Source organism: Solanum dulcamara, chromosome 12 (genome assembly GCF_947179165.1).
Source record: "Solanum dulcamara chromosome 12, daSolDulc1.2, whole genome shotgun sequence".
NCBI lineage: Eukaryota > Viridiplantae > Streptophyta > Magnoliopsida > Solanales > Solanaceae > Solanum > Solanum dulcamara.
In genome coordinates this window covers 66,901,312-66,964,729 of record NC_077248.1, presented here as the reverse complement: position 1 = coordinate 66,964,729, position 63,418 = coordinate 66,901,312, and the positions used below count along the sequence as shown (strand labels likewise).

The 63,418-nt window shown below is 35.1% G+C and overlaps 6 protein-coding genes and 1 pseudogene across 7 annotated transcripts; 1 reads left to right on the top strand and 6 right to left on the bottom strand.

Moving 5' to 3' along the window:
- Positions 1–4,976: 4,976 nt before the first annotated feature.
- On the bottom strand, positions 4,977–6,327 carry LOC129877444 (ethylene-responsive transcription factor 3-like). Its single transcript, XM_055952944.1, has one exon. It carries the CDS (start codon positions 6,109–6,111, stop codon positions 5,443–5,445), a length of 669 nt encoding a protein of 222 aa, XP_055808919.1. The 5' UTR covers positions 6,112–6,327; the 3' UTR covers positions 4,977–5,442.
- A 9,682-nt stretch (positions 6,328–16,009) lies between these two features.
- On the top strand, positions 16,010–23,574 carry LOC129876475 (uncharacterized). Its single transcript, XM_055951926.1, has 5 exons — positions 16,010–16,640; positions 19,165–19,321; positions 20,336–20,386; positions 22,007–22,099; positions 23,178–23,574. The coding sequence occupies exons 1-5, from the start codon at positions 16,501–16,503 to the stop codon at positions 23,235–23,237; spliced, it is 501 nt and encodes a 166-aa protein (XP_055807901.1). The 5' UTR covers positions 16,010–16,500; the 3' UTR covers positions 23,238–23,574.
- Positions 23,575–28,587: 5,013 nt separating this feature from the next.
- Positions 28,588–30,845, bottom strand: LOC129877366 (uncharacterized). Its single transcript, XM_055952864.1, has 2 exons — positions 30,405–30,845; positions 28,588–29,091 (listed from the first exon to the last, which is right to left on the bottom strand). The coding sequence occupies exons 1-2, from the start codon at positions 30,773–30,775 to the stop codon at positions 28,782–28,784; spliced, it is 681 nt and encodes a 226-aa protein (XP_055808839.1). The 5' UTR covers positions 30,776–30,845; the 3' UTR covers positions 28,588–28,781.
- A 960-nt stretch (positions 30,846–31,805) lies between these two features.
- LOC129877500 (uncharacterized) lies at positions 31,806–37,642 on the bottom strand. Of its 2 annotated transcripts, XM_055953013.1 has the most exons (9): positions 37,386–37,642; positions 35,563–35,820; positions 35,133–35,204; positions 33,949–33,991; positions 33,008–33,114; positions 32,691–32,786; positions 32,413–32,603; positions 32,224–32,293; positions 31,806–32,050 (listed from the first exon to the last, which is right to left on the bottom strand). In XM_055953013.1, exons 2-9 carry the CDS (start codon positions 35,743–35,745, stop codon positions 31,952–31,954), a joined length of 861 nt encoding a protein of 286 aa, XP_055808988.1. In that variant the 5' UTR covers positions 35,746–35,820; positions 37,386–37,642; the 3' UTR covers positions 31,806–31,951. The 2 variants fall into 2 exon arrangements, with proteins under 2 accessions (XP_055808988.1, XP_055808987.1); XM_055953012.1 differs by lacking the exon at positions 37,386–37,642 and having other exon boundaries at positions 35,563–37,260.
- Positions 37,386–40,214, bottom strand: LOC129877501 (ribonuclease 3-like protein 2; annotated as a pseudogene).
- Positions 40,215–41,441: 1,227 nt separating this feature from the next.
- Positions 41,442–51,620, bottom strand: LOC129876237 (uncharacterized). Its single transcript, XM_055951611.1, has 9 exons — positions 51,418–51,620; positions 50,904–50,975; positions 49,795–49,884; positions 49,349–49,391; positions 42,662–42,768; positions 42,370–42,465; positions 42,092–42,282; positions 41,898–41,967; positions 41,442–41,719 (listed from the first exon to the last, which is right to left on the bottom strand). Exons 1-9 carry the CDS (start codon positions 51,598–51,600, stop codon positions 41,621–41,623), a joined length of 951 nt encoding a protein of 316 aa, XP_055807586.1. The 5' UTR covers positions 51,601–51,620; the 3' UTR covers positions 41,442–41,620.
- Positions 51,596–59,175, bottom strand: LOC129876236 (ribonuclease 3-like protein 2). The gene is made up of 5 exons (XM_055951610.1): positions 58,715–59,175; positions 57,401–57,553; positions 55,740–56,173; positions 54,761–55,009; positions 51,596–51,722 (listed from the first exon to the last, which is right to left on the bottom strand). The coding sequence occupies exons 1-4, from the start codon at positions 59,105–59,107 to the stop codon at positions 54,835–54,837; spliced, it is 1,155 nt and encodes a 384-aa protein (XP_055807585.1). The 5' UTR covers positions 59,108–59,175; the 3' UTR covers positions 51,596–51,722; positions 54,761–54,834.
- Positions 59,176–63,418: the final 4,243 nt, after the last annotated feature.

Below are 63,418 nucleotides of genomic sequence, written 5' to 3'. Positions count from 1 at the left end.
TGTTATTGGTAGCACCTTTTGCGTTTTAACTAATATTTTTTTTATTTTTCTTTAATCTTTCAAAATTTGCAGGTTTATCACATTGAAAATTACTAATTTGTTTAGCACCGTATAATTTCTATATAATTAAACCAAATGTGTATATTAAAATTAGTAGTACTATATGATATAACATACAATGGATTGGTTCAATTGATTTCAATACTTTCGACATATATATATATATATATATATATATATATATATATATATATATATATATATATATATATATATATATATAGATAGATAGATAGATAGATAGAATGAATTTTAAAATTTAACCGATTTTTAGTGATAAGAACCTAAATGTCAAATCGATCAAATTTATATTTTAGATCCACCTTTCGTAGTATAATAGTGCACCCATCATCTCAAAATTCTAAATACACATCTGTTATAAAAGTGGATTTTTAAAATGTTGAAAATAAGAGTTTAAATTTCAAATTAAATAAAAAATAGTGAGTAGTATTTTTATTTGTCTGAGTTCTAATGAACAAAGCCAGAAAGGTGGCAAGGATTCAATTGAATCCTCTTCTTTGAAACATTATACCATGTAAATATGGTGAAAATGTTATCATTGAATTCCTTGGCATAAGATTAGTTTTTTTGAATCCCATTATTTATTAATTACTTGATATTTATATTGATGAAAGACAGTAAGTATCAAATATAATAGTTGATGAACGTGACTCCGTAAGTTGGCTCAAGATCTTACACTAACTTTGAAGGAGTTTCGCTAGCCGAATGAAATTCCTTCATCTTTAACTAGTGATTTCGATCAATGTCTTGAGAATTGAATTATTATTTTTTTGAAAGGAAACACTTCATCTTTGAAAATCAAAATTATATTTACTATAATCACATGTTAAATTTTACTTATATCCTCTTTGAAAATAGCGGCATTCTTGGAATACATTCAAAATGTGCTATTGTGCATAATGGACTCGATGGAAGAGGATCCTCCTGGAGTATAATTGCACAATTTGTTTTTCAAATGATTTATTATTCAAATAAGCTGATCTTTAATTATTTTTTTCTCTTGCAATTAAACTTACGTATAAAAAGGGCATAAGTTCTTTTAGAAACTGAAATCACGTGGGACATAACTTATTAGACATTCTAATACGAAAATATAAACTTATGTCCTAGTAAAAACATATTTATTACAAGGACAAAAATTAAAGAAAACAACATGACAAATGACCTATCTCCTCAGTCCTCACCATTGTCACTACGAAGTATTTGGGACTGTTGCTGCAAATATGAACATTTTCAGAATTTTCACTCGTTTTCTTTACTCTTCACCTCCTCCCTCTTCATGTAATATAGAAAAATAAAGACTTGTGATTAGTTTGAGTTGATTTGGTTGAAGAAACTTGGAAAAGAAAAAAAATTATTGGATTTCATTGCTTATTTGTGATTGTTTTTTAAAGGTTTGAATTGAATTTCACTATTGAAAAATTATTGGAATTGGTAGTAGAATATCATATATCAAATTTGGAGTCATTTTGGAATTGATTTCAATTAAATAATTAATTTTGAAGCAAAAGCGTGTTGGTGAAATTTCTTAGAAACTCTTGGTGATCCACCAAGATTTGTAATCTTGTTATAAATTTTGACACAATTTATACTAAAATTCTGGTGATTCTCCAAGAGTTATGGCAAGTTATCTATCAGAAATTTTTGGTGATCCGCTAGAATTAGAACAACTTTTTCCAAACTTACAACACAATTTGTACTAAATCTTGGTAATTCACCAAGAGCCAGAATCTTTCATGCTAAATCCTGATGATCTGCCATGAATTGTGGCAAGACAAATACAGCAATGTAGAGTCGTACACAGTGTGATTCCACAATTAGAGTTTGGAGAGGATAGGGTGTACGCAAACTTTACTCCTACCTTGTGAGGTAGAGAGGTTCAGTTCAAGAAAAGAACTTTCAAAAACAGGTTAGACAAACACAAAAGTACAGTAAAGCTATGGTGAAAATACAAGTTGTGGTAAGACTAATCTTTCGATAATTTTTACCAGGAATAGAACTCCAAACTTTTGATGTGAAGGTTATTTTTTTAACAACACAAAATGATTCCATTTGTATAAAACAACACACATATGTTGCCATCAATTAATTAATTGGCAAGTTAATTACCGCGAACAAATTAGGAAATGAAAAACGTCTTCCACAACGTTTCTTATAAATTCCTACCAAAATATGATAACCAGCTTTATAGCAATATAACTGGGTTGATAGTATGTTTGGCCAAGCTTTTGGAAGGCCAAAAGTGCTTATTTTTTCCATATTTCCTATTCCAGACCACTAACATTTCCATTGATAATGTCTGCATAACAACTAATATCTCATTCCCTATTGTTTAGTGCCCTCATTTTGTTCAAGACACAGCTCATAGATCAGCTAGTTTACTGGTTTTCCATTAATGCATTGGCACCTTTACTGAAGTGCAGCCTAAGCAACGGATATGTATAACATATTCTTAAACATACCCCAAGCAAGTAGCCAAGTTTTAATTTTCACTAAGGGGTGTCAAATATAAAGAAGTAATAAGAAGCCAAAGAGATACAACATATAGTATATATATGTAAAAGAGAATTTACCTATGCACATTGTAATTTTGCAGTGAAGGGGTGTCCTTTGGACAAGGGTGGCTTCCCCACAGCCTTAAGCAAGCCTTTGACAATTCTGGTCCCAGAATAGAAACCCAACTTAACGTTCACTGCAAATAGGGAGAAAAACAGAGAAACACTGAGGAGTAGATGCAGGCACACAAATGACAGATCGAGAAAATATTAGATGATGAAAAGCAAGAAAGTTCGGAAACAGCCCTCTATCTTTACTAGATAAGGTAAGATTTGTGTACATTACCCTACTCAGACCCCGCTTGTGGGATTACACTGGGTATGTTGTTGGTGTAAAAAACAAGAAAGTAAAAAATCTTTTTATGAAATGTGCACAGAATTACTATACCAACTACAATTCTGCAAATACAGGATATCAAAGAATAGATAGCAAGTTTGGATCACAAAGTTTCACGAGGTCTAGATTTTTGATCATGTGAGAAGTTTCTTCCATGGGAATGCATATACAACACTCACGACTAGAAAAGTGTGTATTGGTCAAGTATGCTCACACTTAAATTAGTACCGCAGAAAATATCCCCAAATTAAGGAGTCTGAAAAGGTATCTATGTAACAGTATGACTCGATTTAAAGAATCCAACTAGACTATAAATCTAACAAATATGTAAAAACAGGAAAGAAATCTTGCACTACTAGTATCTCATGCACAGTTCTTGCAGCTGAACATACAAAATAGCTAAACATCATCTAAATAAGAAACCAGAGAACTAACAGCTACTAATGCAGCTGAACATACAAAATAGCTAAACATCATCAAACAAGATCGCTCTACACAGAAAGAGAGAAAAAAGCAGTTCCAGTTCAAATAATCTAACCTGTTAGATCATAGACACGGTCTATTATAGCTGACAGGGAACATTCACAAAGAAGCACTAGGTTGAAAACTAACTCGTGGTGATTACTTGTACAGAGATGATTGTGGCTATCAAATGACTGAATGCTATTTCCTTACTATGCAACAACATTCAATTGACATACATATATCTATTCAATATTTGGCAGAAGACGGAAGATAAATCTTATTCTCAAACAAACAATACTTCACAAACTTCCTTACTCCGTATCAATACAACCACCATTCCACCAAGAGCAAAGTTTACCCAGACCTTAACCCTACCTTGAGAAGGTATATAGGTTATTTATGATAGAACCTCAGTTGAACGAATAATGAAAAAAGAGGAAGCAATAACACGCAGAAACAACAAGAAGAAAATACGATTATGAGGTTATATAATAATTAACAGGTAGTAATAGTAATCTAAAGATAGGGAAAAACAAGAAAAAGAATATTAATACTTTGAGAATGGGAAGGAAATACGCCCGCCTACCCACTACCCCTTCTATCCTAATCTTCAACCTCCATCCCCTCCAATCAAGGTCATGTCCTCGATAAGGTGAAGTTGCGTCATATCATGCCTAATCACCTCACCCCAATACTTCTAAGGCCTACCTCTACACTTCCGAAGAAACAAAACAAGGAACAACTTTAAATTTTGGACCCACCTGAGCTGAACACCACTGGTCATGTCAAATGCTTTATATTTTCATATTTTTTTTCTGAAAAGGGAACAACTTTGCACTAAGACGGTATAAATATCAGGAACCCCTCCGTACAAAAAACAAAAAGAAAGATTCCTACTGTGAAAGTTCTATCCTTGTAAAGATTCTATGAAATCTAGCATACTATCTTTCATCCTATAGATTACACCAAAAAGTCAGAATCCATAAAACATTTGTACTTAAGCTGTTGTAAGCTATTCATCTTACCCTTCAGAACATCTGGCATTCCTTAAATTCCAAAACATTGAATGACCATTGTCATCAAATGATTGAATGCTTCTAATGTTTACTCCATACTACACTTGATTTTTATATAAGAAGTATCTACGACTATTTGGCTGACAGCAGATATTTCTATCTTACTATCAACCAATCCAATCACATATACTTGTTTTTCCCCTAAAAGATCACGAAACTTCACAAAGCTAAGGGTTCTATTTTGAAAGCTCAAGCAAAATCCTCTCTGATGCACTTGGGCTTATGCCTTTGCCTCGAGAATGAACACCAGTAAGTCATGTCAAAACACTATAATCCAGCAAATTATGGAATTTTATGGACCATTTTTTTCATCAATTTCATCACATTGCTAACAAAAGACTAATTAAACCTTTGACAAACATACATGAACTCAACCTATGCATAACTTGTAAAAACACTCATACAGAAAATTAAACTGATAGCCGGATAAACACAACAATCAAAACACTAAACAAGCATATATGACAATGAACAGATGTAAGCTAATATTTGATTAGATGAAGTTTTGATTCTTACATAAAGTGATGAGAGAGTAGATATCATCCTATATCGACGACACTAGAACTCTCGTCATAATAGTACAACACAGAACTGAAAGTTCCCTCAAATTTTACATGTCAGTGTATATAAATCTGTCTTCAACTGACAGTAAAAGACTACATTATCCCAGAACTCATATATAGTTGGACACATAATCAGATCAATTATCAGACACACTGATCCATCTATCATGAAATACCATGACATTAAATAGGATAAGTAAATCGAAGAGTTAAAATCTCTTCCAGCAACAGACTCATAGAATTGCTCTAAATCTGTGATTTTTTTCTTTCCACCCCTTTTTTTCTCAGCCATAATTAAATAAACTAAGTAGCCAAATGGGGTTTTCCAATGATTGAAAAATCGAAACTTCGAAACCATTTTTCCTTCAAAGACATAGAGCTGTGCAGTAAAGGTCATTTGAATTAGCATAAAGATCATCCATCGGCGGAGGAAAGTTAAGATCGAAAGGCAGTGGATTTCTGAAAGACGATGAAACAATGTTGTCATTGTCACCTTCACAATCACCATCACCATCAACAACAGAAGACGACGAATCACAATCACTCCTGCAGTCATCCGGCACGATCGGCGGCGATCGAGGATGTTTTCTAGTCGAAGGCAAAACCGCCGTTTGCTGACGTGGCGGTCTCGGCCCGCTGAAAGATTCCACCGTACTACTCATACTGCTCGATGTAGGTCTTTGACAAACGATCGGAGCTTCTTGTGTGTACAATCTCGGGTCAATTAACGGATTATTAGGGTTTACAGATTGATTGAACTGATGATGATTAGAATACAGAGGTAAAGGAAAATTAGTTTTAGCTTTAGGCCCACGAAGTGTACGAGCTGCAGCATCATAAGCTTTAGCAGCATCTTCAGCTGAATCAAAAGTACCTAACCAAACCCTAGTTTTCTTCCATGGATCTCTAATCTCTGCAGCAAATCTCCCCCATGGCCGTTTTCTAACTCCACGAAACTTAATCTCTTTCAATCCTCCAGATCCATTTGGCTTCACCGCCGCCGCCACCGCCGGAGTTGCTCTGCCTCTCCTCATTGCCAAAAAACTCAAAAAATTCAAAAAAAAAATTACAACGAAAACACCTCCCTTTTGAGACCGATCGGAGGATTTAGCTTTCTCTCGTCTCCGATAGAACTCAGTTTCTCTCTCTCTAAAAACTTCGATTTTCTCTCTCTACGGTGTGTTTGGATGAGAAGGAGAGAGAGAGAGAAAGGGGAAAGAGGTGTCTTTCTTATTTTGTTTATTTTAATTTTTGCCTTTATATAAAATTTTATTTTGAGAGGGAGGAATTGGTGAGGAAAGTGGGGGAAAAAACGCGGGGAACTTTGGTTGGATTTTCTCGATTTTGCCCCTACAAAGTTACATGAACCAAACAAAGATTTGATATCATGCTTCTTTCTTGCTTGCTTGCTTCCTTTTTCTGAATGACAAAATTACCCCTTACATATTCTCTTTCTTTTCTAATAACTAGGTAGTATTAATAAAATTTTATTATCAAGGATGTGATCCTTCGACCTTTAATTAGGAGTTCAAGTCTAAAATATAGAGAAACGCTTGAGGTTAATCGAGCCTTTAAGGAATACGAATTCAAACTAGAAAATTTTAGATATTTAGTGGTTAAATTAAAAGGTTGAATAGCTTAATGAATACTCATACGTGTTTCAAACGATGATATGCCATTACTATTTTAGACTAATTACTGTGTTGACATTCATATGAGGACAAGTGAGCAACATGTATAATCGAAGGTGTTTAAAGACTAGTTGTGACTAAAATTCAAATATCTTATTGAAACTTGGGAAATAAAAGGGCTCAAATGTCAAAATGAAACAAGTACTTGTACTTAATAGATTATTCTATCATTATTTCTTTTGTTACTATAAAAAAAAATTAAAGGAAAATAGAGTTCGCTCATGAATAATATATGCGGAAGCAATAAGTTGTACTTAATATAATTTTCAAGAAAAAAGATGTTTAGTGAATAATAACCCCCGGATTAAATGGTATTAATTAGGTGAAATTATTTATATAAAAAAAAGTAGTAATTATAACTGCAATTAGTAGTCTTGATTATGTTCCTTTAGTCCAAATGATTTTGCCAGTTGGCTTTATGTGAGAAATCATACCTATTCACGTGAAATAGAAGAACTAGAAGATGGGGGGTGTGTAGTTGGAGAAATAAATGGAGGATACACTTCCCTTTTAAAGCTCTAGCAATTGTCTTACCCTTCAATAAATACTTCTATGGTATATGAAGTCAATTACCTATTCATCTTGATAAAATATTTTAGGTTCAAGTTTGCAATATAAAATCTTTTTTCGTAAAAAGAATTTTACAAACGTAATGTGTAACAATTTTAATATTTGGATGTGAATAAAATTAATGATATTAGTAATTGCTATCAAAATTTGTGGAGAGATATCTTTTTATTTTATATCAAATTTAAGAATGTTTTCTCAAAAATTACATCCTTTTAACTATGGTTAAGAACTTAAGATACTTATTAAATTAATTTAATTTAAAACCTCAATAAATAAATAAATAAATAGAATAGAATAGGATAAGTGTTACTAATCCAACTACATATATGTACTTGAGAAAATTTAGAGGAGCCAAATCTCATTACATGTAAGCACATTACATTACTTAATACCAAAGGATTGTTTGGTTGTTGATTGAATAATGCAAATAGTAGCTAGTTATGTATGAATTAATTATAAGTCAGTTCCTTGGTTTTGTTTTATTTAAATACTTGAACCACCTTAATTTCTAATAAAATATTCTAATTAAACAACTACAATATAAATTTTAAAAAATCTTTAACACGTATTTTCATTCGCCTATTAAATAACTAATTTAACCATAAAAATATGCCATATTTTTTAATTCTAGCATCAACAAAGTCGAGCAAATAACATATTTTATATGATTCATTTAATTATCAATAGATGGATGAGAACACACAAAAAAAAAATCTAAAGTTTGCATCAAAAGTATTTAATTGAAATACTTTGTTAGGAATTAAAGTGATAACAAAGTTTAATTTGAATGTCTAAATAAAATATTTTGAAAAGTTTAAAAGGCTATAGTTATATAATAAACCATTCAAGAATGTGAACCAAACCATGAATATTTCTTATTGATGCCCTTTCACACACATATGTATAAGACCATATAATTGATTTCATATTACTCTTTATTTATAGCACGCTGGTGCCGGCCATCATTATGACCACACACTACAACCGTTGTATTCTGATATTCGACCAAACGAGTATGAATGAATTTAATAACTTTATTTAAATTTTATATTTATATTTAAAAAAAATATTAAATAGATATAAATATTTAACTTCGAACGTAACTACGATAAGCTATAGGTTTAATGACAAATTCAAAATCCTTAAACTTTAAATTTTAACTCCATCTGTTAGTCTAAGCACGGAAAACTTGTTCTTCCTAAGTGCAAACAAATCAGTTTCATGTAATTTTCATGGATATGGATACTGGATAGAAGTAAATGCTTACAGCAAATGCAAGTAATTTATGTATTCGGAGAAAAATGTAAAGAGTTTGAGGGGGGGGGTTGCTAAAATTGCAATAATAATAATAATAATTTAGCCAGGTCATTTTCGTCACTCTAATAAACATTGTTCTCATTAAGCGGATATAAATTCAAGATCCTAAATTTAATAGACTCAGATATTGACCGCTCGGGATCGAATGATCTCAGGAATCTACGGGTGTTTCTCTTGTTGCGACTATCTTTCTTCTATTAAAAAAGTAAAGGCTCACTAAAAGAAAAGTGTTTTCATGAATAAATGAGGTAAATTAATCAATATTTTCGTTACATATTGAAAATAAGAAATCGATCCAACAAACTCGATTTCTCGAAGGGAAGAGATGGTGTTCTTCCAATATCGAGCTCCTTCGCATGGGAATGGAAAATTAGAGCATTTTATCCATCGATGGATAAACAATTGCAAACATGATAATTTTTTATTGACCATGTTCTCAAAAGTAGATACTTTCCAAAAATGATGAGCACGACTAAAGCGATTATCCATATGGATAAATAATTACAAACATGATAATTTTTGATTGACCATGTTCTCAAAAGTAGATACTTTCCAAAAATGATGAGCACGACTAAAGTGATTATCCATACAAATCTATTTTATGAATTTATATACTTCGAGTGGAATAGTTCCATAATAGATGGTTGATATACAACAATAATAAAACTTTCTTTTATTATTTTTTAATATTGGCTTATTTATTGTTACATTAGCTATAAAAAGATAAGCTGCATCGGAATTGGGGTATAGTCAAATGAATAAAATTTCTCAATACTTAATCAGTTGTCTCCAATTCAAACTTTTTGAATGAATAAATCCTAACTCCTTGGTAAGCTAAGGTGGAGGTAGAGTAGAAGGTACGAGCTCAATCAATCCTAGTAATTTTTATAAAAATTACTAATTAAGAATCTAGTAAAATCCATAAAATTCAATTGGAGAGGAAGAGTAGATATTGGATCATTTTTTTAAATTTCTCGCATGTTTACTTTTTTATATTATAAATTTCTTAATAATCAAAATCTGGACTCCACTAGAATATTTCTCTTTTAATGGATGACATTGCGTACTACTCAAATCTATAATAATTGATTTAGAATCCATTTGGATGGGCTTAAAAAAAATAACTTTTATGTATGAAGTATTTTTAGAACTTTGAAGTGCTGAAAGTTATTTTTATAAATAAGCAGTTGAGTGTCTGGATAAAAGTGCTTATGCCGAAGAAATGAGGAAAATAGTGTGAATTTTAGGGTTAAAAGAATAAAAAAGATAGTTTGGGAATTTAGTTTAAATATAAGGGATATAAAAGTAATTTCCATGGTCAAAGGAAATGGCTTTAAGCACTTAGGAAAAAAAAAATTAGGAATCTTAACTTTTCATTTTTGGCTGACTTTAAGAACTTTATGGCTTAAAGTTAGCATTATGCAAATACCATAATAAGCTAAAAAGAGCTTATAAGTTGGTCAAACCAACTTATAAGCCCATTCAAACGGGCTCTTAGTCACCGTTTAGATTAACTTATTTTAGGTGTTTTTAAGCCAAAATAACTTTTAAGCAATTTTGAAATATTTGGGCAAAGTTAAAAAGTGATTATAAGTACTTACTTTTAAGCCAAAATAACAAAAATAAATCAAAAATCATTAGTTAAAAATTTTAACTTGTAACATTTGACTTATAAGTTATAAATCAAAATATAATCCAAAAAGGCTCTTAGTAAATTTCTTATATCTCAAGATTATATTATAAAAAAAAATGACCCTTGGTCTTTAAACACATGCTAAATATGCTTTAAATTATTTCTTTATTCAAAATGGGAGTCATAAACAATTTGACCATTTCTTGATGGAACCTTCATATATTTTGATAGTCTACATTAGTCAATTCTCCTTGATTAGTGTATAAAGTACTTTGACCCAAGAAAATTGGTAAAACCAATTAAGGGCAAAAAGGTCATAACAGATTGTGTGATGGGACCCACTTATCAACCGTGGTCTGCCCTGACCCTCCCACATCACCATCCACGTGCTTAATGACTGATTATCTTTAGTCAATCTTTCGCCTCGATAGACAATGAGGAGTGGGTCCCACAATTCCCAAATCAGCTGACACCTGTCAGTAAACTCCACCCTCGAGATCTCCCTCTTAAAATAAAAATTAATTAATTATTTTTAATAACAGTAATATCTGGACAAGCCTGCTTGTACTTTCACTAACTTCATAAAATGCTAGAATAAATTGAAAGAAATCATCAAATATTTTATTTAGATTGTATAACTAAATTTGAGATCTCTTAGTGCTCAACCCCACGTCATTGACTTTAGTAGGCCACGCTCTTAGATGCTAATTTTTATTCTTTACGAAATTTAATTAGTATATAGTGTATAATTATTGTATTTGGTATAGTCAATGTGCATAATCTAGAATGTTTATAACTTATTAATAATTAATATATATATATATATATATATATATATATATATATTATTGTTATAAAATTATTAAGATATTAACTATTGATTTAATAGTTATTGATCATTAATGATTTGACCATCCATATATCCATTGTTATTTTTTAATAAAATAAATATTGAAACTTAATAAAGCTAAGTAACACCTACAAAGTAGGCAACATTTAGAATTCACCGTCAACCTAATTATACAAGGAGATAAAGAAAAAGGGGTATGGCGAGAAAAAGTGGTGGAGTGAGGTAAGAAAAATATTTATATTTTATTATATAATTTTTTTTGGAGATAGTAATAATTTAATCTTAATTTTAATTAATTCTAATAATTTATTTAATTTTTGTTAAGATGGATTGTTGTGTCCATGTAGAGTGTAATGTGATAAAAAATTTTAAAATGAAATAGAAAGTGTAGTACACACCATGATGAGAGTATAATAAAAGAGAGAAATGTGTTTCTCAAACTAATAAATGATAGTTTATGTATGAAACTCAAAAAAGAAAGATAGTTCAAGTGTATTTTTGACACTTATTTCTTATCTATTGAAGAAGTAGTAGTAGAGTTGAACTCTACAATTTTAGAATAGAAGAAGAAGATACAGAGAAGAGAAGAATGTTATGTTCATTCAATTGAATAGCTTAGCTCAATTGAGCTAATGTGTACATCTTATATAGTGATTAGTTTCCTATAATTACAATTAACCATACTTGTTTACTAACTCATAACTAACTGTCATTAAGTTGGTTAGAGTGTAGTTTAACTCTAATTACAGAAATGCCCTTAAGGCTCTAAGTAACTTCTTTTTCAATACTCCCCCTCAAGCTAGGTACTGCAAATATGTTTTGAATACCTGGCTTGGAACTTAGAACTTCATGCTAAACTCTGGCCAAACCCTTTGTTAGTATATCTGTAGGTTATTTATTGGTAGCAATGTAGTTAGTTGAAATCAACCATTGACTGAACTTTTTCCTTATAAAGTGACAGTCTATCTCAATGTGTTTGGTCCTTTCATGATAAACTGGATTGGCTGCTATTTGTATGGCAGCTTTGCTGTCACTATAAACATTGATTGGAAGTGTAACATCAACTCCAAGATCCTTCATTAATCCAATTACCCAAACCAATTCTGCTACAGTTGAAGCCATGCTCCTGTACTCAGTTTCTGCTGAGCTTTTAGAGACAGATGTTTATTTCTTTGACTTTCAGATGATAAGGGATTCTCCAAGTTTTATTATATATCCTATGACTGATCTTCTAGAATTTGAACATGCAGCCCAATCTACATTACAATAGGCTGATATCATATTGTTACCTTTACTAGACAGTAAAACCCCTTGTCCTGGATGTTTTTTTAGATACCTAACTATCTTAAGTGCTACTTTCATATGTGACTGCTTAGGAGCTTGCAACAACTGGCTAAGAGTTTGCACACAGAATGAGATATCAGGTCTTGTCTTAGTCATGTATAACAATTTACCTATGAGCTTCTGATAAGAGCCTTGATCAGCCATAGTTTCTGCTTGTTTAGTATCTTTAAAAATATGATCATCATATTCCTTTGTTGTTAACTTCATATTTGTATCCATAGGAGTCATAGCAGGTCTTGCAGCTCCAAGCCCAGTTTTAGAAATTAGCTCTAAAGCATACTTTCTTTGATGCATTAGAATACCTTCCTTAGATCTAGCAAATTCAATGTCAAGGAAGTATTTTAACTCCCCCAAATTATTCATTTTAAATGCTTTTTGTAGGGACACTTTGGTGTCTTCAATTAGCTTGAGACTATCACTTGTTATAAGAATGTCATCCACATAGACTAAAACAATGGTTATACCTTCTGCACCCTTCTTAATAAACAAAGAATGATCATATTGACTTTGTTGAAACTTGAACCTTAGAAGTGCCTCAGTTAGCTTAGCATTCCACTGCCTAGGAGCTTATTTCAATCCATACAAGGATTTCTTGAGTCTGCATACTGCCTAGTTAAGAGTTAGTTAAACAAGTATGGTTAGTTGTAATTATAGGGAACTAATTACTAGATATGTTGTACACATTAGCTCAATTGAGCTAAGCTATTCAATTGAATGAACATAACATTCTTCTCTTCTTTGTATCTTCTTCTTCTTCTATTCTAAAACTGTAGAGCTCATCTCCGCTACTTCTTCTTCTCTTCAAACAATATCATTATCCAAGTTACATATGCATATCTAGAAGTCCTCAAGGAAATACTCCAGAAAACTAAATATATATCAATATCCAAGTCATTTAATATGCAACCATTGATATAACAAAAGCCAAACACGTAGATTAAGTCCAAAATTCCAGAAACACACTTCAAATCGAAAATATGATTATAGTATTATTGATTAAAGGTAAAATTGTAATTTAATACTTGTTATTATATTATCGATAACAACTCATTTTTAGAAGTCTTTTTTTCAGAGATAGAGGTGGATCGATAACAATCACGAATTGGTCGCCGATTGTTGAAAATTCTAACAATTACAAGTTCTCAAATGAAAATAGGATCTCCTACTACTACTGATAGGTATGCAATCAAATAATTTGAATTTACGAGATATGAGAGGACATGTTCAAATCAGATCATATCTCGATTTTAATTACTTAATAGTGTGGTTTAGTTGTCAATAACGCAGAAGAAGAAATGTATTATGTCCAAATGTCAATGGAGGAAAAAAATACAGCTAGATAATCTTTTCTCATCCGCTTAAATCTTAGTGAAACAAAGTTCCATTTGTCATATTATAGAAAATAAATTTAGATGAGTTGAGTGTAATAACTCAAAGCACAAGTAAAGATAAAATGTTCTAAGAACAATTTTGAAGAAGGTTGAATGAATGTAAAATATCAAATCACAAAGGAAATACTAGTAAGAATCAAAGTGACAATATCAAGAATTATAATAACACCTTAATTTTAAGTTAGTTGGAATTGATGGTGATTCGTGATAAATGCTTGTTTGAGCCCATAATTTTTTAATATTTTGCACTCTAACACTTCATATGTGGATTATTTTACTCATCACATTTTTTATTTACACGTCCATTGAAAAATTATACATTTTAATTATTATATTCTTATTTATTATCTTTAATCATTTTAAATGTTAATCTGTATTCAATAAATATTCTCTCTCTAATCTATTTTCAATAAATAAATAAAAAAACTTAATCTAAACAATCACAATATTAAAGTATGTGTAGTGTTCTTCACTTGTGTTTACTATGTTAATTAATCAAATATTTATTACTTCCAAAAATAATATTAGTAAGGACAAAATAGAAAATATTATATTTAATTATATCTTGATTTTTTAAAATAATAATTATTTGAACCATCAATTTTTAGTAAGAATGACAAATGATGTAGTATGCTGAGTATATAACTATATATCTAATATAAATTGTTATCACCTATATAAGATTTTAACCTTCATAATTGTTATATCTTCCAGAATTTAGATATATTTTATTTTTTCAAGAAAATATCTTTTTTAATGTAGTTTTAGGTGTACATTTTCCTCTTTTAAAATAATAATAGAAAGTATACTCATTAAATTTTATCACCCACCCAAAATCCAATGGCAGAAAAAATGTTCATCCAATAGCTTGGTCCCCCTGTGCAAGAAAGATTAAGTTGACCATTTGATGGTAGTGGGGGTAGAGCTATCCTTATTCGATTGGTGTCGAGTGATATCTTTTATTGAAAATTATATTATATATTTAAATTAAATTTTAGCTTTATATATATATATATATTATTATTATTTTTAATACCTCTCGAGACAAGCTAAAGGTTCAACTCAATTGATTAGTTGCCCAAAAAAAAAAACTAGTTTCCAACTGTGAATGAACATCCTGTTAGCTCAACTCTTTATGCCATTAATCCATTATCCAGATGCAAATCTTTAAAACTTCACCAAATTCTCACCAATCTTCTAGGGACTTTCTTTGCATTATCTTTTTCATTCTTATTGGTAGACTTGATCTATATAGCACTTTTTGCCCCTAATTTTTGGTTGACTTATTTTTACTTTATTTCTTAAAAAAAAAACATCGAACTTCACCAATTTTCCTTCAAAAGCTTGAAAAAATAGGTTGTTTGGATGTGGAAAGTACATTAATCCGATTTGACAACGAAGTTTATTAAGAATGAACTAGGGAATCAGATAAATAATGAAGTTTTGAGCAGATGCTTGGTGCCTAATCTAAAAAAATATATTTATTAATATTTTTAATGATATTATTGTAAAAACATTTCAAGACTATTGTTGAATTTTTCGTATGTTTACTTCCTTATAATTTGACTATCCTTAATGAAAATTTTAACTTCTTTGGGTATATACACTCTGGAGAACCTTTGGTCTTTCTTTGGGGATGCTCAGGAAAATGGATTGTTGGGATACCTAGTTAAAATGAAAGTTGGTTCAATCCTTACTATAGAATTTTGGAGCGTCAAGCAAAGCAAGGCTAAATGTTGCAAATCAAATAAATTATGAAATTGTCGAAGTACAAATCAATTGCTTACCGATTGTCAAGCCTATCACATAAGAGGACGTTCAACATCATTCATTTAAATCTATAATTAAAGCCTATAGATACTTACAAGCCAATACGGCCATGATTAGATATATTTGAAGAGAGATAAATCAATGTATTATTTCTAGCAATTGAGAGCCACAAAAATGAAGAGATGTTGATACAATGGAATCATGTATTTAAGGTTAAGGACACGAAGTTTCTTCTCCTCCCGACAGATTTTAAGTTTTTTTTTTCTTTTAATTAGTTTGATATTTTCCATTTTACCAATAAATAAATATATATAAAAAAAAAATGAAAAAAGAAATAGCAAGTTGGAGATAGCCCAAGGCAATGAAGCAACTAGGTCCCACCAAATGTATATCCCATACGCCGGTTCTTTTTGGTGAGAATACCCAATTTTGTACACAAAGTTGCCATCTTTAACAGTCCCGTGTGGGTCCACTACCGACGCCTTCGCTTTCTCAGTTACCTAATAACAGGCAACCTAACAAAAGTCACAAAAACTCCGATCGACGACGTCTCCGGCCGACTGAGACGGCGGGGACGTACCTTCATCCTATAGATCCACCAACCACAGCCTCCTCCGGCACCAATTTGCAAAATCTCCGAGTCTAGATCCTAGAAGCTTCCGGTAAATTATCAAACTCCGATCGACGACGTCGCCGGCCGACGGATACGGCGGGGACGTACCTTCATCCTATAGATCCACCAACCACAGCCTCCTCCGGCACCAATTTGCAAAATCTCCGAGTCTAGATTCTAGAAGCTTCCGGTAAATTATCAATCTCCGGCCGTCGATCTATCTAGCTCTCAATTATCTAATCAGATGAACGAAGTGCTTACAGCTTCCGATGCATCTTCAAGTGCGCGGTCGTATTCGTCGTCGATTTCACCTGTCAATGTTCCCCTCTTTTCCGCATTACTTGCCTGTGCTATTGCTCAGTTCCTCAAGCTATTCACCACCTGGTAAATGCCTGTTTCTATTTTGCTTCTAAATGATATGTTACTATTACTTTGAGGTAGTGTTTTGTTAGTCTTTAGCTGCTTAGACTTTTTGATTTGGCGTAATGACTTGTATTTTTATAGTTGAATTGTTAGTATATGAAGTTTCATTGGGAAAACAAGAAATAAAGATGATTGCTTTGGTATTGCTGTCTGTGATTATGTGGAAGTTTTTGTTGTTGATAGTACAGCAGTCATTATAATTTTTAAATGGCTTTCGGAACTTGGATGTTGCTGCAAATTTCGCATCTACTGAGCGAGTAATTGAGGCTTAGATTGTCGATTTTCTAGAGAAAGCAGCATATAGGGAATACTAATGTGAAAATGCTGATTCTCAGGAAAGCTAAGAGTTATTTGATTGAAGTAAAGTATATAGGAAGGTCTTGTAACCATCTAACATAATCACCAGTTCAGACTGGGAAGTTAGAGATTTGGTCATCACCTAGAAGAACGGTAGATAAAAGGATAAAATGATCCCTCTATATCTTTTTCTGATAATGTCAGTGTCCAATCAACTTATGCACCTCAAATAATACAATGCACTAAAAAAAAGAGAAGAAGAAAGATCATGGCTTTCTTGTTGTTGTCTGTGAGTATGTGAAAGTTTTTGTTGTTGATATTACAAGAGTCATTATAATGTTTAAACCGATTCCGGAATTGGATGTTGCTGCAAATTTCTAGCATACTGATCGAGCAATTGAGGTTTAGATTGTTGAATTTCTAGAGAATGTAGCATATACTGAAAACTAAAGTGAAAATGCAGAATGCTGATCCTCGGAAAGTTCAAAGATAAATTTATTGATTGAGAAGATCAGAGTAAAATTTATAGGAAGGTTTTGAAGCCTCCTAACACAATCGCAAGTTCAAAATGGGAAGTCAGAGGTTTGGTCATCACTTAGAAGAACGGTAGATAAAAGGATAATGATCCTTCCATAGCTTTTTATGATGATGTCAGTGTCCAATCAACTTATACAATGCACAGTGTGCTAGTGTACAAGCATAAATGTGGGTAACCTTGCTCACCTAGGTTGAGACAGATGGGCTCACACCGAGTATTGTACCAGTTGGAATCTCTAGATTTCTATCCTATGTCTGAATCACCAGTCATCCACTTGGTGATAATGATCCCTCTAAATCTTATATGCAGTTATTTCACTGTTGTTAAGCTTTAGTAAAGATTTTAGTTTGGCGGATAACATCTCCTCTGACTCACACAGGTCCTTCCTCAATCTGGAAATAAAAAAGTAAAGAAACAATGGGTTTTTCTTACTTTAACCTTCGTTTGGTGATGAATTTAATCATCTCTCTATAGTATTGGAATAGATTAAGAGTCTTTTATTATTTTTTTCGAAACGTGTGTTTTTCCCCTCTTCTGGGAACAGTTCCTGATTCTGTAGTCAGGGCGTCTTTCTGAAAGAAAATTGTGTCTGAATCAACATAGCAGAACTGCAAAAGAGGACATTTCTGAAATCTGAAACTCATTTTTGATTTGTTTCTAATTGAACTGGGGATACTAACAACAACATACCCAATGTAATTTCACGAGTAGGGTTTGTGAATGGTAGAATGTACGCAGACCTTACTCCTACCTCGAGGAGATAGAGGCTGGATACTTAATTACTGTTTATCAATGACTATGGTTTTAAGCATGCAGATTCTTCTCAGTTGGAGGAGAATCTGAGATTATGTAACAGTCATTAAAGTGAAAATTATAATAGCTATTTTAGCTCGATGTGAGAGGAGTGGTTCCTTGAAGAGATGTAAAAGAGAGTGGTAGAAACTTGGAGACCAGGGTCAATCTCCACGGAGTCAAAAAACAGTAGGCGATTTCTCTTATTTGCCTAATCCTTGATGGTTCTGCTGGTGGGAAGTACTAGATACCTGGTAGAATAATCAAGGTGCATGCAAGTTTGCCCAGGCACCACTATTACCAAAAATAATTGTAAAACAGAGTGGTACTTTTCAGAAGGGAGCGAGAGAGAGATGTAAAAGATTGTGGTAAGGATTAGTTTCCCTTGATTGGGTATGAAAAGTGACATAGAAGGTGAAGTAAAGATGGATAGGAACATTATCACACATACACTTTTCCAAAACGTCTGCAAAGGAGGAATTAGTGTGTTTACTTTCCATATAGCTGTATCACACAACAGGAGTGAGAGGTTAACTACTTGGGAAATTAAATCGGCAAGGCCCCTATTGCTTCCCTTTCACCAAATCAAAACGTAATTTGAAAGTAGCTTAAGTAGGGTGGAGGGAATCGTTGTTTTATTTGCTGTAATAACAGAGTTGAAGGTGCATGTATGTGGATCTTATGATAGATTTTCACTCAGGAGGTTGTTATTGACAAAAAAATGGAGAAATATGTACTTCACGTGGATTGATCTTTGAATTTCAAGAGCTTACTTTTTTCAGGATCACCAAGTTTTCTCTTACCTTTTCTTTCTACTTTCTTGGTTAATTTTTGAATATTCCCTGTTAGATTTTGCAGGTACAAGGAGAAGAGATGGGATTCAAAAAGGATGCTTAGCTCAGGTGGAATGCCATCATCACATTCAGCAACTGTTACTGCGCTGATAATGGCAATTTATTTACAAGAAGGAGCTGGAGGATCTGTCTTCGCGATTGCTGTGGTTTTGGCATGTGTTGTGAGTAATTTCTTAACCAGGCTTTGTCTTATTTTATTTTTTAATTTCCTCTGCTGGTGTTTGGCTTTGAGACACATAAATCAATGTAATCCTAACCCGAGAATAACAAATGAGAAAAAGAAGAAGACAACCTTCAGTTTTTCTGTTTATCCTAGGAAAAGTTCCTGATGATGCTCAGTTTGGCATAATTGTTGTTACCTTTTGGCAAAAGTCCTTTTTTTAATTATCTTCTTGGCATCTGTGTGCTAAATTTTTTAATGTATGAACTGTAGAAAGAAGCCTTAGACCTCACTTGTGAGATTACACTGGATATGTTGTTGTTGTAACTGTAGAAAAAGATGCAATGTCATACATCCTGATCACTTCTTCTTTGGAAGAGACCATCTAACCAGGGAATACATATACACGCACATTCATACATTTATGATATATGTATTAACTTTTTATATATGTATTAACTTTTTTTTTTTATGACAAGGGAAACCCGCAACCACTATTCTTTGAGTGCGCACAGGGTAAACCCCCCGCTTCTATGCAATAGTTCGCAAACCACACAGGAGAGGTGTCCTACACTAGGCAAGTCCGGTGCGACGAGCTCGACCTAGAAGGCAAACCCCTTGCTTTCGCTGGCAAGGGGTTGCGAACTTGAGACCTCCAACATGGAAGTCCCAAGCTCAAACCACTGGGCCACCCTGAAGGGTATGATGACATACATGCTTCTTTGGAAGAGAGAGGCTAGCTTGTATATGTGTTATCTGGGGTTGGGGGATCATCGCAAAGGACTTGTATACCCTTCGGATGTCGACAATTTTTGCTTTTCTTTGGGGGTGGGGGGGGGGTCTTAATAGGATACAACCTCTCTACATCTTCCAAGTAGGGGTTAAGATTTGCATACATTCCACCCTCCCAAGACCCGACACATATGCAGCTTTCTGTATCAACTTTCTTATTTATATTTTGCATAATGAACTTCTATTCTTCTCCTCATTTTCTAATGGATTTCCTTTATTACAGGTAATGTATGATGCTACTGGTGTTAGGCTTCATGCTGGTCGCCAAGCTGAAGTAATCTTCCTTTCCCACCCTTCTTTATCTCCTTTTTTATCATGTTACTGATGGATGATTTATGCAATTGAAAGAATTGCGCTTAAATCACTCTCAGTATAAAATTATTCTCCATTCTATGCTTAAATAATTGTGTTTGGTATCTTCTCTGATGATTTTCCCCCATGTGGTTGTAAAACAATGGAGTAGTTTTCAGTTGACATTTGCACTTGCTGATTTCCAGGGGCCGCCCTAGGTAAGGCCTGGCTGCCTTAGGCCCCCAAATATTAAAATTCCCAAACATATGAAGTACTATATAATTATATATATATATATATATATATATAACATATATTTTTATGTACTTATTCATAGAAGTTTAAAATTTTAACATTTTTTTAAAATTTGGTAGAAGTTGTACAATTGAGTGAGTAAATAAGGATAAATCTTCCCTCATTTGGTTAAATAGTTATTCGGGAGAAGGTGGGAGTGACCCCTATGACAGACAAGATGAGAGAAGCGAGATTGAGATGGCTTGGGCATGTGCAGAGGAGGTGTGTCGATGTTCTAGTAAGGAGGTGTGAGCGGTTAGTTGTAGGGGGTACGCGAAGGGGTAGGGGTAGACCTAAAGAGTATTGCGGGGGGGGGGGGGGGGGGGGATTAGACAGGATATGACGCTGCTTCATATCACCGAGGACATGACCTTAGATAGACAAGTGTGGAGGTCGCGTATTAGGGTAGAAGGCTAGTAGGGTAGGAAGGTTTTAGGTTGGCCATAGGACTAGTCGTGCCTTTATGGTTGTGTTGTTGATGTTATTTTTATTTGATTACCACATTATTTTGCTATTATTATTGTTTGTGTGGTGTAGTATTTACTTTACTCTTCATTTTAGACGCTATGCTTTATCTATTGTTTCGTCTTGCTTGGAGCTAATACATTTGAACCAAGGGTCTTTCAAAAACAATCTATCTTCCTCTATGAGGTAGTGGTAAGGTCTGCATACACTTTACCCTCCCCATACCCCACTAGTGGGATTTCACTGGGTATGTTGTTGTTGTTGTTACATTTGGTTAAATAGTATAGTTACCATTTCATCAATTCTAATTTTTCTTTTTCTATATATAGCCTTTTTTTTTCATGTTTATGACGATTTCACTTTCTAATTCAACCGAGTTTGTAATTTAGGTACTCACTCTATTTCATTTTGTGTATTAGTTCGACTACACATGAAGTTCAAGGAAAAGATAAAGATTTTTGAATATGGCAGTCTTAGACTAAAGATGTGTCTATTGTACTAATATGCCCTTTGAATCTTTTGGTTTTAAATGTCACGTAGGATATTGGATTTAAAGAGTTACTTAATACACAAAGTGCCTTTTTAAAAAAAGAATAAGCAAAAAACGAAAATAAGACTCATAAATTGAAACGCGAGAACAACTGTAATTGAATCGGGAACGGAAAGACTTCACTTCAACTCAATAAATGACGTCTACTTCGTAAAAAGGAGTATTTCTTTAGTAGGTCGATTGTTTTCTACTGTCTTATGATTACCCTTCTACTATCTTATTCTTCAATTTTAGATTACTTGTTGTTTCCTTTGCGTCAGTCATCTTATTCTTTGATTTTGCTGTTTGATTCAGTTGTTGAATCAGATAGTGTGTGAATTGCCTCCTGAGCATCCTGTTGCCAATGTTAGACCTCTGCGAGATTCACTTGGTCACACTCCTCTTCAGGTGCGGTTGCAATGAGTTTGTAGTTTATGCATTTTATTTTATTTTTGCCATTCTTCATTACCTCTTGATGACGACAACAATCTTAGTAAAGATAGCACTTCTTATGCACCTCATTTTCTACACATTTACAATAATTCAATCGCTTAATGTTGTGGCAGAAACTAATACAAGAACCTCATCCCAAACAAGTTGGGATGGGCTATGTGAATCCATGTTACTTTATTTAAGTTTAACTCATATTATCATTGTACCAAATAAAACAAGAGTTAGAAATACGTTTCCATATATATATATACATATACACACACAATATTAGTAGTAGTAATAATAACAATATTAGAAATTCTCTTACTTGTCCAAAACTTATTCTCAACTGTAGTAGATATCACAATATGGATCCCTTTTTCCCAATGTGTCCTATCTTAAGCCAAGTTGGCGGACTTTTCACTTTCAATGCCGCATCCGTGTCGAATTCTCCAAAAATACACTACTTTTGGAAAATCCAACACGCACGCGTTGACATTTTTGAAGAGTCTGAACAACATAAAGATGTAAGTGCTCATTGATTCCAATGATTTGTAGGTCTTTCAAGACAATGTCCTTTCATGTGATTTTAGGTTTATTACCCCATTCCTATTTAACACCTTTGCTCATCATAGTTTTACACCTATAGACCAAAGTGTATATAGGTCTAGGTTGACGCAGGACTTGGACTTGAACCATCTCAAGCGATCTTCTCTCATTTTATTCTCAATGCATGCTACTGAAACTTTTTGGCAAATGTGGACATTTTCAACCTTATCTAATTTGCATGATGCCATATCCATCTTTGCATCTGCACCTCTATAAGATATCTTGTGGATATGTTGGACTTTAGTGGCCTAATTTTCACTATCATATTACATGGTCGGTCCTATGGTTGTTCTATAGAACTTACCTTTCATTTTGATCGGCATCGTTCTGACTCATCACCCGATAAATAATATGATACAAATATTAAAAAAAGGAACTAGTGTGACAACAAACTAAATAATATTTTCCTTAACTGGAAGTTAATGTCGTTGAGATGAATGTGCAGGTTCTTGCCGGCGCATTGCTGGGATGTTTAGTGCCATTTTTGCTTAGAAGCTCAATCTAGAGTTTGTATAACTTTATCATCTCCCTTCAAGTATTCAGTAAATATGGAATAGGCTCCAAGCTATTAAAGCTAGAATCAACATCACTACCAATTACCAAAGGGAGAGTTTCATGTGAATTTATCATTTCTTCACCTTGTTGGAAAAAGGAGGGGGATGATGTGTATTGTTTGTGATTGTGACAACTCAATCACCTGTACTTGTTTAGTTTATTATCCAACTTTCAAGCCATTTATTTATAATTGTTGGATACATTGTGATTGTGACAACTCAATCACTTGCACTTGTTTAGTTTATTATCCAACTTTCAAGCCATTTATTTATAATTGTTGGATACTACCTTGGTTGATGGTTACTTATATGCATTTATCTTCAAAATGAATGAGAATCTGAGACGAAAACAACTGTACGGTGATTTGTTTTCATGAACTTGGGAAAGGAAGTTAACTTGAGATTTGCCATAAAATCAGAAGTAGCTTAAGAGAATTGAAGATGTTTTCTTAAGATTTTGCAACTTTTATTGGTATGATTATGAACAGTATGCCGTAGCTAGTTGGGCGACCACAAAAAGGAATCGGACTTTTCCCCCCCTTTATCTATCTAGTAATCAGAACCCCTACTGATCTGATTAATTAAGAGGGCAAAGCACTCTACCAAGAAATTTAACATTTTTAGGGGCTCAAACCTAAGAGCTTTGATTAAGAGGGAAAGATTTTTATCATCCTACCACATCGATTAAGAGGGAAAGATTTTTATCATCCTACCACATCCTATGTGGTGATGATGAACATGATTACTCAAAACAAAAGCAAGTGATGTGAAGCATTTACGACTTTTGAAACAAAAATGATTTACATGCATCTATTTGTTCAGTTGGACTTTCTAGTATCTAAACTAATCCTATGATCAAGTTAGTCAGGTAAAATCTTGAACTTGGTAAGAATTGAGAATTAGTGGTGACCAAAAGATCACAAACTAGAAAAAAAAGAATACTTTCGAATTTTGTGGTTTTAAACATATTTTATTTTATTTGTCTGATTTTAACTTGGCATGAAGTTTAAGAAAGTAAAAAATATTTTTGAATTTTGTGGTTTTAAATATCTCAAGTGGAAAGTTAGAATTAAAGAGATGCAAAAAAAAAAAAGACTTGTCTTGAGACAGATTAAAAAAAAAAAAAGTAAGACAGACAAATAGAATCAACCACATATAGTTGTATAGACCAATACCAAATCAGTCAAACAACGATGACCATTGTCTTCTGATGAAAACTAACATGCAGATAAAAGTGAAAGTGAAAGGACGTGGATAGGAACATGGATCAAGAGGGAATTTGCTGTAACGCAGAAAGAATGGAGAAAGAAAAGGATATTCTCAACCAAGATTTCTTTTTAGCAGTTGGCTGGAGATTTGATATTGTAAACCACTACAGAATACAGATGTTACTTTAGTTATGACATGACTATTTTCACGACAGATTAGTAAAAACATAATATAATTGCTAGTGTCTGAAGATGAAATTTTTTCACTTTTTTTCGGATTTGAACTCTGAAAATTTTCAAATATGATTTTTCACTTTGAAAACAAAAACTACTTTTTTTTCTTTTAAATTTTTCGGATTTTATTTTTGTGACAGGATGGGGTTACCACAAAAGCACCAATATACCGGAATACTTAAGCTACTTCACAGCCGGCTGGGTTGAGGCAGGATGGTTAGGATTCTTCACCCTTAATTAGAAATCTCGGATTCGAGTTTTTGAGAATTAAAAAAAAATCTTGTTGGGAGCACCCCTAAACGATCCTATAATATGCAAATCAGAATTTAGTATGGACCCAATGCTGATATCGGACACCGGATGAAAAAACTATCATAGCCAACCGGCCAACCCCACCACACCACCAATTTGGGCCAAGGAGCCAAGAGCCTTGAGATAAAGATTGCCTTCAATGGGCCTACTTTTAAAAGGGCCCACTTGGGACGGCCTACATTTCAAGTAGCAGTAACATTCCTAAAAGGAAGCAGCCACAGGAAGATTGAGAGCTCGTTTTGATTGGCTTAAAAAAAATAACTTTTAGGTATGAAGTGTTTTTAGAACTTTGAAGTGATGAAAGTTATTTTTATAAATAAGCAGTTGAGTGTTTGGATAAAAGTGCTTATGTTGAAAATAAATGTTTGAATTTTAGGGTTAAAAGAATAAAAAGGGTAATTTGGGAATTTAGTTAAAATATAAGGGATATAAAAGTAATTTCCATGGTCAAACAAAATGACTTTAAGCACTAGGAAAAAAAAGTTAGAAATCCTAACTTTTCATTTTTGACTGACTTTAAGAACTTTATGGCTTAAAGTTAGCATTAGGCAAACACGTCCAAAAGCTAAAAAATAGCTTTAAGTTGGTTTTGACCAACTTAAAGCCAATCCAAACGGGCTCTGAATAGATTGCCTTCTCCACCGACCTTATCACTACTTGTCCAATTAAAAAATTATCTAAATTAAATCTTTTATTTTATTTTATTTTTATAATTATTATCCAAAATATTTTTTGTCCCGACTCTACTTGTACTTTATGGCTGAATTGTCATGCTTCAGAATTTTATGTCTGAAGTTCCTCTGTGAATTTCTTTTTTCTAACAAAATAATATGAAATAGAGAATGTCCAATTAAACAATAGTGATCTTTTGCATGAGATTGTATCTTGCTCCGAAGGCATAGTGAGAGAAATGAAATTCCTTTATTTTTAATTAGAGATTGCAGATTTTGAATCTGAAAATGGAGAAATTTCTCGTAGGCTTTGCACGACGTGAATTTGGATTAGTAGAGTGAATTGATTTGACAATTTCTCTCTTTTCGACCACTATTTTAAAATTCTTCCATCATCACTAATATACTACTATAGTATAAGTCAAATTAACATCTTAGTGACGTGATTAGGCAAAACCATCAGATAAATATAATATGGGAGTGTTCTCTTGTTAAGTGTCCACATCGGTTATGAAGAATCCTCACATCAAGAGCTAGCATCTGAGGTTGAGTTAGACACAATATTCATTTTTCACGTGGTATCAGAGCTAAGTTACTATTATTGTATGTCCCAACATTCGGGCCCATGTTATCCCTGTCCAAACTCCAAATGTTGGGCTTGGGCATGCGGTCATGGTGTGGTATGGTGGGGGTTAAAGTATCACATAATGGAGGGATGAGTTACTTGTCTCCTTATGTTCTTGGACAATCTTCGGAAAAAAAATGCAAATTCTTGCTCAATAGACTAACTACTGTCAAAGCCTTGTCACTCATAGCATGAGTTATCTTCTTAACTTGAGTTAGATCCAAGTTCCATTTCTACAGAAAGACAACCAACTTATTTCTTATTTTATCTCTTCAATATCTTCCTTATAAATCGAAGTTGTCCCATACATATTTTTCTTAAGCTCCACCACCACACACACTAACTGAAAAACCAACACTTCTGCTAACTTATTTTTCATTTTTTTCTCTCTTCAATGTCTTCCATATAAATCTGAAGTTGTCCCATACATATTTTTCTTAAGCTCCACCACCACACACACTAACTAAAAAACCACACTTCTGCTCCTAGCAGCAACATCTTTACATTCATCAAACTGCATCGGAAAACAGTATCCGTGGACATGATCAAGATATACAAGTTCTAAAGTTTTTACTCATCATAGCTGCCCTTATTATCATCACCCCTTTATTATCCACATTACTAAGAACAACTTACCTCTATTTCATTGTTCACCTTCTCATCATTTCATTAGAAGCTGAAGCTAGCCTCATTTCCTTCTTCTCAAAATCTCCATATGACAAGAAATTACCTTCAACAAACAGCACCGTCACCCAAAAACAAGAAACTCCAGTGATAGCTTTTCCCGCCTCTCTTGGAAGTACCGAACACCAAGAAGCTGCCCCTAAAGCTAAATATGATCATATAGCGAGCTTAGAGAGCTCACTTCTGATTGCTACTAAGAAAAATACCGGTAAAGTGGTTGAAAAATATGCTTCAGAGAAAATTATTGGCGTTGCAAAAGTACATGAGCAGACAGCAATAGTGAAGAAGTGCCCTTCAATGCCAAGCTTGTTTTTCATAGGGGGTACTGGTGAGGAGATTAATGAAGTGGAAGAGATCTTAAAGAAAGAAAAATATACTGAAAGGGAGGAAGTTGGGGATCAGCTGATCAGTAAGCAGTAACTTCTACAAGCAATTGAAGATACAGAGAGAAGACTCATGGAAGAGGCTTCATGATTTCTATCACAAAACAGCTTTTTAATAAAGGCAACCCTTGTTCTATATTAATATGCCAAATTCAATTAGTACAATTCTTAGCATACACCATATTTCTATTTTTATTTTTGCTAGAAAAAGGGCTGGATCTACACTGCATCTCACTATTCTTTTATGACAATGAGTGCAAATTTTATATAAATAAATTTGTATATATTATATAGTTGGTGTTGAGCATAAAATTATATAATAAAAGTATGCTCTCTAAAATCATATATTCTATATGTTGGGGGAGTAAGCACTACAACTAAAGTTTGATATGATAATAAATAATGAAAATAAATTGGACACGAGAATTTTACGTGGAAACCCCTCAAACAGATAGAGGGGAAAAAAACACGGAGTAGAAGGATCTTACTATGATAATATGGGAGTACACTGCTCTCAAATACAAGGAGAAAACAATAATTAACACTTCTCTCTTGTAAAAAGAACAACTCACTAAAGAGGACATTCAAAACTACAATATTTATCTTGGTGTATAACTCTCTTTGTGTTCATACTCTTTTGGATTGCATTTTGTGGGATAATCTAAATGACTACAACTCACTAAAGAGGACATTCAAGACTACAATATTTATTTTGGTGTATAACTCTCTTTGTGTTCATACTCTTTTGGATTGTATTTTGTGGGATAATCTAAATGAGGGCAAGAGGCCCTCTATTTATAGAAAACTAGAAACACGTAAAATCTGCGTACTACACCTCCCTTTTTGACTACGCGTTCAAAATGCGTTTTGTAGTATTTGACTATCTTGCACTATATAAACTTATGACCAAGATGGAACATCATTCTTGAAAAGAATCTTTTACGTTTCTCCATGTTCTTTTCAACGTAAAAGAATCTTTTTCCTGCCTTAGACCAATGCACTTGTAGACACGGAACATAGATATATAGGTATTAATTAACTATGTCGGAAGATATGGAGCAATCGTGTCTTACTTAAGCACTTAAAAGATCATGAATCCTACACATACAGTGTTAGAGTGCAATATCAGTTGTGGAAAGGGAAATTAGTCTTCTTTTATAGTATTAGGAAATCCTCACCGCATGAGCTAGCTTCTAGGGTTGCTTTAGGCCCAAGGATAATTTTCTAATATGGTATTTATATAAAGAGCTTCATGGCAACATTCTAATCTGAATTGGCCAGAGCTCAGTCTGCTATGACATAGGTCCTGGAATCTCTAACACTATCACGTAGTATCTCTTCTGCTATCTATCTTCTTAAGTGGGGCTATAACATTGTATTAAATATTCACTTTGCAGCAACCAAAGATGATTATTGCACTAATCGAGAGAGAACCTGAGTAAGCTTTACTTCCAAGTTGCACGTCCCTTGCTATCTGCTTTGTCCTGGAATTGGAACGTGGAACTATGTATAAATCAACTGAACTTGGATTCCTGCAACTCCGGATCATTGTTAAAGCTGCTGAATTCTCTGCATCTTTTACTCGTGACTTCTCGTCTCCCATCCCAAAAAGCATGCCTTCAGCAATTGCAATTTGCACAGAGCATATAAACCTCCCACCATGAGCAGGACCTATCTCTTTCCCTACTCTGCAACCATCAGAAAGCAAACAATAATGAACCAAATTCATACATTTAATGTGACTGCAACAGAAACAGAAAAACTTGGCAGCATCTGGATACTAAGACAAGCAAACTCAGAAAGAATTACCAAATGAAAATCTTTCCCGTAGGAAACACATGCATTCACCATGTTGCAAGTCCAGAAATTATTGCAAGAACGAGAGTTTTAATAAAATATCAAAAAGAATCACAATTGAAATTTTTGTTTTACGAATACATCTTAATCATTTCTTTCAATAATTGGAGAATAACACATACAGAACATGTCTAGAGGAACAAAGTTTTACCTCTGAATATTAGCAAGCATACTTAATGACTACTCAGACATCACTCGTCTTGCAGCAAAAGTCACCAAAACATGAACAGGGTATGGCTTGAGCCAGTTTGATGCAAAGTTTACAAGGATAACTAGCTTTGCATGAAAAAGGGTTCTACAAATAACAGTCAACACCCCTTATATACTAACACTGAGGCTGTAAATTCTAAGCACTTACTATTTACTAATAGCCAATAAGCCTGTGAGACTCATCTCTTTAATCCACATAATTACATTTGAAGTTATAATAGAACTCTAGAGGAATAAATATAAAGATTCATATAGACAATCTAACTTGTTGGGATTGAGGCGTAGTTTATTGATACATTGGTACTCTAAATCCAGAAAGGAAAAAGGAAAGAGACTTATCACCCAGACAACATTCACATTAGATGCTTAATAGACACCTCGTTACTTGATAGATACTCCCTTTGTCCCAAAATACTTGTCACTATCCGCTCCTCGATAGTTAAACTATATAAACTTTAACCAACATTTTAATATGTAACTTTACAACATATTGATACGAGAAGATTTGTAACTTATAGTACTTTTCGTATATCTTTTGAATATCTAAATTTTAATTATAACAAATTAAATTAATCTAATCCAATTTAGCTCCAAAAATTAGTCAAACTGACTCTCAAAAAGCAAAAAGTGACAACTATTTTGGGACAACAAAACTTTTTTACATAACAATGAACTTTGACCACAACATTTCATGACGTATCTTTTCATCATATTGATATGAGAAGATTTGCAAACCTAATAGTACTTTTCATATATGTATTGAATATACAAATTTTTAATTTTAAAGTATTTAACTAAGTAATCCAATTTAGCTCCAAAAATTAGCCACACTGAATCTCGAAAAGTGAAAAGTGACAACTATTTTGGGACAACAAAACTTAAACTACATAACAATGTGAAGAATTGGTTAATGATATATAAATCTATAATGTACCTTTTCATCGAGGATTGCCGAATCGCTGCGGAGGTACTTGTAGAGGCCGTGCCGGAGGGCAACTTTAGCAACTTATTGACAGCGCGGAGGTCAGTAAGCTTACCACAGTCAACGTCAGGGTAAGTCACGAACAAACAACTCGAAATAACTAAACAGAGAGCGGCGTCGCGGACGAAGGCGAGCCGCTGGTAATAATTATTAGAAGAGTGAGTAAGAGCTTCTTCTAGAAGCTTCGTGTTCTTAAACCGATACTTGAATAACTCTTCCATTGCCCTTACTGATGTCGCCGTGTTTGTAATTTCTTCCTCCGGCGCCGGTGGTAACCTATTTGCGTCGGTCACCATCGCGCAATTTTCCGGCGATTGCTGCATGTATTTTGAATGTAAAAATTCGGTGGAGCGCGCGCGCGCGAAGGCGTTGCTTTCCTGGGGGAAAAACTGAGCTGTACCAGGAAAGTGCAAATGCCTGAAGGAATTTAGGCATGCTATTTATAAAAAAAATCATTTCTTTTGTACTTCCTTTTTTTTTGTGTGAATTTCTTTCTTTTTACCTTTCACACTAGGTAATTTTGTTTATTAATATCTTATGAAATAAGATAAAATTTATTCAGTATTTTTGCATTTACTAAATTTTGAAAAATCTCATGATTTATCCCCATTCTATAGATCAATAGATCACACATTTAAGTGCTTAAATGCTAGAAGAGCTCGCCTTCTCTATCAATAACTATAAGAAGTATGATTGATCATTATGGATAATTATATAATGGAGCTACATGTGCCTCTCTCGTTCTTCACCCTCTTTCTATCTGTTTTTCACAATGTATTTATATTTTACAATTTCTAATATCATAAATGTCTGTATATTTGTGTTTTATACTCTTTTTATAGTAAAGTGTATCTATTTCATAGCATACATGTATCAATTTTTAATACCATACAATGTAGGTGTGTTTTATAGTTATAAATAAAAGAGGATAAGAAATACAATTATCTAGATACATATATCCAGTATCAAACCTAAATCTCTTATCTTCAAACCTGAAGATGAGATATAGTTATCTAGCTACATGTATACCCAATTTTGATCAATTGGTTTTGAGAAACGTCAAAACTAAAAAGAGAACCAAGACCTAAAAAAACATGTCCAAAAACTCACCTGAAAAATAGTTTGCAAAGAGCTCTACTTTCTAAAAAAATTCTAGAGAAAAAGATTGCAGGGCAAGAGAGTGAAGGGGGTGGGAAGGATATCTAGAAAGAAAAAAAGACCGCGAGAGGGAGAAAGTGTCCCTGAGTTTCGTATTTTGAAAGTATCGCTAGGTTATATATTTATATATTAGCTATGTTACTTAGATAGGCAAATTTTCCAAAAGAGAAGGCTTACTAAAGGTCCAATAATATTCTTAATCTCCCAATAATAATCCTCATAATAATTCACATAAATAAATATGAGTGCAGAAATGCATTCTTAAGTATATATGCGCATTAAATACTCCAACAAAAGATCCTAGAAAGACTTAATTGAAGTCCCATTTGTATGAATTCAGTTCACAGCATTTGAATAAATCCTTCAGCCTGTAGAGCAGCCCGATTCCCATTAACGTTATGAAGCAACTGTTCCAGCCAACTCCTCGTCGTTGGATCCTCCTGATAACATAAAGCAAAAAAAAAAAAACAGTCACGGTCGGAAGAAAATAACAAGGTCTAATGCCAAAAATAAAATAAAAAATGCTTCAAGATCACTAAGAAAGAACCCTCCCAAGGTGTGGGGGGGAGGATTGGGGGCGGGGGAGCTATTTATATTGCCAAATATTACGTACACGAAGACAACTGCTGAAGGTTTTATCTCTAAGCAGATTGGGAAGACAAATTCTCAGTGCATTACATGCCCTGCCATAAGCCATGCACATCGTCTTTAGCCACACAGAAACAGAGACAGAAAAGGGCTGTGATATATCACACATAAACAAACTGAAAGGAAAACCGGGATGGTTATACAGGAAACAAACCTTGGATTGTCTGACAAACGAAGATAGCACCTGATTATGTGTTTCAGCAATCTTGATGAAGGTTGTTCAGCAAGTGCATCGACCATAACACCTAAAACTTGGGCTACTTCAAAAAACCTTTTCGATATGGCACATATGTAATCCAGACCCACATCATCTAGAAGGATTTTTTGCACAATGAAAGTTGCAACCTGTCAGCATAAATAAATTAGATGCATGAAAATCTAATCAAGTCAAGGGATGATGTAATTGAAAAATGGTTTTAGGGAAGTACTAACTGTTTTTGATAGTTCACTCCCCATCTCCATCGCGCACAAGCACTCCGGAATTATCTCTGTTGAAACAAGAAAACTGATAACTTCAGTGTCATCTACCTGCACAGAGAAAATCAGAAGGAACAGAGTGCATTTAAGCTTTAGAATAAATTGATTAAGATAGGTTAAGGATACCATAAATACCATCATTAGCTCCTGAAATTTTAACCAACCATGGTTTCCTTCTCATGTCATTCCAAGTAGATATGATCATGAATAAAATCTTTATACTAACAATGTAAGTAGAAGAAGAGATGCAGGAAATACAGTAGACAAATTACCTTCACGAGGGCACCAATGACACCTAAGCTTGTAAGTCTCAAATTTTCAAAAGGTGTTGACTTGCTTGTTGTATTAAGAAAGGGGTACAAATACAAAGGAATTTTTGCTGCAAAGTAGAAAACTGTCAGAAGGACAAGGGAAACCAAATATCACAACTATGATGGATCACAATAACAATTATCATCAGACATGAGTCTATTCAGATCTCGAGAACACATCATGATTATGAAGTCCATTTATTTGTTTTTTATTTATTTTTAAGATGTACTTACAAGTTTTTGAAGGTCACAAAGCATTTTACATGAATATGGGGCTGGGGTAGTTATCTAAGGCAGCATTCTTGTATTGCACCGGCCAGCACTTCAATGAACCTAAGGCCACAAACATGTAATCTTCATTTCTTGACAGTGGTGACTGCCAAGGAAGGACAACCTTTATTACTTGACAGTTGTGAATTCTGAGGAAAAGAAAACGCGAGTATTATTTTCTTTTTTCTACAAGTAACAGATAAGATAAATCCAAGTACAATGTCTTCTTATGTAAATCAAATTCCAATTCACCTCCAAAGATTTATCAAATGAATGCAAAGTGACATTAATTTGATACTATTTGGATCTTATTCTTTGACTTGTCTGTGGAATTCTTTTTTGACAAGTAAATAAGAATTTTATTTAAGTGAAAAGCACTAAGCAAGTGCCTGTGGTACAAGAGATGTAACTATGAGGAGTGTTGAGATTTTGTGTCCCTGTCATTGTTATGAAAAAGAATTTGCATCCACAAGCAACTGCAAATCAACAAAGGCAACAATTTTCTAGCTTTCCCACGACATTCCACCTAAAAGTACAGTTCGAAAAGGCCTTTATTGTATACCAAAAAAGGCCAAGCTTATTGCCATTGACAAACAGATAAGAGAACTTGAAAAAACAAAGAGAATCTTCACCATCAAGGAGCAACATTCTGGTGTCAGGATGAGAGGCTACACACTGCAAAATAGAAGCAATGAGAAACTATTTCAATAGGAAGGATAGAAGATTTGACCTTAACCAGTAAAAAACCCAAATAACAGAAGCATAGTGGGAAAACAATTACATCTTAAAGCACTTATACTATGATAACAACAGATATTTGGAAGTGATACTTGCCATGCTCCAAGAAAGAAAAAAAAAAGTTTTACTACTTCACTACTAACACCTTCCAGTCTGTTGCTTTCACCATCCACCTCTCTTGATACATATAGCACAAGAAACTTATAGAAACAACTAGTAACTTCCACACTATAAGTTTTTAAGAAATAAGAAGCAAATAATTGACAGAAAATGTCTACAATAGAAGTTCAAGAAATACAAATGAAATAGTTGAGAGAATAATAGTGGTTCTGATAAAGCATACAACCACCTAAATATAGTAGCTTCTGTTTACCATCTAAGAAGGGTCAAGGCACAAAAACAGTTAAATTGAGATTAGATTTAAATGACAGAAAAGCTTCTCCTCCTAGTGGTGATATTTTCATTTTTTGGGTTAATGTCTCCTCAAAGTGGGATTTTGGCTCCATCTGTTTCATCCACATCCAACAAATACGGGAAAGCGAATGGGGATTCTATTTGAGACTTTCCCTGTATATTTGTTTCCAGTTTTTACCCCAAATCATTTTATTCCAGACAATGATAAAGCAATCCAGCATATTCAATTAAAATGACATACATTATCTAGTTTCCATTATTGGATATACAACCTTGCAATGAGCTGAGTACAAATTACAACAAGGGAAGCACTCCATGGGCCAATGTGGGACTAGCTCACACTCCCTCCCCAGCCAGAAATTTCACAAACCTCTTTTATCATACTAAGAATCTACAAGATGTTAAGGGGAAAAAAAGCTAGGACTCTACAAGACATTTTCAATTTTAATAATTTGAATTGCTCAGTAACCCCAACAGAAGCCCATTAAGATGTTTCCTTGATAGCTTTGCTGTAAAAGGTCATTTACATGCTTCCTTTTATTCTTAGCTTTTAATGGTGCAGTGTGAAGCATAGGTAATCAGTGCAGAGTGGTACTTTAGCATTCATATGCATCTGAGAGATGAGATAAATTCTAGAATTATAATGAAACACTTCTCAACATACCTGTAGGAATGCAGCAATAGTACCAAACGAGTGCCACAACAAGGGGGCCAAATTCGGAAAAAGTTCCTTCTTCTGAAAAGGAAAACAAAGGCAATAAGTCTTTCTAGGTAAATCTTAATACTATTTTAGTAGAACAAAAAATTGACACCCAATCCAAAATGCCAAATTATTTGGTGCTTCACATATACACAGATATGAGCACATTGCTGAAGAGGGGTCAGCAACAAAATAGGAGTATTGGGGCAAACACCAACTGTTCAACCATTGCTCAAAAGGAAGAAATTATACAAAACCCTCAATTATACAGAACTTTACCCTAAACCAGAATTGAATTATACAAAATCATGCCCCGAGGAACCGATAGAAAGTATAAACAATACAACCGTAAACGAAATATGAAAGTAAACCTCTTAAAGTGAGAAGAATAAACCTTGGAAAGTTCTAGAAGAGCATTTTCACGAAGATTAGGGTTGCGGAGATCAAGCACAAGCTGTTCAGCGGAATGCATTTTGCGATCCTTATGAGCCCATGCTCTGGCACTGGAAGACGATGACGACATACCTCCTCTGAAACCGCCGACACCGACTGAGAGAGACTGAGGTAAGTTTACCATTCTAAAGCCTCAATTGAATGCTTTTATTTTTTTCTTCCTTTCGCTTTCCCTACTTTATTTTCTCTCCTTTTTCTTCTGTTCCCGAATTGAACAAGGGCAAAATTCACCGTTTTAGTGGCACCATCACAAAAGAAAATTTGTCATTCACGTGCTTATGCCAGCTAGGAACATTTCATAGTAGCATTAAGTTCTTTAAGAGATTGATTTGGTCTTCAGTTTGTTCGAGATAAAACCTAATTAAAAAAAATAATAGTTTTCGTACTATTTTTCTACTAACCGTGATTAGATTAGATCTTTGATCTATTCTGAAGAAATTATACTTTTTGATGATGGAATTTGTTGATAATCAATGAGGGCGATCACTAATGAAATTTACAAGTCATTTTCTGATGTAATTGAAGACAAAAAGGGAAGATTTTGTGAGATTGTGTTGAATGATATCTTTTCATTTTGGAGATTGACTTGGTGTTCAATTTCTTCGAGATAAAATCTAATTAAAATGATAGTTTTACATATTTGTAAAATTAGGTCTTGGGCCTAACTCACACCCAAAAGCTAGCTCAAAAAGAGGAGGATTGTCCAAGTCTTATAAAGAGTCCACTCATCTCATTAACCACCAATGTGAAACTTTTTTGTCATTCTTTAACACTCCACCGCAAGCCCAGTGCTTAGCATCTGGTGCGTGGACAATTTTAATTTCGGAGGTCCAACATTGGGTGAAATGGGTCCTGCTCTGATACCATGTAAAATTAGATCTTGGGCCTAACTCACACCCCAAAAGCTAGCTCAAAGGGAGGAGGATTGCCCAAGCATTATAAGGAGTCCACCCATCTCAGTAACCATCTGTGCTTGGACTCATGCACCTTAAGATGATATGTTTGGAATATTCTTGTCCTATTTCTCTAAGGGTATCTCAAAAAAAAATCTCAATGTTCTTTTCAATGTAAAAGTTGAAAACCTTTTTCTTGCTTTAGACCAATGCACTTATAGACACGGAACATAGACATAGAAGTATTAATAAACTAAGTCAGATAATCTTACCATTTTCAAAAAAATAAAAATAAACTAAGTCGGAAGATATGGAACAATCATATCATACTAGTGCACTTAATAGGTCATGAATCCCTATGTTGCTTGGACTATCAAAAAATTCTTTCGCAACAGTGCCGGATCCTCCAAAAATGCAACACTTCTGAAGTATCATCGATATTTCTGAAGAGTCCGAGCAACATGCCTAAACATATAAAGAGTCCCATATCGGTTGTGGGAAGAGAAATTAGTCACCTTATATGGTATTGGGCAATCCTCACCTCATGAGCTTTATGTGGTATTTATACAGCTTCATGGTAAAATTCTAATATGAATTGGCCAGAAACCAAACTGGTGCACTCTCTATTTCTTAAGGGGAGCTATGACATTAAAAGGGCAGCCCGGTGCATTAAAGCTCCCGCTATGCGCAAGGTTTGGGGAAGGGCCCGACCACAAGGGTCTATTGTACGCAGCCTTACCTTGCATTTCTGCCAGAGGCTGTTTCAAAGGTTGTTTCCAAGGGGAGCTATGACATTGTATTCCAATATTCACTTTGCTGCAACCAAATATGATTATTGCACGAATCGAGAGAGAACTTGAGTAAGCTTTACTTTCAAGTTGAGCCGGCCCGGCTGTCTGCTTCGTCCTGGAATTGGAACGTGAAACTATGTATAAATCACCTGAACTTGGATTCCTGCAAACTCCAGATCATTGCTAAGGCTGCTGAATTCTCTGCATCTTTTACTCGTGACTTTTCATCTCCCATCTCAAAAAGCATGCCTTCAGCAATTCAATTTGCACAGACCATGTAAAACTCCTATCATGAGCAGGAACTATCTCTTTCTCTACTCAGCAAACATCAGAAAGCAAACAATAATGGAACCAAATTCATACATTTAATGTGACTGCAACTGCAACAGCAACAGCAAAAAACTTGGCAGCAACTGCATATTGAAAGAAGCAAACTCAGAAAGAATTACCAAATAAAAATCCTTCCCATACGAAACACATGCATTCATCAAGTTGCTAGTCCAGAAAATCCATTTTATATGGAGTTCGCTCGAGAGAAAAAAAAACTTAAAATATGAAACCACAGACGTCAGACATTTCAAAATATTTTTAAAAATAATATTTAAATAAGTTCATTTTACTGTTGTCTGTCCAAAGAGTATAAGTCAGCAATTTATATTAGTATGCCGATGAATGATATAATTCTAAATCTGTCATTGTGCTCCTATTTAATTCTATAATCCTATATAATTTCGTGAAATCAAACCTTAAAGCTACTACTAGTAGACAAACATTGGTAGTTTCACTGCTCAATTTGAATCAATGTTTGATCATATGGCAATAATTTCTTGCCCTACTTTCCTGTATGGATTGACAATGAGATATAAGCCAGGATTAAGAATATAATGCAAGGATTCCCTGATACAACATGTTAAGCATGTTAAACTTGATAACATAATTTGTGCTTGCAGGTACAGATTCAGTACAAGTGAAACAAGTAACAACTTTATCCACCAGACAGATATCTGACAAAATGGCACTAAGTCACTCATGAGAAAAATCACACTCAAAAGAAAAAGGTTAACCTTAAGTTGGTTTGGGTCATTTTTTCTCTCTTTGGCAAAGCTCGTTCAGCTTCTGCTTTGCTCCTTCACTCTCTTTTGTTGGGTCAAACTCAACATCCATATTATTTTTTTTCTGAAATGAAATACATTCAACATCCCTCTTTTTTTCTCTGGAATGGAACAAATTCAACATCCATCATATCATAAGGGTTATAGAACAACTCTTTAAGAGCAGCCTTTGCCACTTGAAGCTTTGCATTTTCTTTTTGCTCAGAAGAAGCTGATGCAACAAATTGTCCCACAAGATAGACACTAGCATACATAATGACTACTCAGAAAATTTCAAGCATACACAATGACTACTCAGACGTCACTCAACTTGCAACAAAAGTCACCAAAACATTAAACAGGGGTATGGCTTGAGTCAGTTTGATGCAAAGTTTACAAGGATAACTAACTTTACATGAAAACGGGTTCAATAAATAACAGTTAAAACCCTATACTACCGCTGAGGCTGTAAATTATAAGCACTTACTAATAGCCAATAAGCCTGCGAGACTCAACTCTTTCTTTCCACATAATCACATTTTCAAGTTATAATAAAAATTCAGTGATTAATATAGAGAATTCGTATAGCTGACATTACTAGTTGGGGTTGAGGGGTAGTTGATTGATACATTGTTACTCTAAATTCAGAAAGGAAAAAGAAAAGAGAAATTTTCATAAGATCTTTGGATAGCACAAACTTAAATAGTAAAAAGAAACTGACCACCCAGACAGCATTCACATCAAAGCCACAATCTAAATATACAGCCCCCATTACCGACTCCACAATGTCTGCCAGAAACTTTGGAGCTTTTATCATTCCTCCATAGAACTCCATCTCCTCCTCCTGTTGCACTGTTATCACAAATTCCTTCACCTACGCGCAAATTCGAAGTCTCCTCTATTACAATTCCACAAAGGAACTATTGTAATCAGTTCAACGATCTTGCGCCAATGAAATGCACAATGACACACTGTTACCAAAAGCAAATGAAGTGTCATATGCAATGGCTAACTGGAATCTTCACTATCTAAAACAAGTACGGACTTAAAAGTTTTAAGACTTACGGAAGTAAATAAAAGGGGCATACATATTGGATAAGATGCAACTTCTGAACAACACAAGCCAAACCAAAGGAACTTGCTTAGATGATCAATCCATAAAGTAATTGGGAGGAGTTCTCCCAAGTTCATATTTTCTACTTTGTTTACTTCTATAAAGCTAGTTACTCTCTAAAGTGGAGGAGTCCTCCACAGCTTAGATGGTCAAACTGTACTTTGAGCATTCATCTAGTTGATATGATATGAATTGCAACTTATAATACTTTCTGTATATCTTATGAATATCCAAAATTTTAATTTTAAAATATTAAATTAATGTAACCCAATTTAGCTCGGAAGAATAGCCAAATGTACTTTCGAAAAGCCAAAAGCCACAACTATTTTGGGACGGAGGGAGTAACTACAACAAAACATAAACTTCAAAAGAATGTGAAGTAGATGCATATAATGTACCTTCACATCGAGGATTGCTGAATCGTGGCGGAGGTACTTGTAGAGTTCGTGCCGGATAGCAACTTTAGCAAGTTTTTCCGTACTTACATTGGCGGCGCGGAGGTCAGTAAGCTTACCACAACCAATGGCAGGGTAAGTCACGAAGAAATAACTGGAAATAGCTAAGCCGGGAGCAGTTTTGCCGACGAACGCCAGCGGCTGGTAATTAGAAGCTGAATTAAAACAGGAAAAGTGAGTAAGAGCTTAGTATTCTTAAATCGATACTTTAATAGCTCTTCCACTGTCATTACTGATGTCTCCGTGTTTGTAATTCTTCCTGCGGCGGCGGCGGCGGCAACCTTTTGCGTCGGTCACCATCGCGAAATTTCCGGCGATTGCATGTTTTTTTAAATGTAAAAATCCGGTGGAGCGCGCGCGCACGGAGGCGGTTCTTTCCCGGGGAAAAAAAAACTTGGCTGTATTAGAAAAAAGTGCAAAATGCTTGAAGGGCTCTTCTTCTCTATCAGTATTTAATGGACAATTAGATAATGATGTTGCATGTATCATTTTGCAAAAATAATTTATGACTCGTGTGATTTATGAGGCCAACTATACAAACTAATAATATATCATTACACCTGAAGAATAGTGCAAAGATTATAATATGATAAAACAATGACAAGTTTCAAGTTCCAAACCACACTATTGCTTTTTCTCATTTTTTCCGTGTGAAAATGATTCAACAACAATTGCATATTCAATACAATCTCGTAAATGAGATTTTTTCAAAAAATGATGTGTACTTGGATTATATTTTTATCTTGTTAAAGCATGGAGTTATATCAAATAAATCTTCCATTCAAATAAGATATTTTAAAAGAAATATATATAAAAAAATACAGTAATTAAAAAATCTTAATACCAAGAATATGATCCAATTGAATATTATTATGCAATATGTGATATTAAAATAAAAATCGTATTTATTAGTAACAAATATAAATTTGAGTCATAATAACAATAAGGACTTCATTAATCGGGAGAGGTAGATGTAAGACCGAAAAAATATTCAGAAGAGGTAATTAGTCAGAACATGACATAGCTTCAAATTACTAAGGACATGACATTACATAGGAGTGTGTTGAAATCGCATATTAGGGTGAAAGATTAGTATCTAATAGTGTATTGTCTTGTTTTTCGAAGATTTAAGCTTGTTGGTGTCTAACTTCGTCCTAGCTACATTCTTATAGTTCTTGTTCTTATTCCCATCTTGTTGGCTCTTTACTGCTTCTTTTATTAGTTATTATATGTTTTCTTTATTATTTTCTTCTTTATATCTGAATTTGCTATACTTGAGCTTTGAAGGTCTTTTAAAAATAACTTATCTATCTCTACAAAGTAGTGATAAAACCTATGTACACTATATCCTCCCAAACAACACTTATGAGATTTCACAGGATATGTTGTTGTTGTTTAATAATGAGGATCCTTAACCAAAAGGCTTGAATCGCACGAATCCAAATTTAATCAGGTGGTAAAACCAAAAAAGAAAAAGGATTACTAAAGGTCCAATAATATTCTTAATAACCTATTAATAATCTTCATAAGAATTCACATAATGCACTACATAAATAAATATGAGTGCAGAAATGCATTCCCAAGTATGCGCCTTAAATACTCCAACAAAAGATCCCAGGAAGTCATAATTTAAGTTCCTTTTGTATGAATTCAGTTCACAGCATAGGATCAAATTCTCTAGCCTGCAGAGCAACCTGATCCCCACTAATGTTATGGAGCAATTGTTGCAGCCATCTCCTCATCATTGGATCCTCCTGATAACATAACGCGAAACAACAGTCATGATCAGAAAAAAATAGCAAGGGTCTAGTGTCCCCCACCCACCCACCCACCCAAAAAAAATGCTTCATGACCGCCAACGGAGAAACCCCTCTAGGGGGGGGGGGGGAGGGGAGAGGGTAGGAGCTACTTATATTGCCAAGTATTACGTACAAGAAAATAACTGCTGAAGGTGGTGTCTTTAAGCATATTGGGAAGATAACTTCTCAGTACATCACATGCCCTGCCACAAGCCATGCACATGGACTTTAGCCTCACAGAAATATGAATGACCGAAGAAGGCTGTGATATATCACGCATAAGCAAGCTAAAAGGAAAACCGGGATGGTGATATAAAGAAAACTAACCTTTGATTATCTGACAAACGAAGATAGCACCTAATTATGAGTTTCAGCAATCTTGATGAGGGTTGTTCAGCAAGTGCAATAACCATATTCCCTAAAAATTGGGCTACTTCAAAAAACCTTTCCGCTGAGTTACAGATGTAATTCAGACCCACATCATCTAGAAGGATTTTTTGCAAAATGAAAGTTGCAACCTGTCAGCATGAATAAATTAGATGCATGAAAATCTAATCAAGTCAAGGGAGGATGTAACTGGAAAATGGCCTAGGGGAAGCATTAACTGTTTTTGATAGTTCACTCCCGATCTCCATCGTGCGCAAGCACTCTGGAATTATCTCTGTTGAGATAACAGAACTGACAACTTCAGTGTCATCTACCTGCAGAATCAACAGGAACAAAGTGCATTTAAGCTCAATTGATTAAGGTAGGTTAAGAATATCATTAGCTCCTGAAATTATAACTAATCATGGTTTCCTACTCATGTCATTCCCAGTAGATATGATCATGAATGAAATATTTATACTACCAATGAAAGTAGAAGAAGAGACGCATGAAATACAGTAGACATATTACCTTAACGAGGGCACCAAAGACACCTAAGCTTGTAAGTCTCAAATATTCAAAAGGTGTTGACTTGCTTGTTGTTTTAAGAAAGGGGAACAGATACAAAGGAATTTTTGCTGCAAAGTAGAAAACTGTCAAAAGGATCTATTCAAGGGAAACCAAATAGCATAACTATGATGGATCATAATTAAAATTATCACACAAAAGTCTATCCAGATCTCGAGAACACATCATGATTATGAAGTCCATTTATCTTCTTCTTCTTTTTTCAGGGAAGATGTACAGTGTACTTATAGGTTTCTGAAGGTCACAAAGCATTTTACATGAATAATATGGGACTGGGGTAGTTATTCAAGACAACATTCTTGTGTTGCACCGGCCAGCGCTTCAAGGAACCTAAGGCCACAAACATGTAATCTTCATTTCTTCCTCTTTATGGACATCAGTGACTGCCAACAAAGGACGGTCTATAATATTTGACAGTTCTGAATTCCGAGGAAAAGAAAACCCAAGTATAATTTTCCTTTTTCCACAAGTAATGGATAAGGTAAATCCAAGTACAATGTCTTCATATGTAAATCAAATTCCAATTCTCCTCCAAAGATTAATCAAATGAATGCAAAGTGGCATTAATTTGATACTATTTAGATCTTATTATTTGACTTGTGTCGGTGGAATTCTTTTTGACAAGTAAATAAGAGTTTTATTTAAGTGAAAAGAACTATGAGGAGTGTTGAGATTTTTGTGTATGTGTCATTGTTATGGAAAATAATTTGCATCCACAAGAAACTGCAAATCAAAATAAGCAACAATGTTCTAGCTTTCCAATCAATGGCCTCGGCACCGGAAAACTTTTCTTTCGTCACCTTGGTTACCACCTTACCTGATAACTAACAACCTTTTCTCTCTCTCTCTCTTCGATCTCTACCATGGAAAGTGACAATCTATTTTGTGATGGGATTCAAATCTCTTGACATCTTGAGAAGCTCCTCTCGAGGAGAAAGCTGGTACAACTGGACTGAACGTGGAAGAAAGAGGATGAGCAGGTCAAGTTTTAGCCAGAAAACAATGGAATGGCTGTGTAGGACTCTCAAAGAAGCTTCAAAGGTCAAAGGCAATATTGTATGCAGATGGAAACGACAGGAACTATCTATGCAGCTATTTTGTGCATGAAACTTCAACAATAAGGGGAGATATACAAGTATAATCAGTGTACAGGGCAGAAACAGAGCAGTATTAATTGTCCCAGAAACAGCATTCAATGTAGGTTGGTGGGATGTGGCTAATAAAATAAAGAGGTTCATTTATGACAAAGCTACAAGGAAAACTAATAGAATTTCTGCACTGATTGATAGAAAGATCCCTTATGCTGAAATAGTCAGGAAAAGTAAATGAACTTCCAGAGGTATAGATGCTGCAACCACAAAACAAGAGGGAGATATAATCTGCATTGAGGCTGAACCCAAGCTATCTCACAATGAACCATTTAGTAGGAGCCTCTATGGTCAGGTTTTAACCAATGGGTCTGAAATCCCGACTCTTTCGGAGATTCATAGATGGGCTAACTTGAACTGGAACCAAGCCCACGGTCTGAACATATACGACATGGGTAAAATTTGTTTCCTCTTTGAGTTCGCCTCTATGAAAGCGGCAGAACATGCTCTTAGAGGTAGCTGGTCATGGAAGAAACAGAGCCTGCAACTCCAATGGTGGACACCAACTGTAGGTGCAATTTAATCTAGAGCAGCCATCAAGCAGACATGGATCAGACAGGTAGGGTTATCTCTCCACTTGTGGTCAGAAAAAGTTTTTAAGGCGGTAGGGGATTTGGCGGAGTGTGGATAAAGACGGAGGAGGAGACAACTTCGGAATCATTTAAAATGGGTGAGAGTTCTAATGCAGGGTTGGGGAAATAGAATCCTGAAGGAAGTGAGAATCGAATTCGAAGGAACTGGGTACATCATCCAAATATGGAATGAGGCGCTAGTGAGATTTTATGTCGGAGAAGAGAAGGAGATTGCCGGAACTGATGCAGTGGGCAAACTTTCCAACCAACGGACAATACTGGGCCCTGAAGCATGTTTATCCGAACTGGAAACAGCTGAACAAACAGAGGAACACGTGAGGTGTTCAAAAAAAATTTAAACACTAACCCTAACAAGTGACTGGACACGTGACTTTCCACTTAAAAGTCAAACAAAGAGCAAAGAAGGGTTGGCCTTGGATCCTTTGTCCCAGTTCAGCAGAAACTACAACAACAGAGTTGGGCCTAATGTAATAAAGACTTCAGACCCAGTCCAAATTGAGATAGAAGCTAATAAACTATCGTCAATGGTGATAGAAGACGGGTTAGTACGCAGTCCAGGAACCATCGATGAGGCTTACAACGGTCTTGACTTGGCCAAAGAGCAAATTGATGATGATGTGATGTCTATCATTCAGATGGAACAAGAAGGAGAACTTGGCCACACATGCGGGGGAGAACTTACAGTTGGAAAAGAAGGAGGGGGATGACACAGTAGAGGATATTTTACCTCTCAACTCAACAGTGGATGAAGGCACAACAGGATCAGAGAAGACCATCCCCAAGTGGGTCCAACAGAATATAATTAAGCTAAGTAAGGAATTTGGAGTCCGCTTTCAAGGCTGTGAGGAGTTGGCTTTGAATTTGTTCATGAAAATTGATGGCAAAAGACAAGTAATAGAAGAGGTCTCAGGTGCAATAGTGCCAGTGACTCCAAAAGAAAGGATTCCAAAGGAGCTTAAAAACCTGGAACCAAGAAGCAATTTTATTAGCTTTGAAAACAAGAAGCAGAGGGGGATGTTTTGTGAACAATCTTGATTAAGGTTAACATAGTGTTATGGAATGTGAGAGGCCTCAATGATCCTGGGAAGAGGCTGATGATTAAGAACATGCTACACAAATGGAGGGCAGATGTCTACTGTTTTTAGGAATCTAAATTAAGAGGTGATATAAGGGAGACAATTAAAGACTCGGGGCCAATAGAAGGGTAAATTACACACAGTTGGAAGCCAGAGGTACCAAAGGGGGGATTATCATTCTATGGGACAGCAAAAGATGGGAGGGAGAAGTTTGTGAGGTAGGGGCTTACTGCATTACTGTAAGATTTAGGGGCAAAACACAGGATTTCAGCTGGCACTTCTCAGTTTTCTATGCCCCAAATAACAGAGAGGAAAGGGAAGAGGTATGGTGGGAGCTGGGAGCAGTAAGTAGCCTATTTAATGGCCGCGGAGTGATTGCCGGGGATTTCAATGTTGTGAGGTTCCCTTCTGAGAAGAAGACAGAATCACCAAAGCTATGGAGGATTTTTCAGATTTCATTGAGGATAAAGAATTAGAAGACCCACCACTCACAGGTGGCAGCTTCACTTGGAGAAAAGGAGATAGGCATGTCACAGCAGCAAGATTGGATAGGTTCCTATTTTCAGAAGAATGGGAGTTATCTTTCAAGAAAATCAAACAAACTATTATGCCTAGAGTTACCTCAGACCATAACCCACTGATACTAGAATGTGGAAACTGGGAGAGGTCACGGTCTTATTTTAAATTCGAAAATTGGTGGTTGCAAACTGAAAATTTCAAAGTGAGTGAAGGGGTGGTGGGACTCTGAAATTTCTGTAGGTAGACCAGATTACATTCTAGCTTGTAAGTTGAAGGCTCTCAAAGTAAAGCTGAAAGAATGGAGAAAAACTGTACAAAGTAATCCAGGTTTACAGAAACAGAACATCTTAAATCAGCTTTATGATTTAGATATGATCCAGGAACAAAGGTGTTTGTCTGAAGATGAGCCATATCTGAGGACTGTTCAGACAGTAGAGTTTGAGGAAAGTGGCAAAAAGGGAGGAAGTGGCATGGAGGCAAAGATCCAGATTTGTATGGTTGAAAGAGAGTAATAAAAACACAACGTTTTCCACAGAACAGCAAACAATCACAAGAGATACAACAACATTAATAGTCTTCTGATTAATGGAACTAATGTTACAGACTCAACAGCAATTAGGGAGGAGAGCATAGGTTTCTACCAAAACCTTTACAGAGAGAATGAACATTGGAGACCTCAATTCAGTCCCAGAGAACAAGCTATGCTCAATGAAGAAGACAACCTCCTCCTTCAAAGTCAATTTGGAGAACAAGAAATCAAAGAATGTGTTTTTGATTGTGCAGGAGACAAGGCTCTTGGTCTAGATGGTTTTACCATGGCTTTTTTTCATACAGTGCTGGGAGGTGGTGAACGTAGAAGTGATAGCAGCCATCCAGAACTTCCATAGTCAAGGCTACTTTGAAAAAAGCTTTAATGCTACATTTATAGCTGTGATTCCAAAAAAGATGGGTGCATCAGAATTGAAGGACTTCAGGCCCATCAACCTGATTAGCAGTGTCTACAAGATCATATTCAAGGTCCTAACAAAAAAACTCAAGAAAGTGATGTCAAAGCTGGTGGATACACATCAATTGGCTTTCATCAAGGGTAGGCAGATCATGGCTGCCATACTTATGGCCAATGAATGTGTGGATCTGAGGAAAATAACTAAAGTTCCTGGGATTCTATGTAAGCTGGGCATAGAAAAGGCCTATGATCACCTTAACTGGGACTTTATGTGGAACACACTGGAGAGGATGGATTTTGGAAATAGGTGGATACATTGGTTGAAGTACTGTGTGAGAACAGTCAAATTCTCAATTTTAATAAATGGTACCCCTTCTGGTTTCTTTCCCTCTGAAAGAGGATTAAGGCAAGTAGATCCCCTCTCCCCATTCCTTTTTATCCTAGCTATGGGAGGACTAAATGACATATTGAAAACAGCACAATCAAATAACATGATCAGGGGGTTCTAGATCAATGAGAGTGACACCAGGGGCTTATCTATCTCCCATTTGCAGTATGCTGATGACACCCCAGTGTTCTGTGGTGCAGAGGAAGAATAACTAAAGCATCTGAGGATCATATTTATACTGTTTGAAGCTGCTTCTGAACTACATATAAACTGGTCCAAAAGTTTGATATACCCAGTGAATAAGTCCCAGAAATTAACAGATTGGCTGGCATCCTAGGAGGTAAGGTGAGAAAAATGCCTACCACCTACCTAGGGTTGCCTCTAGGAGCAAAGAGTAAATCAAAGAAAATATAGAATGCAGTGGTGGAGAAGTGTGAACAAAAGCTGGTAAATTGGAGAAGTCAATACTTATCCTTGGGTGGAAGGTTGACACTAATTAATAGTGTGCTTGATGCTATGCCAACCTACATGATGTCTTTATTCCCTTGGCCAGGGAGTGTTTTAAAGAAGTTAGACGCCATCAGGAGAAACTTTTTATGGCAAGGAAATGGAGAGGGAGAAAAGAAATATCACTTGGTGAAATGGGATGTGGTGTTAAACAATAAAAAGAAGGGGGAATGGGCATAAAGAATCCCAAAGCTCAAAACCAGAGCCTCCTCTTGAAGTGGCTATGGAGGTTTGTTTCTGTATAACAAGGTCTGTCGAAAGATGTTATAATCTCCAGATATGCAATGGAGGACTTATGGATTACTAAGGAAGTCAGAACCCCTTATGGGGTAGGATAATGGAGAACAATCAGGAATTTGTGGCCTAAAATATGGGGAAATTCAAAAGTTGATACAGGAAATGGAAGGAAGGCATCCTTCTGGAATGATGTGTGGATTGGACAACACTCCCTGAAACAGTTACATCCTGTGATCTATAATCTGAACCAACAGAAGGAAGCAACAGTAGCAGAAGTCAGAGACAACCAAGGATGGAATCTATCTTTTAGGAGAATGTTGAATGACTAGGAAATAGACAAATTATCAGATTTCTACAAATCTTTGGAGCAGGCAAACAACCCTAACATAAATGAGGACAGTTTGCAATGGTTAAGGGCCAACAATGGGAAGTTCACAGTAAAATCAGCTTATAGACATCTTGACAAGCCAGCTGAAATGCTTCTAATGGCCTTGGAAGATGGTATGGAAAATTAATGTACCTCACAAGGTGGCTTGTTTCACCTGATTGGTAGCCAGGGAAGCAATACTAACTCAAGACAATCTAATGAAAAGGGGAAGGCAGTTATGCTCCAGGTGCTTTTTTTGTGAAATAGAAACAGAGACAACAAACCATCTCTTCCTCCACTGCAGAGTGACAGAGAAATTGTGGCAGGTCTTGATGAATTTGCGGGGTATCAGCTGGTCCATGCAAAGACACACCTCAGATTTTCTAGCATGCTGGAATAGAGAGGGGAATATGTCAGGTCACAAGGAGAGATGGAAGATTGTCCCTGCTTGCATCTGGTGGACAATTTGGAAGGAAAGGAACCACAGATGCTTTGAAAACAAGAGCAACCCTTTCCAGAGTTTTAAGTTGAACTTTCTTATAACCCTTTATTTTTGGTGTAACCATGTCCTCCCCAAAGAGGTGGAGGCTATTACTCACTTTTTAGATAGTTTAGGAGGGGTATAGATAATAGATCTTTTGGTTTTGCTTACTGTATACTCTTGATGTAATTACGACTGAAATACACCACTAGTGTATTTCTGTCTATAAAATGTTAACTTTCTCAAAAAGAACATTCCACCTAAAACTACAGTCTGAAAAGGCTTTTTTTGTATACCAAAAAGGCCAAGCTTATTGCCATTGACTAACAGATAAGAGAACTTTAAAAAATAAGAAAGAGAATCTTCACCATCGAGGAGCAACATTCTGGTGTCAGGATGAGAGGCTACACACTGCAAAATAGAAAGAAATGAGAAACTATTTCAATAGGAAGGATAGAAGATATGACCTTGACCATCAAAAAACCTACATAACAGAGGCATAGTGGGAATACAGTTGCATCTTAAAACACTTAAACTATGATAACAACAGATATTTGGAAGTCATACTTACCATGCTCACTACTAACAGGTATTTCTTAACAAGAAATCTTTTAAAAAAAATTGAACACCTTCCAGTCTGTTGCATTCAGCATCCACCTCTCTTGATACATATAACACAACCCCAAACATATCCAATTTTCTCTACCTCTCTTGACAATAACTCATTACTTAAAGATCATCAACAAGAATGAATAATAGAAACAGTATCAAGAATCACTGAGAAAAAGTCCACAAGGAAAAGAAGTTAATATACCTGAAGAAGTACGAGTGCATTACAAACTTTATTGGATTGAGCACGAGTCAGATCTGGCAGTGACAAAAAAGGGTAGATAGAAACTATCTCCTGCAAATGTGTAAATTAAGGTTTACAAACTTATAAAAACAGCTAGTAACGTCCACACTATAAGTTTAAGAAATAAGAAACAAATAGTTGGACAGAAAATGTCTACAATAGAAGTTAAAGAAATACAAATGAAATAGTTGAGAGAATAGAAGTCCAGAATCTCATGGTAGAACGAGTTATTTTAACTGAACCAATAATATTGATTCTGATGAAGCATACCACAACCTATATATAGTAGCTTCTGTTTACCATCTAAGTTGGGCCAAGGCACAAAAACAGTTAAATTGAGATTAGATTTAAATGACAGAGTAGTTTCTCCTCCTAGTGGTAATTTTTTCTTTTTGAGGGGTTAATGCCTCCTCGAAGTGGGGTTTGGGCACCATCTGTTTCGTCAACACCCAACAAATACTAGAAAGGAAATCGGGATTCTATTTTGGGACTTTCCCTGTATATTTATTTCCAATTTTTACCCCAAATCATTTTATTCAATTTTTGTTCCAGCCAATGATAAAGCAATCCAACATATACAACGAAAATGACATACATTGTCTAGTTTCCATTATTGGAAAGACAACCTTGCTACGAGCTGTGTACAATTTACAACAAGGGAAGTACCCCATGGGCCAATGTGGGACTAGCTCTAACTCCCTCCCCAACCAGATATTTTACAGACGTCTTTGATCATCCTAAGACTCTACAAGATGTTATAGGGGGAAAACTAGGTCTCTACAAGACATTTTCAATTTTAACCATTTGAAATCCTCAGTAACTCCAATCGAAAGGCCATTAACATGTTTCCTTGATAACTGTGCTGTAAAGGTCATTCAGATGCTTCCTTTTATTTCTAGCTTTTAGTGGTGCAGTGTGAAGCATAGGTGATTAGTAATCACTGAAGAAATGTGTATCCAAACAGACAGAAGAAATGCTGGAACTACAGTGTGGAGGGGTACTTTAGCTTTCATGTGCATCTAAGAGACGAGATAAACTCTAAAATTATAATGAAACACTTCTCAAATTACCTGTAGGAGTGCAGCTATAGTACCAAATGAGTTCCATAACAAGGGGCCCAAATATGGGAAAAGTTCCCTCTTCTGGAAAAGGAAAATAAACGCAATAAGTCTTTTTAGGTAAATCTTAATACTATTTAGCAGAACAACAAAATGATTGAAGATTCTTCATGATGAAACTGAAACAAATCAATCCCAGATGACATAACTTGAATCATTCATATTATAATAGGTACATGGAAGTGAAACTTCTATTTCTCCTACTATTCTCAAAAAGCCTCTAATAGGTACATTCGGCAGTCGACAACATTATTTTCCATCTCAATTTTCGATGAATCCAATTATAATGCAACTATCTGAAGTGACAAGCATTTAATAGTCATCAAAACCCTCAATTATACAGAAATTCACTGTAATCCAGAATTGAATTATACAAAACCATGCCCCGAGGAATTGATAGAAAGCATTAAACATTACAACATTAAACGAAACATGAATGTAAACCTCTAAAGTGAGAAGAATAAACCTTGGAAAGTTCTAAAAGGGCATTTTCACGAAGATCAGGATAGATGAGATCAAGCACAAGTTGTTCAGCGGATTGCATTTTGCTATCCTTGTTGGCCGGTTCTCCAGCACCGGAAGACGACGACGATGCACCTCCTCCGAAACCGCCCACACCGACTGAAAGAGACTGAGGTAAGTTTGCCATTCCAAGACCTCAATCGAATGCTTTTATCTTTTTCTTCCTTTCGCTTTCCCTACTTTTTTTCCTCTCCTTTTTCTTTTGTTCCCGAACTGAACAAAAACAAGCTCCACCGTTTGATTCTAAAACTGCAGCACAATAAATGAGAAAAACAAGTTATTCACGTGGTTCTGCCAGCTATGAGCGTTTCAAAGTAGCACTAAGTTCTTTTCGAGATTGATTTGGTCTTTAATTTTTCCGAGATAAACCCTAATTAAAAAAATTATAATTTCGTATTATTTTTCTACTAATCATGATTAGATTTGACCTTCAATCTATTCGGAAGAAATTATACTTTTCATAATGGAATTTGTTGATAATCAATGAGGGCGATCATTAATGAAATTTCACTTTGATAATGGAATTTGTTGATAATCAATGAAGGCAATCATTAATGAAATTTATAAGTCGTTTTCTGATGTAATTGAAGACAAAAAGGGAAGATTTTGTGAGATTGTGTTGAATGATATCTTCTTCTTTTTTTTGAGATTGATCTGGTGTATAATTTCTTCCAGATAAAACCTAATTAAAATGATAGTTTTTCATATTGTTTTCTATTCACCTAAATAGATTTGATATAATCAATGAGGGCAATCATCGTAAAATTTACTAGTCATTTTCTGACATAATTCATACATATCATCATACCAATGATAGCCCCACCTATGCTTGGATTCATACACCTTAAGAAGATTTGCCTGGAATATTCTTGTCATATTTCTCCAAGGGTATCTCACAACATGTTTATCAAAAAAAATTCCAACGTAAAAGTTGAAAACCTTTTCATGCTTTAGACCAATGCACTTATAGACACGGAACAAAGATATATAGGTATTAATTAACTATGTCCGAAGATATGGAACGATCATGTCTTTCTTGTGCACTTAACTATGTTGCTTGGACTCTCCAAAAATATTGTCGCACCGTATCGGATCCTCCAAAAGAGCACTACTTTTGAAGTATCCGACATGCACTCGTCGACATATTTGAAGAGTCACGAGTAACATCCCGACACATAATAGTGTTAGTCCTATATCGGTTGTGGGAAGAGAATTTAGTCTCGTTATATGGTCTTAGGCAATCCTTTACCTCTATGAGCTAGCTTCTGAGATAGCTCTAGGCCCAAGGTTCTTTTTCTTTATATGGTATTTGTGAAAAATATTGGAGAAGAATATTATTGAATTTTTGTGTCTACATTATTACACAGAGACCCTATTTACAGACACTACAATACAATCCTTTATCAAGTAGGATACTATTTACTATTTCTATTCCTATTACTATTCCTATTCCTAATCCTAATCCTAATCTAAGTAGGATTGTATCTACCCATTCTTATTCTAACACTCTCCCTCAAGCTAGTGCATACAAGTCATATGTACCTAGCTTGTTACAAATGTAATTAGTACGAGGACAGATGAAGGGCTTGGTGAGATATCTGCAAGTTGATAACTCGACTTCACAAAATTGATAGTCAATCTCAATGTGCTTAGTCTTCTCATGAAATACTGGATTTGATGCATAATGACAGTCAATCTCAATGTGCTTGGATTTCTCATGAAATACTGGATTTGATGCATAATGTCGAAAACACTGAGTGATAAATTCCTGAATTGCAGTGTTGAACTTCCCAAACCAAGCTTGAGAAAACTGTTTCAGACTGAGTGACTTACACAATCGACATACAAGGCTACTAGACTCCCCTTGAGCAACAAAATCAGGTGGTTGCTCCATATTAGACTTCTTCCTCGAGATCACCATGGAAAAAAATATTTTTAATGTCCAACTTATTAAAAGGTCAATGGAGAACGACAATCATAGATAGAAAAAGAGACATGCTATTTTAGACACGGGAGAGAAAACATCACTATAATCCAACCCAAATATCTGAGTATATCCTTCTCTCTTTTTTTTGGCAAAAGTAATCTAAAACAGAATGAGAACACTGCAAAAAAACTCAAATCTATCGGAAACAATGCAATGGTCGCTGGAAAGTGATTGAAATCAGGTATAAAATATATGAATAGTCTTGAAATCAAGAGATGAGTAGATCTTAAACAAGAAAGTCATCGTAAAACTTGCCGGAACATGCTCATGCGTCGGATTATTAGATTTTATAGATGAAAATGGTCACAATCTAAGAAATAGAATTATATGGGTAGGGTCGGAATGATGGCACAACCCTACGCAAATCAGATTTAATGCATGGAACTACGCAAATCAAATCTGAGTCGTCACCGAAAAGACACACAGTCCTATGCAACTCAGCTTTGAGAAAGTAGTTCGGAAAAGTTCACAGTACTATGCAAATTAAATATGAAAAGTAGTCCGGAAAGATGCACGATGCTATGAAAATCAGATATGAGAAAGTAATCGCCAGAAAGATGGCACGATGCTACACAAATCAAATATGAAAAAGTAGTCACCGAAAAGATGGCACGGTGCTACACATATTAGATATAAAAAAGTAGTCACCGAAAATATGGCACGGTGCTACACAAACACTAACGGATATGGGGTTGACACAAAACAGCTCTAGAAAGTCACCGAAAATTGACGCACAGTGACCTGTCTGACCGAGTTTTCTTCCCTTGAATATGAGATTCATACGTATATCATTGGCTCAACTTTTGTTAGCATAACCATTGGCCAGACGGGAGGCATATATGGGTAAATAGCCGCCCGCCGGTAGTGGAAGCTCTTTGATTTTCTACCAAGATCGTAAAGGCTCTAATACCATGTGAGAAATATTGAAGAAGAATATTATTGAATTTGTGTGTCTACATTATTACATGGAGACCTTATTTATAGACACTACAATACAATCCTTTAACAAGTAGCATACTATTTACTATTTCTATTCCTAATCTTATTCCTATTATAAGTAGGATTGTATATATCTATTCCTATTCTAACATTATTTATTCAGCTTTATGGTAAAATTCGAATCAGAATTTGCTGGAGCTCAGTCTGCTATGATATAGATCCTGGTGTCTTCTACACTATCACGTAGTAACTCGTGCACTCTCTTACGTTATCTATTTTCTTAAGTGCAGCTATGACATTGTATTCCAATATTGACTTTGCAGCAACCAAATATTGATTATTGCACGAATCAAGAGAGAACCTGAGTAAGCTTTACTTCCAAGGGCCCCTGTTGTCTGCCTCATCCTGGAATTGGAACATGGAAGTATGTATAAATCAACTGAACTTGGATCCCTGCAAACTTTGGATCATTGCTAAAGCTGCTGAATTCTCTCCATCTTTTACTCGTGACTTTTCCTCTCCCATCACAAAAAGCATGCCTTCAGCAATTGCAATTTGCACAGAGCATATAAACTTCCTATCATGAGCAGGACCAATCTCTTTCTCTACTCTGCAAACATCAGAAAGCAAACAATAATGAAACCAAATTCATACATTTAATGTGACTGCAACAGAAACAGAAAAAACGTGGCAGCAACTGGATATTGAGACAAACAAACTCAGAAAGAATTACCAAATGAAAATCTTTCCCGTATGAAACGCATGCATTCACCATGTTGCTAGTCCAGAAAATCAATTTTATATGGAATGCTCTAGAGAGAGAAAAAAATCTAAAAATATGAAACCTCAAGACGTCAGTCATTCAAAAATATTTCTAAAAGTAACTTAGATAAGTTCATTTTACTGTTGTCTGTCTAAAGGGTATAAGTCAGCAATGTATGTTAGTATGTCGATGAATAATATAGTCCAAATCTTCTTTGTGCTCCTATATAATTCTATAATCCTATATAATTCTGTGCAATCAAACCTTAAAGCTACTACTAACAGAGAAACATTGGTAGTTTCACTGCTCAGTACTGAATCAATGTTTGATCATATGGCAACAATATCTTGCCCTACTTTTCTGTATGGATTGAAAATGAGATATATGGCCAGGATTAAGAACAAAATACTAGGATTCCCTGATACAACATGTTAAACTTGATAACATAATTTGGGCTTGCAGCTACAGATTGAGTACAAGTGAAACAATTAACAACTTTATCCACCAGACAGATATCTGACAAAAATGGCACTAAGTCACTCATGAGAACAACGACACTCAAAAGAAAAAGGTTAACCTGTAAGTTGGTTTGGGCCATTTCTCTCTTTGGCAAAGCTCGTTCAGCTTCTGCTTTGCTCCTTCACTCTCTTTTGTTGGGTCAAATTCAATATCCATCTTTTGTTTCTGAAATAGAATAGATTGAACATCCCTCATTTTTCTCTGGCATGGAACAACTTCAACATCCATCTTATCGTAAGGGTTATAGTACAACTCTTTAAGAGCAGCCTTTGCCACTTGAAGCTTTGCATTTTCTTTGTGCTCAGAAGAAGCTGATGCAATAAATTGTCCATCAAGAAAGACGCTTGCTATGTTTTTACCTCCCTCTTTCTGATGCTCTACATCAACTTGTTTTCCATCCTTTTTGCAAAGTACAAACAGCATTGTTACAGGCTGTGGTTGTTCTTCCAACATATTCAGCATGATGATAGGCTCTAGTAGGCCTCTAAAGATCTTAAAACAAAAAAAAGGCAACTAAATAATGTAAACATCAGGAAATCATTTATATTTGCAAAACAAGAATGTCCTATTTATAGCTCCAGAAAATAATTGTATTCGTAAGATATTGATGAAATCTCTGAAATAAATCAATCATTGGAGCAAAGAAAGAAATTCTAAATCTGTCTACTGGTGTCTATGTGGGCAAATTGGCTCTTCATAGGCTTTAATTCCAAAAAAAAAAAATTGACTTTTCATAGTCTTTCTCATTGAATCACTCGCCAATTTTCTGCGATTGTAATACCTCATCATTTCTTCCCTTCCATTTGATTTTAAATGATACGAACCCAAATATGAGATTCTTCTCCGTGTAAACAAAATCAAATTTCAAATTGTAACAGTCTCTCTCTCTCTCTCTCTCTCTCTCTCACACACACACACACACACACACTCTCTCTCTCACAGAGCCTTTTTCGATAAGGTTAAATTTTATAAAAGAACTCTGGAAGCACTAAACTAGTGTTTCAAAATTAAAATTGTGCAAATCCCTAATCATGTCCAGCATGGAATCTATTACATAGATCAGGTTGCGCCGAAAAAGCTAGCTAAAATTACATGTGCTTAAAGTGACATTCCAAGGACAAGCATACAATTTAATTGCAAGAATAAGAGTTCTAGTAAAATACCAAAAAGAATCACAATTGAAAATTTTGTTTTAGGAATACATCTTAACCATTTCTTTCAACAATTGGAGAATAACACATTAAAAACATTACTAAAGGAAAAAGTTTTGCCTCTGAAGATTAACAAGCATACATAATGACTACTTAGACATCACTCAGCTTGCAGCAAAAAGTCACCAAATCATTAAACAGGGGTATGGATTGAGTCAGTTTGATGCAAAGTTTACAAGGATAACTAGCTTTACATGAAAATGGGAATAAAAGTTAAAACCCCTTGTGTACTAACGGTGACTCGGTGAGGCTGTAAATTATAAGCACTTACTAATAGCCAATAAGCCCCACAAGACTCAACTTTTTGATTCCACATAATCACATTTTCAAGTTATAATAGAAATCCATAAGAATAAATATAGAGAATTCATATAGCCAACCTAACTAGTTGGAATTGAGGCGTAGTTGATAGATACATTGGTACTCTAAATCCATAAAGGGAAAAGAAAAAAAAGTTTTCATGAGATTTGTGGCCAGCACAAACATAAATAGTAAAAAGGAAACTGACCACCCAGACAGCATTCACGTCAAAGCCACAATCCAAATATACAGCCCCCATTACCGACTCCACAATGTCTGCAAGAACCTTTGGGGCTTTTATCATTCCTCCATAGAACTCCATCTCCTCCTCCTGTTGCACTGTTATCACGAATTCCTTCACCTACGGACAAATTCAAAGTCTCCTCTATTACAATTCCACAAAGGAACTATTGTAATCAGTTTGACGATTTTGTGCCAATGAATGTGCAATGCCACACTGTTACCAAAGGCAAATGAAGTTCCATATGCAATGGCTAGCTGGAATCTTCACTATCTGAAACAAGTACGGCCTTAAAAGTTTGAAGACTTATAGAAGGAAACAAAAGGGACATACATATTGGATAAGATGCAACTGCCGAATTCAAAACTAGACAAGCCAAAACAAAGGACTTTTTAGATTAATTGATTTTGTAATTTTTGGGAACTTGCTTATATGATCAATCCATATGGTAATTGGGAGGAGTTCTCCCAAATTCATATTTTCTACTTTGTTTACTTTTATAAAGCTAGTTACTTTCTAATGTGGAGGAGTCCTCCACAACTTAGATGGCCAAACTGTACTTTGAGAATTCATCTAGTTATATATACATTTTTAAAGACATTAGAATGTAAAAGGGATGGCATGGCTACCCTTCTTTGATGATTTCAAAAGGTAAATTGCCATTTCCCTTCCTTCATGCATTTAATAGTTGAAGGGAAAATACACAAATTACCCTCCTAAACTTTTCCGGAAAAACCTATTACACGCTTTAACTTTACGGGCATTCCTTTACACCCTATTCTCGAGGGTTTATTTATGTATTTTCCCAATTTTTGAACATTAATGTATGAAGCAGAGGTCAATATCTGACCCGTGTCACCACTAGGTGGATTTGTCTTAATTTTTATTAACTGTTCACTTGTATACACTCTCTATTAGATGCTTAATAGATACCTATTTGCTTGATAGTTACTCCCTCCGCACCAAAATACTTGTCACTATCTGCTTCTCCATAGTTAAACTATATGAACTACGAACATTTTAAGATAATATTTTTTCAACACATTGATATGAGATGAATTGCATCCTATAGTACTTATTGTATATCTTTTGAATATCTAAATTTTAATTTTAAAGTATTGAATTAATCTAATCCAATTTAGCTCCAAAGATTAGTTAAATTGACTCTCAAAAAGCCAAAAGCCACAACTATTTTGGGAGGGAGGGAGACGAGTAACTACAACCAAACTTAAACTACACAACAATGTGAAGTAGATGCATATAAATAAATCTATTATGTACCTTTTCATCGAGGATTGCGGAATCGCGGCGGAGGTACTTGTAGAGGCCGTGCCGGACGGCAACTCTAGCAAGCTTTTCCGTACTTACATTGGCGGCGCGGAGGTCAGTAAGCTTACCACAATCAACGTGAGGGTAAGTCACGAAGAAATAACTGGAAATAGCTAAGCCGAGAGCGGCGTCGCCGACGAACGCCAGCCGCTGGTAATTAGAAGCTGAATTAGGACAGGAAGAGTGAGTAAGAGCTTCTTCTAGAAGCTTCGTGTTCTTAAACCGATACTTCAATAGCTCCTCAACTGCCTTTATTGATGTCTCCGTGTTTGGAATTTCTTCCTCCGGCGCCGGCGGCAACCTATTTGCGTCGGTCACCATCGCGCAATTTCCCGGCGATTGCATGTATTTCCGGGGGAAAAAACTGAATGAGAAAAGTGCAAATGCCTGATGAAATTGCTACGTTCAGAATTGGTATTTGAGCAAAAAACAATTTTATTTATTTCCCTTCAGACTTATATTTTATATTTAGGTCCTACTAAATATAATATAATTTTTATTATTTTCAAATTTTCGAAATCACAGGTAGATATGGAGTCTGACTAAATATAAATTTGCATAATTTTTTTTTATTCTTGAGCTTTCGAGGTGTTTGATGGGTAAAGTATCCGATTAAATATAAATTTATAAAAAAAAAAAACATTTTCAAGTTTTCGAGTCTCCTGGTGAGGAAGGGATTTTTGTATTTGTAGAAATTCATCTCATGCCACAATTTTTTCTTCTTTGTTAGGTTGAAAAATTGATGAGTCAAAAAATGTGGATTGGTAATTGACAAAAATTTCAACAACCAAATCTCACCATTTTTGACTATGAAGAAACCTAACAAAGTTTGAATTTTGGTTTCTAATTGATGTCATCAATGATATCAAAGAGAACAAATTTTCTCATTTGTTAAACACGCCAAGATAAGAAAAAGAAATATTAGAGAGCAAAGTGAGGTATTTCATAGACTACAAGAAAATAGTCTGTGAGAAAAATAGAGTGTGAGCGATATTTTTAGCAAGGTGGAGATCAAAAGAGTGTTATTCTTTTTGAGTGTGTGGTAACCATTTTTGAGTATTGTATGTGTTACTATCTAGTATAAAATTCCTTATTATAGTGATATCAGCTGCTCTTCTTGACCCGTGATTTTTTCCTTATTTAAAAAGGTTTCCACATAAAATTCTTGGTGTCATTATTTTTCCATTTTATATTTTTACTATTTTGACCATATATATTTGTGTATTAGTCCGCGTTTTTTCAGCAAACTAGTATCAGAGCAAGGTTTTATCTGAGTATACTCTGTGGTTGCAGCATAGTCTGAACTTCCACATCAGAAAAGATTTACTTTGATTTAATATATTTTTGGGGAAAAATAATGGAAGCCAAAACTAGTAGAATGGTTAATTTAAATAGTGTTAATTATGTCATTTGAAAAGGAAAAATGGAAGACTTGGTTTATGTCAAGAATTTTTATCAACCAATCCTTATCACTGTAAAGCCTGATAATAAAACAGATGAAGAGTGAAATTTATTGCACATATAGGTGTGTGGATTTATTAAGCAATGGATTGACGATAATATGTTGAACCATATTTCTGGGGAGACACATGCTCGTACCCTATGAGAGCATCTTGAAAGCTTGTATGCTCGGAAGACTAGGAACAATAAAATATTCTTAATAAAGCAAATGTTAAGTTTAAAATATCATGATGATTCTCCGTTGATAGATCACCTGAATAATTTTTATGGAATCATGAACCAGTTGTCTGCTATGGGCATTAAATTTGACGAAGAAATTCAAGGTTTGCTTCTACTTGGTTCCCTACCAGACTCTTGGGAAACATTTAGAACTTCATTGTCAAATTCTGCTCTGGATGGTGTGATCTCTATGAATTCTACCAAGAGTAAGTCTTGAATAAAGAAATGAGAAAAAAATCTCAAGGTTCTTCTTCGTTGGATGTCCTGGTAACTGGCTCAAGGAGGAGAAATAAAAATCGTAGCTTTTAGAATAGAGAACATAGCAAGAGCAAATCCAGAAGCAGACTTAGGGATATTGAGTGCTATCATTATGGCATGAAAGGGCATACAAAGAAGTTCTGCCGGAAATTGAAGAGGGAGAATAAAGATAAAGAGGAAAATAAAGAAGATGGTAATGAAAATTATCTAACCACCGTCTCCATCGAAGATCTTGTTACAGTCTTTGATGCAGATCTAATAAATATTGCTTTTGATGAGTCAAGCTGGGTTGTGGACATTGATGCCACATCTCATGTGACATTAAGGGAGGATTTGTTTCTCTTCCTATACTCCCGGTGACTTTGGAACTTTGAGTATAGGTAATGAGACTGTATCTAGGGTGGTTGGTGTTGGTACAATTCGTTTGGAAACTAGTATTAGAACTAAACTAATTTTGAAGAATGTAAGACATGCACCTGATGTTCGCCTGCACCTAATTTCTGTTAGTGTTTTGGATGATGAATGATATGTTAGTACCAATGGCGGTGGAAAATGGAAACTTATTAAGGGTTCCTTGTTTGTAGATCGTGGTCACAAAGTCGTGGTCTATACTAGACTACGGCTTCTACTTGTGCCAATATGGTGATGCAGTTGAGAGCGATAACTCTTTAACGTTATATCACAAGAGGCTTAGCCACATCAGTGAGAAATGACTTAATGTTCTAGCCAAGAAGAAATTGTTATCAGATTTTCAAAGTGCTAAATTAGAAAAGTGTGAGCACTGCTTGGCTGGAAAATAAAATAGAGTTTCTTTTAAGTCTAACCCTCCTTCAAGAAAGACAGAGTTGCTTGAGTTGGTGCACTCTGATTTATACAGTCCAATAAAGACAAGGACTCTGAGTGGTGCACTCTACTCTGTCACTTTCATTGATGACTTCTCAAGAAAGCTTTGGGTCTATATCTTGAAGACTAAAGACCAAGTGTTAGGTGTCTATAAGAAGTTTCAGGCTTCAGTTGAAAGAGAAACTGAAAAAAACTAAAATGTATTGGTACTGATAATGGTGGTGAATATTATGGACCATTAGATGAATACTGCAAGCATCAAGGTATTAGAAACCAGAATACTCCTCCTAAGACTCCTCAGCTTAATGGGTTGGCTGAGAGGATGAATTGCACCTTGATAGAAAGAGTTAGATGTTTGCTTTCTGAAGCAAAGTTGTCGAACTCCTTTTGGGGTGAGGCCTTATTGACTGTTGCACATGTCATTAACTTATCTCATGCGACTGTTTTAAAAAGTGATGTTCCAAATAGTTTGGTATTGAAAGGATGTTTCATATGACCAACAACAACAACAACCTAGTGAAATCCCACAACGTGGGGTCTAGGAGGGTAAGTGTACGCTGACCTTACTCCTACCATGGTAGGACGGCTGTTTCCAAGAGACCCTCGGCTCAAGAAAAACATAAAAGCATAAAAAAAGGTCAGATAAGGTTAAGAAATTCAAAGCGATATAGGAAAATAAATAACGAAAGCGGCATAGATAAAATAGAATAATCGAAGTACGAAAAGTAATAAATAATAACAGAAATAGCATAAATGAGAGAATAAGAAATTTTAATGCGCTCATGCGCCTACGAATAGGGAAGAATAACGAGATTATGTACTAGCTTTTTACCCTAATATGGGTCATCCACACCCTCATATCTAAGGTCATGTCCTCGGTAAGTTGTAATTGCGCCATGTCCTGTCTAATCACCTCTCCCAAATACTTCTTCGGTCTACTCCTACCTCTTCTATAACCATCCATGGTCAACCTCTCACACCTCCTCACTAGGGCATCTGTGTCTCTCCTCTTTACATGCCCAAACCATCTCAATCGCATTTCCGCATCTTGTCTTCCACCGAGGCCACTCCCACCTTGTCCTGAATAGCCTCATTTCTAATCTTGTCACTCCTGGTGTGCCCACACATCCATCTCAACATTTTCATCACGGCAATTTTCATCTTTTGAATGTGAGAGATCTTAACTAGCCAACACTCTGCCTCATACAACATAGTCGGTCTAACCACCACTTTGTAGAACTTGCCCTTAAGTTGTGGTGGCACCTTCTTGTCACATAGCACTCCGGAAGCGAGCCTCCATTTCATCCATCCTGCCCCAATACGATGTGTGACATCTTCATCAATCTCCCCACTGCCTTGCATGATAGACCCAAAATACTTGAAACTACTTCTCTTTTAGATGGCTTGGGCACCAAGCCTAACTTCCACGCCAACCTTCTGAGGTGTCTCACTGAACTTGCACTCTAAGTACTCTGTCTTGTTCCTACTTAGCTTAAACCCTTTAGACTCCAAGGTATGTATCTAATCCTCCAGCTTAGCGTTAACTCCGCTACGAGTCTTATCGATCAGGACTATGTCATCCGCAAAAAGCATACACCATGGAACCTCACTTTGAATTTATCGCGTCAACCCATCCATCACCAAGGCAAATAAAAATGGACTAAGACCTGATCCTTGATGCATCCCATCACAACTGAGAAGTGCTCTGAGTCCCCTCCTACTATCCTTACCTTGGTTTTTGGCTCCCCCATACATGTTCTTGATCACCCTAATGTATGACATAGGTAAATTTTTAGCCTCCAAACTTCTCCATAGTATCTCTCTTGGAACTTTATCGCAAATCTTTTGTACATGTGTCCAAAAATGAGAGGTCAA

Coding starts and splice junctions, on each gene's coding strand:
- LOC129877500 (XM_055953013.1), bottom strand. CDS start 35,745: ATGGTAAACTTACCTCAGTCTCTCTCAGTCGGTGTCGGCGGTTTCAGA. Junction 33,115..33,948: donor CAGAATGTTGCTCCTTGATG/GTGAAGATTCTC, acceptor TCTACTTTGCAG/CAAAAATTCCTTTGTATTTG. Junction 32,787..33,007: donor TCATTGGTGCCCTCGTGAAG/GTAATTTGTCTA, acceptor TTCTCTGTGCAG/GTAGATGACACTGAAGTTAT.
- LOC129876236 (XM_055951610.1), bottom strand. CDS start 59,107: ATGCAATCGCCGGGAAATTGCGCGATGGTGACCGACGCAAATAGGTTG. Junction 57,554..58,714: donor CCGCAATCCTCGATGAAAAG/GTACATAATAGA, acceptor ATTTGTCCGTAG/GTGAAGGAATTCGTGATAAC. Junction 55,010..55,739: donor TGGCCCAAACCAACTTACAG/GTTAACCTTTTT, acceptor TGATGTTTGCAG/AGTAGAGAAAGAGATTGGTC.
- LOC129877444 (XM_055952944.1), bottom strand. CDS start 6,111: ATGAGGAGAGGCAGAGCAACTCCGGCGGTGGCGGCGGCGGTGAAGCCA.
- LOC129876475 (XM_055951926.1), top strand. CDS start 16,501: ATGAACGAAGTGCTTACAGCTTCCGATGCATCTTCAAGTGCGCGGTCG. Junction 16,641..19,164: donor CTCAAGCTATTCACCACCTG/GTAAATGCCTGT, acceptor TAGATTTTGCAG/GTACAAGGAGAAGAGATGGG. Junction 20,387..22,006: donor ATGCTGGTCGCCAAGCTGAA/GTAATCTTCCTT, acceptor TGTTTGATTCAG/TTGTTGAATCAGATAGTGTG.
- LOC129876237 (XM_055951611.1), bottom strand. CDS start 51,600: ATGGCAAACTTACCTCAGTCTCTTTCAGTCGGTGTGGGCGGTTTCGGA. Junction 42,466..42,661: donor TCTTTGGTGCCCTCGTTAAG/GTAATATGTCTA, acceptor TTGATTCTGCAG/GTAGATGACACTGAAGTTGT. Junction 42,283..42,369: donor GGAGTGAACTATCAAAAACA/GTTAATGCTTCC, acceptor TCATGCTGACAG/GTTGCAACTTTCATTTTGCA.
- LOC129877366 (XM_055952864.1), bottom strand. CDS start 30,775: ATGCAGCAATCGCCGGAAAATTGCGCGATGGTGACCGACGCAAATAGG. Junction 29,092..30,404: donor CGGCAATCCTCGATGAAAAG/GTACATTATAGA, acceptor TGATGGTTGCAG/AGTAGGGAAAGAGATAGGTC.